Consider the following 72,089-nt stretch of genomic DNA (forward strand, 5'->3'; position numbering starts at 1 on the left):
AATATTATGAATTTAAAAGATGTTAATTTGATTAGTGTTAGGAATCCATAACTAAAATATTAGGCCAAAATTTCACCTTTTCCTTTGTCAAATTCGAAAGCAAAATCCTCCAAAAATCTCAAAATCACACTTCACATTATAAAATTTAGGTCATGTATATATAGGCTACAATGCATTCTTCACATTCGCAAGACCACCTATGCGTCGAAAGGACTCCACCTGGCAACACATCGTGATTAGTGTCAGACCACCTCATAGTCATGAAACAATGCTGATCGAATATCCCTTCGCAGTCGCATACGTGATGCATGACCTCCTAAGTATCGCGAAAGAGGCGCCAATACGTACCAACTATTTCAGTTGCTGCCAAGTTTTCTCCAAAGGTTTCGAAAGACCCCTAGGCCCCTTGAGACAAATTTGAACATGTCAATAAGTCCAAAAACATATTATAGACATGTGAGTAAACACATAACAGCATACTAATACACAATCTTGTAAAATCACAAAGCTTTGAATTTGTTTTCTCCGGCTAATACTGAAGGATTAGAAGGAATATTAATTGCACATTTAAAAAGAAATAAATGATGAAAGCATTGTCCACTTTCCTGTTAAATTTCGGTTGTGAACATTAATACTAGTACTTCCTCCATTTATTTTTACTTGACCTGTTGACTTGACACTTTCCTTAAGAGATTATTTATTATGAGTTTGTTTAACTAAATTACTTTTATTAATTATGCTTTGAAAAAAAAATTGATTATTAATAATTTATGTAGTTACTTAATGATAAGAATAATGTCGAAAGAAAATTATAAATCTCTCTTGATAGCTATAATTGACAAGCAAGAAGAAGATTTTATTTTTAATTTAAGGAAAAAGTAAGAAGAAATTGAGGGATTATTTGAATAGTGACCAAGGAATGGTATACGGAGTATCACACACATGCTTTTCCCAATTTATGGAACACAACTCTTCAGTTTGCAAATTAAACATTAATTTAAGGAAAAAGTGATAGTAATTTCAGGAAATCCACGAGTTTTTCCTTAGTTTAAGGTATATCTTTCAACCCAAAGAGTTGGAAGCTTCTATAAATATACAATCTCACGATGTTCACAAAATCGTCCAAGGATAATAAAATAAACCAATCGGCAAAAAGAAAAAATTATCAATAAAAATTTAACCTTTGGAAAAATGGAGGCAAATAAAATTGTTACAATGTTTCTAATGTGCATGGTTGTGTTTTCAGCTATGCACATTTCCATGGCTGAAGATTTTCCGGGCTGCATTGATAGGTGTGAAAAGGATTGCTCTGGGAAAGGCCATGACTTTACTTACTGTAAGCTGACATGTGAGGCTGATTGTGGTTTGAGAGAGCTCCAAGGTATTTTTAAGTTTTTATGTTTCTGATTCATATTATTGGTCTTTTAATATTTTTGTGCATCTTCGCACAACTCTTAAAAAAGATATTTAATTATTTTAATAATATAATATTATTTATCTAAGCTGCTCTTATATATTGTCCTTTTTTAAAAAAAAATTTAAACTTCTCACATCAATACAATCTACTGATTGGGAGCTTCTACGGTAGATATAAAAAAAAAAAATCTTAAATTTTTGAAACATGAAGTATTTTGAAATAAATTCAGTTTATCATAGTTAATGTAGTGATATTTGGGAATAGGTGTATCTTTTTAAAGACTAGTCGACTTGAAATAATATTCAAACTAATTCTGTTTTTTTTTTTTTTTTTTTTTTTTTTGTTCTATTTCATAGGCAAATTTAAGAAGCTCATTTCTTGAACTGGACCATGGATGCAGGGTATCACCCCAAGCAGGAGATAGGGAAAAAATTAAATAGTATTTTATTTTCTTTAATTAATTCGCTTCACTAATTTCCTTTTCCACTACCGTTGTAATGCTTCTAATGAGATATAAAAATAATTACAGTTTGATTTTGTTTTTTCTTGAATAATATTGTCTTCCTCGAGTCCATTCATATATATATATATATATATATATATATATATATATGAATGAAGATCTTTTGTAGCCCTCACAATGCCATTTTTGTCATTTTGTGTTCTTTAACAAGTGACATGTGTTATTGTCCAACTTTAATATTTTTTTTTCCTCTTTTGTGTTGTCCCTAATTTAGTTTCTATTAAACAATTTGATAAATAAATAAATAAATAAAAATTTAAGATGTTTTGCAAGACCCAAATTCAATCTCCATCACCCACACCCCCAACTCCCCCCACCCCCTTTTGCATTGCATGTACTAATGTTTAGTCACTAATTCTTCACGTGGTAAACAAATATGTGTTGTAAGTATTTATTTTATTTATAAGCTTTTGTCAGTAAAAAATAATCTTGAAACATATAATGATTTACATTGGAGTACAACTATTCAAGAAATACATAATAATTCTTGTACTTTTTCTATATTTTTTGAATATGTAAATTTATTTTTATGATTCAAAAGTACTAAAAATTGATATATGGAATAATGGAGTATAAAATATTTTAAAAAATTGAGGAAAATAGTAAAAGAAAAAATGTTTGACTACGATAAGAATAATGCCTTCACATAAAATGAGACGGAGGGAATACTTTTTATACTTAAAAAAAATGAAATTAAGCTACATATTGCACTATATGATAATAAATCTACTAAGACACATCAGACAATGTGCATGTTTACTGCTTAATGATTCCGTATTCTGAGATGGGTATCACCAACACCAATATTTAAAAGTCTATTTATAGATCTTATTCTTCTATATTGAGGTTGAAAAAACTACAAGTCTATTTATTGATCTTTTTCTTCTATCTTAAGTAAAAAAAACTATAGATTTGTCACGACCCAAATCGCGGGTCGTGGTGGCACTTACACTAATCCCTATAGTAGGCATACCATTCCAAAACATTAACTGCCCTTTTAACCACAAGTGTGGAGTTGAAGTAATTAGAGACATAATCTAAATTGAAATGACACAAATAAGTGACGAAACATGACTTTTATAAATGAATTTCCCAAAATCTGATCTTACACGGTATAAGAGCTTCTACAACGATTTATAAGAATAGAAAAAAGACATACAAACTCCGAATAGTAAACACTGTCTATAAGAGTAAATTAGACAGGGTGGATAGGAAGAGACTTCCGAAAGCAGAACCGGCTAGTGGTTCTCCTAGAACATCTCTGTAAAAATTCCTCGGAAATCTATCCCGATTCCTCTAACATTTTCATATAACAACTCTACAACCTAAAAGGATGTAGCAAGAGTATCATTAGTACAATACACATACTAGTAAGCATCATAAGCTAACTAAGATTAGTAAACGCATATTGTAACGACCCATCCGATCGTTATTAGGTGTTCCGCAGCCCGTATAAAAAAACCAAGTGTATCGTCATAAGATTTGGACATGTGGGAGTGTCACGATCCAATTTAGCTAAGTCATGCGAGCACTTACCTTTCCCACCTAGATAAGCGAACCCTTAACCTAACGATAGTAAAAACATAAATAAATAATTAAATAAGCGGAAGAGAATAAATCACGTAAGTCTGACATTAATAATATAGAACAAGTGCGGAAATAAGAAAATACACCCCAGAGTCTAGTCTAATCAATACAAGAGCATCTAGCTAGAAATATATAAGTATGGAATATCAATAATGCATCAAGTCTGAATATGTCTCAGAATGGAAAATAAGACATAGATAAAGAAGAATCTTCAAGGCAGTGGACGTCTCCTGCTCACCCTATAGACTCTAAGCAAATCTCAGAGCAACTATCGGCTATGAGAAACAGAAGTAGATCTAACCTAGAATTTTGCATTCATAAAAGAATACAACAAGTGCAGGTCAGTACAAAACCACAGTACTGGTAGGCATCATAGGTCGACTAAGTTTAGCTAACATAATCCAGACAATAAGGTGAGATAAGCAGATAAATCAACAAGTATAAATCAAACACAAGCCAAACCCAAGTACATGTCATCACCTAGGTTGTAGCATCTAAACCCAAGTGTGCCAAGTCTCAATATATCCAATCTGAATCCAAATAACATAAGTAAATCACCGGATCATCACAATATAAGCAATAATGCAATGCAATGCAATAATGTATGAAATGGAATGCAATGCAATGTTGTGTACACATGTACTCCGGACGGAAGTATCGACGTCTCGGTAGCACAACCTATATGGGACCCGTGAAGTCCATGTAGCACTCGTTCCGGATCTTTTCCCAATGGTCGAACGAGACTCCGGATCTTTTCCCACGGAGGATCGTTATCGGCACAACTCATGGAGGACCCGCAGAGTCCATGTACAACTCGTTCCAGATCTTTGTCCAACGGTAACGAGTCTCTGGATCTTTGCCCACGGAGGATCTTTATCAAATCATATCATATAATATCACATCACCCGGAACCATTTCCCATCAGGCATTTAAAACATTTTCTCTTATAAATACCATAAGTCTCTCATAAATCAGTTCCAAAGCATTTCCATCATGTATGAATGTATAAATGCATAATGCTAAATCAATGCAATAATGCCAACGAATATGCTATGGAAGCCACAACACTATAAGCCCTATCAAGACTTATATAAATGAACTCAACAGTAAACATGATCTCACCATCAACAGTCCAATCAATATCACAAGCCCAAGCATGGGTATGCCAATAATATCATGAAAAGGTTGCACAAGCCATATAGAACTCTGTCCTCGTATCAAACGTCAACAAGTAAGATACTACAATATCATGAAAAGGTATAACAATAGTCTCCAATATCTACTAGCACCATGTGGCATCAAGCCAACAACAATAGAACAAATCAAGTCACAACACAAAGGGTGGCTAGCCCCAATCACAAAACAGGGCCCAACCTAAGACAATATCCAACCCAACTTCATACCCGAAGGTTTAAATGCTTTCTCCGACAATATCATCTAAATATATGCTTCGCTAAATGAAGTCTCACCATAGGGTAAACCGCAACCTACCTGGAAGGCCGAACAACAATAACACCAACAATCACTCTTTAGCTTTCCTTTCCGCTGAGCCTCAAAATTAAGAAAGTCTAAGCATATTCGAATCATGTAATTATATAACGACCCGTTTAGTCATTATAGCCTTCTCGGTATTTTTGCCCTTTCCTGAGCATTGATTAGCTCATTTTGACCCGAGGGGACTGTTGGCATGCTTTCCGAGGTGTCTAGACCGGATTCGGGAAACTTCTATGAAATATAGGCTTAAAGTGAAAAATGGTTGATCTAAAGTTGAATTTTGGGTAAACGGTCCCTTTTCGGGATTCCATCGATTTCAAGAGGCCCGGATGATCGTTTAGAACTTTTGTGTGCATTTGGTTCGATTCCCAATGCACTATGATGCATTTTGGGACTTGGGTTAGGAAATTAGAATTTAGGCATCGGGGATTGACTCGGTTAACGAGACCTCCGTTGGGAATTTTGAGGCCACGGGCGTGTTCGTAGCATGTTTTTTTATGTGTCTATGTGTATTAAATGTGAACAAATGGCCTTAGGAGTTAGTCAGAAAATTGGATCAAATTGTGATACTTGGGAGAGTTTCTGGTGTCTGGTGGCTGCTTTGGCGGCACCAGCACCGCGGTAGCGACACCGCTAGAGCGGTCCAAGGCTTTTTGCCTTGACCGCTGAAGCGATCGTGTAACCACTGACGCGGCTCTGCTGGGGTGGTCCCAGTGCTGCTTAAGCGGGTGACAGACAGTTTATAAAATTAATGAAGTGTTAAAAGCCCTTAGACCCTCATTATTTCTCATTTTGAAATTAGAGCTTTGGGGAACAGTTCTTGAATATATTTTGGAGGTATTCTTAGAGGTAAATCTTGCTTGTTCCTTTACTCTCCCTTTAATCATAGTCATCTTGGATTCCCCCTTCCCTTTAATAATCCCTTAGTGATGGAAGTTGAAAGAGGGTTTTGATGAACTTTTCCTTAGGCTCATTAAGGAAATTGATGATGTTTATGTTAGATTTTGATGAATCTAAGCTTATTAATCATATATCTTCCATTTATAGTGTTGAATTTTGGAATCAAAGAGTTAGGGTTTATACCCAAATTGGGGGTTTTGCTTGAAATCAGAAATTAAGCTAATCCTTGAGTTAAATCAGCAATTAGTGTTTGGGTTATGATCACCTATTGCTTAATTTGATATTTTGCTTCCAAATTTCCTATTTTGCCTGTATGAGCCCATTTCCCCAATTTCTAGGGTTAGAATTGACCTAATTTGAATAGTAGCAATATTAGTATCATTCTTCATGATTTCTAATCTAGAATTCAATTATGCTTAGACTACTTTGGTTCTCAGGTTAAGCGGAAAGGCAAGGCAAAGGATTGAGTTGTTGGTGTTGCGGTTCAGCCATCCAAGTAGGTTATGCCTTACCTTTAGTGAGACTTCATATAGCGAAGCAAATATTTAGATTATATTATCGGAGACAACATGTGAACCTTTGGGTATGAAGTTGGATAGATATTGCCTTAGGTTGGGCCCTGTTGTGTGTTGGGACTAGCCACCCCGTTGTGTTGTTATTTGATTGTTCTATTGTGTTGGCTTGATGCCATGAGTTGTCGATAGTTATTGGATACTGTTTATTATCTTGATTATGATATTGTTGGCGTATCCATTGTTGGTACTTGTGATTCGGTTATATTGTTGGCGTACCCACTGTTGGTAGTTGTGATTCGATTATATTGTTAGCATACCCACTATTGGTATTTGTGATTCGAATATATTATTGGCGTACCTATTATTGGTACTTGTGATATTGAGCATGATTATTGATGTTAATACATACATTGCACGCACTCCCATTTTCATGATACACTGTTGAGTTACTGATGACGTTTGATGAAATACTTGATAAGCTGGGCTCAATTTTTACTTGAGTGACGTGAGATGGCTGATGTATGATGTTAATCTCGGAATCATTGATTATGGCCGATGTCCGATGTTAGTTCCGGGTGCATGGACTCCGTAGGTCCCCCAGGGTGGCGCCAGTGAGAACCCCCCGTGGGGAAAGATTCGGGGTCCCGTCTGTCTGATGGGAAAAGATCCGGGATGGGTGGCACTTAGATTGCGCGGGTCACACTGGGTTGTGCTACCAAGACGTCGATATTTTCATCCGGAGTACATGTGTACACAGCATTTGCATGGCATTTCATTGTATTCATACGCTACTGCATTGCATTGCATTATGACTTAATTTGTGATGTTTGGTGTTGTATTGTGATGTTGAATTTGGATTAGATATATTCAGACTTGGCACATTTGGGATTAGATGCTTTACATAGGCGATGACAGATACTTGGATTTGATTACATTGACTTATACATGTTGGTTTATCTGTTTTATTATCTGAGTTGTGTTAACTATGCTTAGTCGGCCGATGATGCCTACCAGTACAATTGTTTTGTACTGACCTACACTTAATGCATTCTTTTATGAATGCAGAGTACTAGGTTGGATCCACTTCTGTGACGCGTGGCTGATAGTCGCTTCAGCATTATCTTTGAGTCTCCAGGGTTAGCATGGCCATTCGCTGCCTTGAAGAATTCTCTATCTTTATGTCCTATTCTATCCAGAGACATAGATACTTATGTTTTAGTATTCTATACTTGTATTATTCCCCTTTTTAGATGCTCTTGTATTATTTCCGACTAGACCCTGGAGGTATTATTATCATTCCGCACTATCTTATTATGTGTGTGTGTGTGTGTGTCTGTGTGTATATATATATATATATATATATATATATATATATATATATATATATATATCAATCGTGAAGACTTACTTATCTATTATTTTTGCTTGAGGGTTCGCTTATCGAGGTGGAAAGGTAAGTGCCCACATGGCTTAGGCAAAATAGGTTGTGACAAGTTGGTATTAGAGTCCTAGGTTACCCGGTCTTTAATATAAGAGTGTTTCTAGTAGAGTCTTGTGGATCGGTACGATGAGCTTCGTACTTATCTGCGAGAGGCTACAGGGCACTTAGGAAATCTCACTTTCTTTTTATTCTTTCGTGCTACTTTCGCCCAATTGGTAGCTGGGAAGATCAAATTGGTATCTGACTCTTATCTCTTCCCTCACAGATGGTAAGGATTCGCGACACGCCTGCATAGAGGATGTACATGAGGTTGGCTCCACCAATGCCTATGAGTTTATCGTGATTATGCATGCGGTACCCCACACGGCAGAGATTACTGATACTCTCGGAGTCGCCTATGTTACCCATCGATTTCGTGGTGGCGCGAGGGCATGGTGGAGAGACTACTTTGCTAGCAGACCAGCGGGTGCGCGTCCACTTACTTAGGAGCAGTTCAATGGGATGTTTCTGGAGAGGTACGTGCCTCGTTCACAGAAGGATAAGCGTCGAGATCAGCTCCTCGATCTCCATCCAGAGGGCATGCCGGTTTCGACCTATGCACTATCCTTCTCCTACCTGGCTCATTACTTCTATCTTGATTTTGACGGAGACGGGCAGGATCTGGTGGTTTATTAGTGGGATGGATGGTCCTCTCCAGCTGCCCTGTGTCCAGCTTGAGGCCGAGGGCGCTTCATTCCAGGCCATTGTTGACCGTGCAGTGAGAGTTGAGGCCATGGGGGCTAGAGCAGCTAGACCCTAAGAGATCCTTAGTGTAGCGATAGCAGGTATTATTTCTGTTCGGGGTCAGTCTGCTACTTTGTTGCGTGATCCTGGATCCACCTATTTGTTTATATTTGCATTTCATGTCGTTGGTTGGGATTTGCCTTGTGATAAAATAGATATACCTGTTCATGTGTCTACTCTGGTCGGAGATTCTGTGATTGTTGATCGAGTCAACCGGTCTTGTTTAGTTACTTTTATGAGGTATGACACTTGGGGATGTCCTGGATTTCTCCCAATCACGCGATCTTGGACTATCACAACAAAACAATCACCTTAGCCATGCCGGGCATTCCTAGGCTTGAGTGGAGGGGTACTCCTAGTCCCGCTCCGAAGAAGATCATTTCCTTTCTTCGAGCGAAGAAGTTAGTAAGTAAGGGGTGTTTAGATTATTTAGCTCATGTTCATGATACGACTGTTGCATCTCCACCCCTTGAGTCTATCCCTATTGTGAGAGAGTTCGCGGAGGTGTTCCCGTCAGATTTGTCGGGTATGCCACCCGATCGCGACATTGATTTCTGTATTGACTTGGATCCGAGCACTTCTCCTATTTCTTTTCCGCCATATCGAATGGCACCTGCTGAGTTGAGAGAGCTTAAGGAGCAGCTACAAGATTTGTTGAGCAAGGGGTTCATTAGACCGAACGTCTCCTCTTGGGGTGCTCCTGTGTTATTCGTGAAGAAGAAAGATGGGACCATGAGGATGTGTATTGATTACCGTCAGCTGAACAAGGTCACTATTCAGAACAAGTGCCCTATGGCTCGTATTGATGATCTGTTTGACCAGCTTCAGGGTGCTTCGGTGTTTTTGAAGATTGATTTGCGTTCCAGCTATCACCAGTTGAAAATCAGGGCGGCGGATATTCCGAAGACAGTATTTCAGACGAGATATGACCACTATGAGTTTCTAGTGATGTCTTTTGGGCTTATAAATGCCCGGGCTGCATTTATGACTTTGATGAATGGCATCTTTAGGTCATTCCTTGATTCAGTTATGATCGTGTTTATTAATGACATCTTGGTGTATTCCAAGAGTAGAGAGGAACATGAGAGCTATCTCCGTACTTTTCTTGGGTTGTTGAAGAAACATAGCCTGTTTGTTAAGTTTTCTAAGTGTGAGTTCTGGTTGGAATCTGTAGCATTCTTGGGCCATGTGGTGTCCAAGGATGAGATTATGGTTGATCCACAGAAGATTGAGGCTGTGAGGGGTTGGGCGAGGCCCACTACTGTTACTGAGATTCGTAGTTTTATGGGTTTGGCCAGCTTTTACCGTTGCTTTGTGAAGGGTTTTGCGGCGATCGCTTCATTCTTGACTATAGATCGGAGGTCACCGACCTTACATCACTCCGATAGAATTGGATCTTTTAATTGGGCTCTCATGCATGCTTATTTTTATGTATGATTACACCGGGCCTAGTTGGCTAGGCAGACACCACTACGGTAGGCGTAGTGGGCGGCTTATGGATAATAACACTGTGCCTAATTAGCTGGGCAGTCACCACTAGTGGATGGCATGAGATGGTTACCCCGGACGCGGGAGACCCGAACGCGAGCTAATAATGATAAGCAGTCTATATATATGTTTATGATGTTTTTAAAGTAAAAGTTAGCATGCATGGTTCTGCCTTAAGAGACAATCAGTTACAGGTTATCTCTTTATCTTATATTTCTTTATTTCTTTATGATGTTATTACTCATGCTTTACGTACTCAGTACATTGTTCATACTGACGTCCTTTCTTTTGTGAACGCTGCATTCATACCCGCAGGTAGACAATGAGAGGGTCCAGATCCCTAGGAGCTTTATCAGCAGATACACAGGAGCTCTCCACTACTCTGGAGTTGCAGTTTATTGGTATGTTCTTTTATTTTCATATTGGGGCCTGGCGGGGTCCTGTCCCATCCTGTCTTTATGATTTTCTGTATTCCAGCTAGAGGCTCGTAGACATGTGTAGATAGTAGATGTTTCATGACCCTATTAGTGTATATTATGTACATCATTTTTAGCCTTGCCGGCTTGTTCATATATATGTTTGGAGTGGATTCAAAGATTACTTCATAATGAGTTTTATTTTGAGAATGGCATTTATTCAGGTTGAGTTATTTGATAATTAGAGAAGTGGTCCGCCGAGATATATTGGAAGAAGTACGATAAGTGGTGCTCCGTAGGCTAGCTCCGGGTACCCGTCATGGCCCTCTGGTTGGGTCGTGACAAAAGTGGTATCAGAGTAGTTCCGTCCTAAGGCGTGTCTATGAGCCGTGTCCGGTATAGTCTTGTTTATGGGTGTGAAGCGCGCCACACTTATAAACAAGAGGTTGCAGGGCATTTAGGAATAATGACCGTTCTTCTTCATTATAGATCGTGCGATAGAGCTATAATATAAGATTCCTCCTTCTCCTAATTGTGTGTTATGATTTCAGCGATGCCTATGAAGAGGAAAGCAACAACTGCCCAGAAGGGCAAGATAGTGACAGGAAGACAGACTGAACGGGAGCCACCGGTAAATATAGAGGAGGGTGAGTCCCATCTTTCTAGTTCATAAACCCCGTTCCATAGGTTGAGGGTTTGGGTCTTGAATAAAAGTAAGGTTGGCATGATGTTCTTCTTGATTCTAGTTTCATGATTCAGTTATGTTTAGACTTCGATTGTCTCGAGGCTCAAAGGAAGGGGAAATAATAAGGTTTGATTATTGGAGACTTTGCTTTTCGACTCTCCAGGTAGGTTATGGTTTACCTTATTGTGAGAGTTTGACTAGAGAAGTGTGCGTTAGATGATATTGCTGGAGAATGCATGTAAGCCTTCAGTTATAAAGTTGGGTTGGATATTGTCTTAGGTTGGCCCTTGTTGTATGATTTGGGGGCTAGCCACCTCGTTGTGATGTTGTTTTATCTTGATCTAATACTTGTCGGCTCGTTGCCACGTTGAGACATTGGGTATTTGTGACTAGTGATATATCATGGCTGTGATGTACTTTACTTGATTGATATTGAGATGAGAATGGTGACTCCATTGTGACTTATTGTTAGCCCTATGATTGATATCGAGAGGAGAATTGTGACTCCATTGTGGCTTATTGTGTAGCCTTATGATTGATATTGAGATGAGATGTTGATTTCATTGTGGCTTATTGTGTAGCCTTATTATTGATATTACTTGTGTGCCCGGTGTGGTACTGGTTGGTATTGAATTGGTTGTTAATATTACATTGCATCATATTCATACTCATTTTCATGATTCGTTGATATTGCATGGTTATGGTACTAATGATGTTACACCTCGCCCTCCCAGGAGCTAAGGACGTTCCGTACTTCTGGCGTATTTTCGGAGAAGGAGCTTATGGAAGGTTAATGTTGTGAGCATACGCGGTATATAAGTCATGACAAACGGGTGTTATGCCTTGGAAGAATTTTGTATCGTTAGTACCGTTACTAAACGAACGTTAGCCCTGAGAGGACATGGAACTTTTATAAGGCTAAGAAAGAGTTCTAACAAGTAATAAGAGAATAGCTAAAGGTTCTGGGGTCAAGTGGGTAGGAGAAAGTAAGTTGTCAAAGCTTTGGGAAAAACTGGGCAAATGTCGGACAAGATTTTTTTTCCAAATTGGGCGAGTTAGATCTCCTAGCATATGAGAAGTTATGGAGTGGATAAGCTGTCCAAATAGAATTTCATTGAGTCTAGTTTCCAATGCAACACATCGTTCGTCGATACGACATCGGAGTAGGGAGTTATGGGCATGTTAAAACGAACTGCCAGAGGCCTGCCAACGTACGTGAAAATTATAAGAACTCACCTAAAGGCCCACTAACTTGGCCCAAAGGGGCCCAACCCAAATTGGGGCCTATATATACCCCTCCACTCACTTCATTTCACATCTTCTCACCACTTTTCAACTTAGTAAAATTCTAGAAAACTCTACAAACCTCCCACCACATTCATCTAAAGTTCTTATACCAAACTTAGCAAATTTAGTAGGTCCAACCTCAAATTTGGCCCGGGAAAGGACGGATGGCCTAGTAATTCTCGATCTCCGTGGTGGTATCATCGTAGAGAGGGGAAACGACACCAACTCAAGTGCCATATCACGCATGCAACCCATTTTAAGGTAAGATTCTTCCTCCGTTAGCATAAATTTGTAATGGGTATCGCTAGAATTAGTTCGTAATAGTTCGAATTGGTGGAAATGTGAAGTAAATCTATGAAAATTGTTGTTGATGGATTTTAATGGTGATTTTGACAAGTTGGTATGGAATTGAATTGGGAATTGGATTGTTGGTATTGGGTTTTTATTAAATTCGAAGATAAATTCGTGAATTATGACGTTTGGGCAAAATTAACGGAATTAATCCCGCAACGGAAATTATTGGTAAAATCCCATGCAAATCGATATGGGTTAATAATTGGTACTGTTGTATTATTGTTGTTGGTACTATTGCCGACACTTGGGATGTCACCAAAACAAGGAAATGTTGCCCGAATTTTCGTAACTTTGGATAATTGGGAAAATTAGCACCAAAATATTTGCATGCAAGTTGAAGAGGACTAACCCAGGATTTGCATGTCCTCATATAGATGTGGAGGAAAGGACAAGCTCGGGATAGGAAATACCTTCAGGCAGCAAGTTAGAGAATAAGGTATGTAAGGTTTTCGCTATCGTTTTCCTTGGCACGAATCAATAAAACCCCTAGCGTGCATTATCAATCCATTTGAGTGTATTCCGTATTTCCTACATTTTACGAAATATATATATTTTATGAAAAATATGTATTTTATGAGAAGTACATATATTTTATGAAAGATGCATATTTTTCCTAAAATCTCTATTTTACGGAATTTCCGATATTTTACATAATTAAGTAAACTTCCCCGGCTAAGTCGTTCATTGACTCCTATTAAACCGTCTATATACTTCATGAAAGATCCTTATGATGTTAATGTGAGTATTATCATTTGAGTCATTCCTTGTCCTTGATATGTGTCCCCTAATATATTCGGAGGTATAACGACCTTACGCCACTCCGAAAGGCCCAATGTCACTTCTTTGATCACTCATGCATATATATATATATATATATATGCACTATTTTACTCCACCGAGCTATGCCATAGTCGGCCGGATACGACACGTAGATGTGTAACCATTGATCAGTTGGGTATTCACACTGAGTCCCATTAGGACCGGGTACGTTATGATGTAATGATGTTTTCCCAGACGCTGGGAGGATGATGATATGATGATGATGATGATATACACACTAAGTCCCGAAAGGGCCGGGTACGCTTCATATCCAGTCCCGCTAGGGTCGAGTACGTTGTATGTATTATATATATATATATATATGTTGCATAGGAACAATGATTTTCTCAGGTATGGCATATTGTATGGTTTCAGATGTCACAGAATATCAGTTATCACTATTCTCCCATGTTTACATTTATATTTTACTGATGTCATTACTTCCCTGCCTTACATAATAAATATTTTTATCCGTGTTGTTATACCTTGGAAATTTCATGTTATTCACATCATAAATAGACTAATGTAAACCTAGGGTGTACATGAAGTCCCAATAAGTTTAAGAAGAATATTTGATGATTTTAAGAGTATCCTTAAGATTCCAAAGGCAATTGAGGCAAAGGAAGTGAGTTCGTCTGGGAAAGTTAAAGTTGAGTCATGTTTTGGGTAAATTGGGCATTATTTGAGTTGCACATTGCTTAGAATCACCTTAAGGAGGATATGTAGAGCCCTTGGATGGAATGAAATTTCATACAAGTGTCAAGAAGGTTCCATAAGGATTGGAGGTCAAACGATTCGAAAAGAACGCGATTTCGCGAAATTGGGAGAAAGTGGGGTAGTATGCGGTCGCACATTGAGTGTGCTGACCCACACACTGCACACACGTTGCCTATTTTTAGGCATACTCAATGCCCAGCACCACCCTTAAGTGGTGGGGAGAGTATGCGACCGCACACTCAGTGTGCAAGGTCGCATACTCTCCGCCAACTTGGTCGGGGTGCGAAATTGCTACCCTTTTAAACCCCAAACGACCCTAAACACATTTCCAACCTTCCCCACTTATTTCGGCACTCCTCTAGAGTTTTCTAAAGAGTTCTTGAAGGTTCTCAATCACTCTACATCTCTCCATATCATCCAAAGTGAGAATCAACATCAAATCTCAAGGTAAATCCATGGAAGGTGATGATTCTTGTTTCCTTTTGAAGTTGTGGTGAAGTAGGTCTTGAAGAGGGAGTTGCGTGAAGTGAAGTTCCTCTATCTTAAGGTATGTACTTCATTCTACTCATATGTCCAAGTGAAATAAAGGTTTAGTAACTCTTATTGAGGAGGAAATCTAAAGTAGAGAAGCCATAGGAGTTGAGGTGAAGAAGATCACTATGGGTGAATTTGAAAAGATAATTTTGGATGAATTTGAGATGGAATTGAATATAATTCCTTGACTATGATATTGTGGATGTTATTATTATTGTTTGGGAGCTGTTTTATGATATGGTAGAAGTTGATTAAATAGGGGAAGTGATGTCCAAATTCCGTTAGCTTTTTAGTTATTCTAGTTTGAGCTTAAACACGTTTTCAAGACTAATGTTGTACCAATCCTCTTGAATATAGAGTTTGCAAGCTTTGGAGGAAAACGTTTAGTCGTTAAGAAGACGTGAAGGTCTGTAAGGCCTACCCCCCTTCTTTCAAAAGGCATGATTCTCATGTTATACTTCCCTATATGTTATCCATATCATTCTTACTCACAAAAAGCTCGAAACTCACGATCCTCAAGTTCTTATGATGCTAAGGATAGATGTTTCCTATGATGATGGTCCCATTCTAGAGATCCCAAAGTTTATGGTTTGATGCTATTATATGACTATTGAGCTTATTTCAAGATATTCATGATTCCACCATTCTCAAGACTTTTATGATCATTCCATATTTGGTGGTACCAAAGCCTAAAGTTCTAGATGTTTTCACGATATGATTGAGCGTACTAGATGATTCTTGATTCCATTCATGACAATTTTCCTCATCTTATGTTATTGTTCCCTCCAAGTGAAATATGATGATGATGATTTCAACTCTAAAAATGCCAAAGCTTAAGTTTTTAATGTTCTCATGAAACCATTGAGCTTGTTATAAGATTTCTAATCATATTCATTACTGTTGATCTCATCTTATATAATTGTTCCTTTAAGGTGAGCTAAAGGTATAACTCCCTTATTGCGAATTCATTTAAGGTGTCTGAAATATCCAATCTTAGAAATGCTAGAACTTATGACTTTCAAGACTCTTAAGATGATATTGATAAAAGATCCCCGTAGTGATGATAGTGACGATGATGGAATATACTGAGCCTTGCTATGGCCGGGTACGAATGTGATGTATATGATACTACCGACCCTTATTATTCTGGGTACGAATATGATGTGACTGATACCAAGCTCATATGGCCGGTTACGATATTTAGTGCATGCATACCACTGCAATTAGGTACGGATGTTACCGAGCCTCGCTATGGCCGGGTACGGATGTGACCGAACCTTATTATGGTCGGGTATAGTATTGTATAAGTATGTATGTGAACATATGCAATGCTTCTTCTAGAAAAAGTGTCACACCCTAATCTTGATAGGGCATGATGGGCACCCGACCCTTACTTAGGGCCGAGCGAACCCGCTGACTCTTATTACACACATAATCTCTTTGGACTCTTAAATCAAATAAAAATGAAATACATAGTAAAGGCTTTCAGAAACATTCTTTTCGTCGTTCTCAAGCCAAGTAAAATCTGTAATCATATGGAATTTGTAACATAACGCTAAATGGTACGTCGGCTTGCAGAGCCGCTTACAAGACTGACGACCCACATACGTGACTCTGTCTGCAAAGTCTCTAACATCAATCAGGAATCATAACATATATACTCTGAATCGTCAACACTCCGGAAGGAAACGGAGCTCGCCAATCCCGCTGGAACATCTTCTAGCAATGTCTTCTACTCATCTGTGTGTACCTGCGTGGCATGAAACGCAGCCCGCGAAGAAAGGGGGTCAGTACGAAATATATACTGAGTATATAAAGCATAGAGTACAGCAAACAGAACCATAATCGGAACAAGAAGTACAGAAAGTAAGTACATTATCCAAAATATCAAAATGCTTACTTTTAAAACACAAATCATGCATATCAGGGGGATATGTCACATCCGGCCCATTATGGGACTCGGTGGACAAAACAGGGTCGCCACCCCGTCACTGACGCCATAACACATCATACTCCAGAATAGGGAATAACTCCGTAACACATCATACTCCAGAACACATCATACTCCAAAACACATCATACTCCAGAACACATCATACTCCAAAATATATATACATATACCTTACCCGGCCCTCTAATGAGGGACTCGGTGAACAATGCAGTGGAGTGCGCACGATAACATATCCTGGCCCGGGCTCAGTGAAGGACATATTGAGGCATCCACGAGTAGAGTAGTGAGAAACTATATGCACACAAATCAATTTTTAAGACTCGATAGATAAGTACACAAAACGACACTTGAAGGGTCGTAAACACGTTTCGGGTCAATCCGAGTTTGCATAAGAAAGTTATGATCATCATTTACTACAGAACCCTCTACGAACGTTTTAAAGAAATCCGAGACCGTCTACGAAAGTTAGGGACATTAATACTTATGGAACTCTTTATGTTTTGCTCGTTATTCAATCATACAATAAGCTCGTCTATACTAAGTATACTCATATCAAGAAGTGAATAAGAATCATAAACAAGCTCGGAATTAAAGAGTAGAGTTACCCCAAGGTGCGTGTCATACCTCACTTAGCTCTAGGACATGCCAAAGAAAGAAAGGGTAAGCCTTACATACCTGGAAGATGATTCTCGACTTTCAACTTACTTCCCGTCTTGCAACTTGCTTTAGAATTATTCGTAGCCTCGTACTCTACATATGGAATCATTCATAATATCATTAGGATCATCGTCGTACGTTCGTCTAGAAACTTTAATTAAAACCCTTTTAAAATCTGCCGAAATTCGGGTAGCATTTCCCCTGTTTATATGCCTAGCCCGAGATTCCAATTCAACAACCAACAACATCAACAACAATACCAACAGTATTAACATCATTTCCAATACCGACGTATGCCATAAAACAGCCCGCGCAGTGTTTTCTAAATTTCTCAACCAACCAAATTTGCGATATAACTATTTAATACTTTTATTTCCTTAAAGAAGTTAAAATTAACACTAACAACATCGATAACCACATCCTCCACATTTTACAAGTTAAATACATTTATTTTCATCCAAAGTTTACTCCAAATCTCGTTCCATAATTCACAGCACCAACAAACGAATTTATCAGGCTATTCTCTCCGTTCTAATCCGTTAAAACTCTAAATAAACTCGTTAACAATGAAAAGGAACCTTATTCATACCTTAAGCATGCATCCAACACGTTATCACTCTTCTCCTTGGTTGATTTTTAGCTCAAATTGAAGACAACGCAGCGTACAACGCTTTTCTTTTCATGGGCTTCGGGATTCGGGGCTCAGATTTTGGTCAAAATTGGTTTTTCTTCTCTCCAAGGCTCTTCTCTCTCTCTTTCCAGAATTTTCTGGTGTTCTTGGTCTGAAAAATGAGGAGAAAGGGCTGAAATTTCACTTAAATAGGCATGGGTCATGGGCCTAAACCGGTTGAGCCCAGATTGGGCCTAGCCCACTGACCGTTCTGCCTTAAAACGTCCGTATCTCATTATCCCGACGTCGCCTATGGACCCACGACTATGGTTGGAAATATAATTCAATTATCTACAACTTTCATTCTGGGAGTTTTCCCAAATTCCCAAATACCGATGGGGTTATGGCCTTCCGAAGTCAGATCACCCAAAAACGTAACTTAAAATTATTTGTTTGGAGGGTTTCCACTTTGATTTGGCTCAAAGGTCCTTCTTGAGTTGTGTTTAACTTCACATATGTGATTCATATAACTTGTCACATGTCCCAAAAAAAATCTCGACGTGTGGGCCCCACCTCAGCTTACGAATAATCCGACGTACAAAAATACGAAATATAATACCATCAACGTGAGTTTGCATTATGTAGCGACAACATGATTTTCAATTTTGAGGAAGCACGTGTCACGCTCATGCTCTGAAAACGCGGGGTATAACAAAAAGGATAAGCATGAGGAATGTCTCAAGAGGTATTATGAGGTATAAACGCTCCTTTTATCATATGTTATTCATTATGCTTTTATGGTGTTACTATTTATGCCTTACATACTCAGTACATTATTCATACTGACGTCCTTTCTTTTGTGGACGCTGCGTTCATGCCTGCAAGTAGACAGGGGGACGGGTCTGATCCTTAGGAGCTGCATCAGCGGAGATTCAGGAGCACTCCACTTATTTCGGAGCTGCACTTTGCTGGTATATTTATTTTGTGGATATTTGGGGCATGACGGGGTCCTATCCCATCCTTATGATTTCCAGCACTCCATATAGAGGCTCATAGACATGTATGGATAGTTACAAGGTTCATGACCTTACTAATGTATATTTAGTACATCATTTTTGTAGCCTTGAAGGCTTGTACATATATATATGATTATGAGATGAAGTTGATGATTATTATGTAAATGAGTTTCATTTGGAGAATTTATATCCGTTCAGGTTGTGATAATTGAGTGTTAGCTATGTGGTCCACTGAGATAGATGGGAAGAAGCATGATAGTTGGTGCTCCGTAGGCTAGCTCCGGGTACCCGTCAGGCCCTCAGGTTGGGTCGTGACACGTACTGACCGTCCCATTTCTTGGGGCGCTTCATGTCGTGCTGCAGGTCCTGACAGGCAGAGCAGAAGAACCCTCTCTATAGGATCTCCATTTTCAGCGGGACGTCAGCGAGTACCATTATACCGGGCTTGCTAGTTGGGTATTTATTGAGTCTGCAGGTTATGTAAATGACAGATGTACGAACTCCTAGAGGCTCATAGACAGTGTAGTGGGTGTCGGAGTCATGCATGATTTCATTGTACTTATGATACACAGGTTATATCCTGGGTGACTATATGATATTTCATGATGTTCATGTTGCGGCCTTGTCTGCTAGCTTATGTATACAATCGTTCACAAAGAGGTTTTGTTATCCTTATGTTGGGCCTTCCTGTGTACCGGTGCTCTTATATGTACATGCATATAATTATGATCAGGATTATTGTATTAAGTTTATATTATGTCACGCTAGGTGGTACTCAGCTGTTAGGGTCGGGTGCTCGTCATACCCCTCATCGGACTGTGACAGATGATGATAAGTGAGAGAATGTAGCCTCCGAGGTTTTTGCCGGAGTGCGTAAAAGAAAGAGGAGAGTCTGATGCCCAAGGTCTTTGCCTGGATCGTGAGAGTGTCCGATGCCCGTGGTCTTTACTGGGATTATGAGAGTGTCCGATGGTCGAGGTCTTTGCTGGGATCATGAGAGTAGTACATGGATATCGCGGGTCCCCCATGGGCTGTGCTGCCGAGATGTGATGTTCCATCATCGGAGTACATGTGTACGGTGCATATGCATTGCATTCATGATACATACATTGTTGCATTGCATTGTACCTTTGATTCTAATGATTGTTGTGCTACTACTGTGATATATTGGTTCGGATTGATTATGCTGAGACTTGGCACAGTTGGGCTTAGATTCTATAACATAGGTGATGACTTGTTGTGATGTACTGGTTCAGATTGACTATACTGAGACTTAGTATAGTTAGGCTTAGATGCTATAACATTGGTGATGACTTGTTGTGATACTATTGTGATGTACTGGTTTGGATTAACTATACTGAGATTTGGCACAGTTGGGCTTAGATTCTATAACATAGGTGATGACTTGTACTATGGATACGAATTCGTGTTGACTTGTACTTATTGGTTTATGTGTTTATCTTGCTTTGTTGTCTTTATATACATTAGCTAGTCTTAGTCGGCCTATGATACCTACCAGTATTTGTTGTTTGTATTGACCTGCACTTGCTGCATTCTTTTATGAATGTGGAGTATTAGGTAGGATGTACTTCTATTCCTCGTGGTTGATATTCGAGGATTGCTGATTCGACTCTTTCAGGGTGAGCATGAGGGCGTTCGCTGCCCGAAGACTCTTCCTATTATTATGTTTTTATTTTCATTCTAAGACATGATTTTAAGACTGTTGATGTATCATTATTCAGACTTATAATAGTTAGTTAGATGCACTTGTATGAACAGACCAGATACTGGGGTGAATTTCATTTACTTCCGCCTTTTCTTTATATTAATATCGCGAGACTTACGTTATTCTATCTTTTTCCGTTTTATTTATGTTTTTATGATTGTCGGGATAAGGGTTCGCTTATCAAGGTAGAAATGGTAGGTGCCCGCACGACTTAGTGAAAATGGGTCGTGATAAGTTGATATCAGAGCCCTAGGTTACCCGGTCTATAATACAAGAGCGTGTCTAGTAGAGTCTCGTGGATTGGTACGGTGAGCTCCGTATTTATCTGTGAGAGGCTATAAGACATTTAGGAAACTTCCAATTCTTTCATTCTCTCGTGAGACTTTATTCAAATTGGTATCTCGTCGATTTCAATTGGTATATGGACTTTCTTATCTTAATCACCCACGGAGGGTGGAAACTTGTCCTTAAATTGTTATGTGAATGGTTGATCTATGATTCGTTGTGGTATGGTACGAGATAGGTTATTCTGATTCGGACACGTGATCAAGTTCAGTTCTAGCTATGGCTTAATGATTCGATTGTGTGGAGTCACGATTAGACTTAGTTGTTGTGTGGAGTTGCGATTAGACTCGTTTATCGTGGGGGATTCCGTGAGAATGGGAAGGATAGTTCAGAGGGTTACATGGTCTCCATGTTTCATCGTTGGGATGCTCGAAAGTGACAAAGTGCATTGATGGCTTAACAATAGTGGGTTGCTCGATGATATGATCGGTTTGACTTCAGCTTTGTCAAGGCTTTATGATGGTGTGCGTGACACTAGTGTACCAATGACGGGTCAAATCAAACTCAAACCTCAGGTCAAAGATCCGAAATCTGAAATTGAATACATGGACGCATTACTCATTAACTAAGGAATTCAATACAATAGTGAAAATTCAATTTTAATATCAATTTCTAGGTCAAATCAATGATTTACCTCTTTTATGATAGAAGCTATATTACCCAATTCAAGCCTTATGTTCTACATGATTTCATTGTTCAAATATTATGAATTTAAAAGGATGTTAATTTGATTAGTGTTAGGAATCCATAACTAGAATATTAGGGCAAAATTTCACCTTTCCTTTGTCAAATTCGAAAGCAAAATCCTCCAAAAATCACACTATCACATTATAAAATTTAGCTCATGTATATATAGGCTACAATGCATTCTTCACATTCGCAAGACCACATACGCGTCGAAGGGACTCCACTTGGCAACACATTGTGGTTGGGGTCAGACCACCTTATAGTCATGAAACAACGCTAATCGAATATCCCTTCGCGAAAGAGGCACCTATACATACCAGTTATTTCAATTGCTGCCAAGTTTTCTCCAAAGGTTTCGAAAGACCCAGGCCCCTTGAGACAAATTTGAACATGCCAATAAGTCCAAAAACATATTATAGACATGTGAGTAAACACATAATGGCATACTAATACACAATCTTGTAAAATCACAAAGCTTTGAATTTGTTTTCTCCGGTTAATACTATAAGATTAGAAGGAATATTGATTGCACATTTAAAAAGAAATTAATGATGAAAGAATTGTAAACTTTCCGGTCAAATTTCGATAGTGAACATTAATACTGGTACTTCCTCCATTTATTTTTACTTGACCTGCTTACTTGACACTTTCCTTAAGAGATTATTTATTATGAGTTTGTTTAACTAAATTACTTTTATTAATTATGCTTTGAAAATCTTAGTTTGATTATTAATTATTTATGTAGTTACTTAATGATAAGAATACGGTTGAAAGAAAATTATAAATCTCTCTTGATAGTTATAATTGACAAGCAAGAAGAAGATTTTATTTTTAATTTAAGGAAAAAGTAAGAAGAAACTGAGTGAGATCTAAGCTCCAAGGAAGAAATCGGTGATGAGTCAAACAAATACTACTACTAGCAGTGGCCATCCCTAACAAGCAAATCTCAAGCTTGGTGAACATGGCCTTCATGGCCGGTGGCCAGTCCACAACGGTGGCTGGCCAGCCTTCACAAAATACAACTGATCCTAATATCAAATCTAATTCTTTACAATATTCAGATCTTTTCAAACCACAAACTTTGAATGACCCAACACACAACCAAATACAATCACTGCCTCAAATTTCCATGAAGCCAATAACTTTTCTACATGGGGTACCATACATCAAATACACCGAATCAGAAGTTGATCAAATGAATGTCATTGAAGAACTCCAGTATGCTATGGTTGGGAAATTTTCATATGGACAGCCAGATATTGAACAGCTTCGCCGAATAATCCCTGCACAATGTGGAATAAAAGGTGAGTGTAGAATAGGTTTTCTAAGAAATCGACATGTGCTTATCAGATGTACTCTCTTTGAAGACTTTGTGAATTTCATATCAAAACCTGTATATTACATTCAAGATAGAGAGGGATACTCGTACCAATTGAGACCTTTGATCTATGATGCAAAGTTCAAAATTGATGAAGAAACATCAAAGACAATGGCATGGATTTCATTTCCAAATTTGTTGCCTACATATTTTGTGAAGGAAACTCTTTTCTCAATTGCATCGGCAGTGGGTATTCCAATACAGTTGGATATGGCTACTATCAATAAGACTAGACCTAGTTGTGCTAGGGTCAAGGTTTTAGTAGATTTAGTAGCAGATTTACCCAAAACAGTGAGGATGGATATTGAAAATGAAAAGACAGGAGCAATACGGACTGTAAATGTTCAGATCCAATATGATTACCTGCCTAAGTATTGCAAGGAATGTAAATTACAGGGACATAATGAATTTGATTGTAGAATTATTCATCCGGAGCTTGCCCAATATGAAGGGAAAGAAGAAGATCAGGTGGATACTAATGGAAAACATTCAGAGGAAAAAAGGGCTAACAATGAAGAACGTGGAAAAAAACCTAAGGAGGATAAAGAGGCTGAATCCATAGAAAAGACACAGTTACAAGCATATGAACAACATAATGGCAAGCAAGCTAATGACAAAGGCAAGCAACAACAACAAGCAGGGAAGCAACAAGGTTATAATGGGCACAAAAACAACGGGAAATACAATCATACAGGGTACAATAATCATTACAATTACTCAGCTAGAATTTTACCTAGTGGAAGAGTTCTTGGCAATCCTGGAAATTGGAATGCCATCAAAGATAACAGGAATTTCAGTGCGGATGAGAGAACTGCTTACCAATGCAAACAAAGGGAGCCATCAGCCACTAGTACAAGTAACAAATTCAACACATTAGTGGACTTAGAGGAAGAAAATCACAATAAAAATGAAAGAGGGATCACTGATACTACTGCTAATGCTATCAAAGAGACAGCAAGACCATGGGTAGAAAATGCTTTTGGAAAACAAAGCAATAACAACAAGGGAGCCGAACAGGTCATGAAGGAGCAAGTCCCAGTCAATAGTCATGAGCAGGTCATGAAGGAACAAGTCCCAGTCAATAGTCAGGAGCAAGAAAAGATAGAGCAATAAGTACCAGTCAATAATCAGGAGCAAGATAAGAAAGAGGAAAAGAGGGTAGAAGATGATCAACCAATGGTGACTACCACACATGATACAGAGAGAACTATTACAGATATTGTGGATATTGGTAACAAAGAGGAAATCTACAACAAAGGTAAACATGATTCAGAAGGGCAAGGAGTACCTCTACATATAGAGGTACAAGATAGTGTCAATTCAACTTATGAACAACTAAGGGAAATATCAGTGGGGCAGTACATAAATCAAGAGAAAAAAATACATGAAAAACCTGAAAACCCACCAAATGCTGAGTTGGAAGCAGGAAAAATAATGGAAGATAGAGATATTGCATTATCTGCAACTGAAAATGAGAGACATGAATGCAGAAAAGAAGTGGGCGATAAAAAAGAAATGGCAATACCAACAGGGGATCAAGGAGGCCTAAACAGTAATGATACAGTAGAAGAGGAATAGGCAAGTTAAAAAAAAATAGTTCCCAATTGGTAGCTAAAGATCATGAAGTTAACAATACTGCACATCATAAAGAAAACCTCATGGAAATAGACATTGGAGAAGAGGAAGAAGGAGACACTCTTACATCAGCTCTTATGGAGGACAAAAATAGTGGGGACATCTCTCCTAAACATTTATTTAAAGCTAAAAGGGGCCACAAAATAAGAGATAGAAGTGTTCCACCCAAGACATTGGGGAGAGTACAAACAAGGACAGCCTATGCAAAAGGAGTTTCCCAATGAATAGCTCACTTATTTGGAACATAAGGTCTGTAAACACTCAACAGGCCTTTGAGAGGGTGATATTACAACATAGACAGAAACATTTCAATTATGTTGCATTAATGGAGCCTTTCCAACATGTGAGGCATATAAATATGTACAGGTTATGGCTTAATATGGGAACAGCTTGGCATAATGTAAATGGGAAAATCTGGCTATTTGTAGAACCTGACATACAAGTTGAAATTCAAGAAGACACTGAACAAATGTTATCTTGCAAATTTACACATCTGGTGAATGGACATGAAATGTTAGTTACATTTGTGTATGCAAGTACTGAAAGATGTGGCAGAATTGCTTTATGGGCAGATTTGTACAATATTTCATCTCATGTCACTATTCCATGGCTTGTGGGGGGAGACTTCAATGTAATTACTGATGCCATTGAGAAGTTTGGAGGATTACCAGTGCAGTTTGCTGAAACTGAGGACTTTAGGCATTGTATTGACACATGTTTATTGGTGGATTTGGGGTTTACTGGAAGCATATTTACATGGTGGAATGGGAGATCAGATGAGACCTGTATTTTTAAAAGGTTGGATAGATGTTTGGGAAATCAGGCTCTTCAAAATAAATTTTCGAATCTGGGCATTGAGCATCTTATTAAACAAGGGTCTGATCACTCTCCATTGTTGGTGAACATGAAGGCTGATAGTAGAGTTATTAAGAAGTCGTTCAGATTTCGTAACTTCTGGGTTGAACATGAGTCATTTCAAAATGTGGTCAAAGAAAACTGGGAGGAATCTTATGGTTCAGATCCGTTCTTTAACTTTCATAATAAGTTAAAAAAAGTGGGAAGAGCCCTTTCTAAGTGGAGCAGGGATTCATATGGTGATATATTTACACAAATAGCTTCTCTTGAGGAAGTGGTGCAAGTTCATGAGAGGGAATTGGAACAGAATCCTACAGCGCTGAACAGAGAGAGACTGCAGAGGGTACAAGCTGATTTGATTAGATTTTATGCTATTGAAGAGAAATTTTGGAAGCAAAAAGTTGGTATGCAGTGGTTTCAAGATGGGGACAGAAACACAAAATTCTTTCATGCCCATGTTAATGGAAAAAAGGAGGAAATTACAGTTGCAAAGAATTCAAGATCAAACAGGTACATGGTTAGAATCTGAAGAGGAGATAGCTCAGGAAGCAATCAGATTCTACTCTGATCAATTTAGAGAAGAGAATAATCCTACTGACTTTTCTATGTTGGATAAGATTCCTAGAATGATTACAGAAGATCAGAATCAAAAGCTTTATGAAATGCCGGAAGAAAAAGAAATTAAAAGGGCAGTATTTGGATTAAATGGGGATAGTGCAGGGGGTCCAGATGGATTTACAGGAAAATTCCTTCAAGCTTGTTGGGACACTATATCCAAAGACATGGTGAAAATGGTGAGATCTTTTTTCTGTGGACATGAACTACCTAGGTATATCACTTGTACCAACTTAGTTCTATTACCAAAGAAGAAAGAAATCAACACTTTTTCTGATATGAGGCCAATTAGTTTGAGTAATTTCACAAGTAAAGTGTTCTCAAGAATTCTGCATGACAGGTTGGTACAGTTTCTACCTAATATTATTTCACCTCAACAATCTGGCTTTGTTAAAGGTAGAAGCATTGTAGAGAACATTGTACTAGTTCAAGAAATTATACATGATATTAGAATTAGAGGAAAGCCTGCTAATGTGGTCATCAAGTTAGACATGGCTAAGGCTTATGACAGGGTATCATTGTTATTCTTGACCAAAGTGTTAAGGAAAATAGGATTTGGTGAATTCACCATTGATCTAGTGTTCAGAATCATTTCTAACAATTGGTATTCTATTTTGATCAATGGGCAACCACATGGTTTCTTCAAATCTTCAAGGGGGGTAAAACAAGGGGACCCATTATCTCCTACTCTTTTTATACTTGCTGCTGAATGTTTGTCTAGGGCTCTGAATGCATTGTTTAATGAAGCCAGCTACAAGGAGTATGGAATGCCAAAATGGAGTCCATATGTCAATCATTTGGCATATGCTGATGACACTATTATCTTTACTTCTGCTAATGAGGAATCTTTGAGGTTGGTTATGAAGACTCTAACAAACTATGAAAAGGTGAGTGGCCAGAAGATTAACAAACATAAAAGTGCAGTGTATATGCATCACTTGACCTCACATAACATCAAGGAGGTGGTGCATAATGTTACTCAAATTCCAGAAAAAGCATTTCCTTTTACTTATTTGGGAGTGCCAGTGTATTATGGGAGGAGAATGAATATTCATTATAAAGAGCTGATTGAAAAGATTCAAAATAGGCTTAGCTCTTGGACTGGAAAGTTGTTATCTATCGGGGGGAGAACAACACTAATCAAGCATGTCTTACAAAGTATGCCAATCCATTTGTTATCAGCCTGTGACCCTCCTGATGGAGTACTTGCACAGATACATAGGTTATTTGCAAAGTTTTTTTGGAGTAATTCAGTTGGTAATTCAAGCAAGCACTGGGCAACCTGGACAACTTTATGTCATCCAACAGAGGAAGGGGGTATGGGATTCAGAAGTTTACAAGATATGTCTAAATCCTTGTTTGCAAAACTGTGGTGGAACATGAGGACAAAGCAGTCCATTTGGAGGACTTTTATGAGCAATAAATATTTGAAGAAGTTTCATGCAGTGATTGCTCCTATTAAGTCAGGTACTTATGTGTGGAAGAAGATGATTAAGCATAGAGATGAGATTGAACATGAAATTTGGTGGAAGGTTTAACAAGGCAATTCCTATTTCTGGTTTGATAATTGGTCAGGTTTGGGAGCTCTTTATTACATTACTCCACTAGATTTTGTATGTGAACCAACCATTATTCTTGTAAAAGAAGCAGCGAATGAAGGGCTTTGGGATGAGGAGATGCTTAGAAGAAATCTTCCTGCAGAACTGGCTGATCACATTGTGCAGAATATTAAACCTCCAGATGAGAATATGCAGGAAGACAAGGTATACTGGAAGTTAGACACTAGAGGCAAGTTTACAGTAAGTTCTGTTTTTCAACTTCTAAGACAAAGAAGAGAATCTAGCATTCTTTATAAGCACATGTGGTTGGAAGGACTACCTATAAAGATTTCTTTTTTTATGTGGAAGTTTTGGGAAGTTAAATTGCCTCTGGATGATAAATTGAAGAAATGGGGTCATCAATTCCCTTCTAGATGTTACTGTTGCCAACACCCTGAAGTGGAAGATTTTTCTCATGTGTTCTTAAAATCACCAACTGCTCAGGCTATCTGGAAGCATTTTTGTAATCCAGTTGGGATAAATATTGATAATCTACAGGTTACTCAAATAATTAATAGTTGGTGGGATATGCCTGGAAAGCCTCATGTCAAATGTATTTATCAAGTTGTCCCTGCTATTATTATTTGGGAACTTTGGAAAAGAAGAAATACCATGAGACATGATGGGAAAGTATCAATCACTAAAACTCATCTATCAAGTGATGCATACTTTGATTCAGTTTATGAAAGTGAGAAGAAGGAACTTCAAATATGCACCTTATAGATGGAGTGTTGTTGTGGAAGCTCTACAGAGATACTCTTCAAAGGTTAAAGTTATTCAAGTTCAGTGGAAATTACCAGAAATGGGTTGGATTAAGGTTAACACTGATGGAGCTTCAAGAGGAAATCCTGGGAGAAGTGCATGGGCCTTTTGTGTAAGGAATGAGATGGGTATTGTGGTGCAAGCTCGGGCTAAAGAAATGAATGATCCTATGAGTACTAATACAGAGGTAGAAGCGCTGGCTATTCTGCAAGCTCTTAGATATTTGAAGAACAATCAATTGGATAAAATCAGGATTGAAACTGATTCTTTATTGCTAAGAAACATCATTCAGATGACTTGGGAGGTACCTTGGCAAATTGTTACCATGGTAGAAGAAATTTGGAAGCTTATGGAGGGTAAAACTGTGGTGATTGAGCATATATATAGAGAGGGAAATAAATTAGCAGATCATTTAGCTAATTTAGCTCTGGATAATGGAGATGTACTTTTCAATTCTTTTCAAGAGATGGACTGCCAAGGCAAAAGAATAGTGAGCAGTGACAAGTTGCAATTGCCTTACCTAAGGATCAGGAAATGTTAAAGCGGACAGTCTTAGATGAAGTTTGGAGCAGAGGAATCTATTACATTCAAATCCTATGGGAGGAGAATGGAAAGGTGGTTTATACTAATTGTTTGTTAATGTTTACAGGTAATTCAATGTTAATAGAGGCATCTGCAGCTCAGCAAGTAATGAAAACAATCCCATGGAAGGTACGCAGCAGAGAACAATTAAGTGGAGGAAACTGATTATCTCAATGGATCAGAACAACACTAACAAAGCCAAGGATAAGCAACAACAACAGTGCAAAACAGTCACAAGAAGCAACAGAACCAGGAAAGAAAATCAAGAAGCAGCAGAACCAGGTCCTAGCACAAAAAAGCATCTAAAAAGGAAACACAATTGGAGAAAACTAATTATCCCAATGGATCACAACACAAATCAGTATAATAACAGCAAAACCAAGGAGAAACAATACCAACAGTGTGAAGAAAGGCACGGATACTACACAAGAAGCAGCAAAACCATGAAAAGAAATCAAGAAGGTTGCACAAAGAAAACCACGCAACATCGACCATAAAAGCATGGGAATATAATACATCGGAAGGTCAATGAACAAGGCGTGGTATTAGTGTCGAATGATGCTCATTCCCTTGCTCAAACACCTATTGATTGTAGTATAATCTCAAGCCAGGAAAAGAAACTTCACAAACGGAGATGGAAAATAAAACCACTTACATTAGAGATCTCCAGAGGAGGACATTTCAAGAGGAAAGCTTTCAGCTTAAAAGTACAAGAATCCATACATCGAACATTTGTTGACACAGAAATGAACCTGAACCGGTGAAGATATTTAAGATGGAGCTCAAATGCCATCTTTGGAATTGAAACCGGTGCAATAGTCGTAAGAAGGAGAACAAATTACATTTGGTTCTTGGCCAACATTTACCCAGGAAGTAAAGATGAAGATTGTGAGAGAGAAGAGTGATAAATATTTTTGCTCAGGTGAAGCATGGGGTTGGCGTAGAGGACATAGTGAACCACATTTTACAAGCTTGGGAATTGCAACCGGCAATAAGAAGCGTGAAATGTTCAGCATTACTTGAACTTTGTGGAACTTTTGGCTTCTCCAATGCTACCTGCCATTCACTTTCCATGTGTCCCAGACACATATAAAGAGACACAGTGGACCTGGTCAAAAAGAAACAAAGGAGAAACTGAAGTATATAGCTAGCTCAATTTGTTTTTACTTTTTAGTTTGTCTCTTTTGCTTTGTTTCAGACTATCTCTGTTTTTGTGCTTTATTAAATTAATAAAATAAGCCATAGGTGATAAAAAGCCTAGTGGCCTTTATTTAAAAAAAAAAAAAAAAAAAACTGAGGGAGTATTTGAATAGTGACCAAGGAATGGTATACGGAGTATCAAACACATGCTTTTCCCAATTTATGGAACACAACTCTTCAGTTTGCAAATTAAACATTAATTTAAGGAAGAAGTGATAGTAATTTCAGGAAACCCACGAGTTTTTCCTTAGTTTAAGGTATATCTATCCTCCAACCCAAAGAGTTGGAAGCTTCTATAAATATACAATCTCATGATGTTCACAAAATCGTCCAAGGATAATAAAATAAACCAATCGGCAAAAAGAAAAAATTATCAATAAAAATTTAACCTTTGGAAAAAATGGAGGCAAATAAACTTGTAACAATGTTTCTAATGTGCATGGTTGTGTTTTCAGCTATGCACATTTCCATGGCTGAAGATTTCCCGGGCTGCATTGATAGGTGTGAAAAGGATTGCTCTGGGAAAGGCCTTGACTTTACTTACTGTAAGCTGACATGTGAGGCTGATTGTGGTTTGAGAGAGCTCCAAGGTATTTTTAAATTTTTATGTTTCTGATTCATATTATATATTGGTCATTTAAGGATTTTGTGCATCTTCGCACAACTCTTAAAAAATATATTTAATTATTTTAATAATATAATATTATTTATCTAAACTACTCTTATTGTCCTTTAAAAAAAAAAAAAACGTCTCACATCAATACAATCTAATGATTGGGAGCTTCTAGAGTAGATATAAAAATAATAATTTCTTAAATTTTTGAAACATGAAGTATTTTGAAATAAATTCAGTTTATCATAGTTAATGTAGTGATATTTGGGAATAGGAGTATCTTTTTAAAGACTAGTCGACTTGAAATAATATTCAAACTAATTATGTTTTTTAATTTTTTTTTGTTCTATTTTATAGGCAGATTTAAGAAGCTCATTTCTTGAACTGGACCAAGGATGCAGGGTATCACCCCTAGCAGGAGATAGGGAAAAAATAAAATAGTGAATTTAATTTAATTTAATTAATTCACTTCATTAATTTCCTTTTCTACTGCCGTTGTAATGCTTCTAATGAGATGTAAAAATAATTACATTTTGATTTATTTATTTTTATTGAATAATATTATCTTCCTCGAGTCCATTGCACTACAAACCTATGAGTATATATATATATATATATATATATATATATATATATATATATATATATTACTTTACTACTATATAGAAGCATGAGTTTCAACCCATGCTTCGTCGTCCGTTAGGCATAAAAAATAAAGTGTGGTCCCCATATTAAACACCAACCAATATTAAAAAAAAAAAAACCCAACCAATATTAAAAAAAAAAAGTAAATAAAGTAGAACTCACCATTTCCAAACTCACGGGGGAAAAAAAAAAGTGAACCCCATATTAACAAAGTCAAGCAATATAAAAAAAATTGAATCTCATATTAAAAAAAAACAAACAATGTAAAAAAAAAAGTGCAGACTTTGTATTCGTAGCAAACACTAATATAATAAAGTTTTAAATACGAAACACAAACTGCAATGTTATATTAATCGTGTTTTGAACATAATATCTCATATTGACAAAATCAAGCAATATAAAAAAAAAAAAGTGAATCACATATTAAAAAAACAAACAATGTCACTACTATATAGAAGCATGAGTCTCAACCCATGCTTCGTCGTCCGTTAGGCATAAAAAAAAAGTGTGGTCCCCATATTAAACACCAACCAATATTAAAAAATAAAAAAAACCCCAACCAATATTAAAAAAAAAGTAAAAAAGTAGCACCCACTATCTCCAAACTCACCGGGGGGGGGGGGGGGGGGAAGTGGTCCCATATTAACAAAATCAAGTAATATAAAAAAAAAGTGAATCTCATATTAAAAAAAAAAAAATGTCAAAAAAAAAAGTGCAGATTTTGTATTCGTCGCAAACACTAATATAATAAAGTTTTAAATACGGAACACAAACTACAATATTATATTAATCGTGTTTTGAACATAATATCCCATATTGAAAAAATCAAGCAATATAAAAAAAAAGTGAATCCCATATTAAAAAAACAAACAATGTCAAAAAAAAAGTGCAGACTTTGTATTCGTAGTAAACACTAATATAATAAAGTTTTAGATACGGAGTACAAACTATAATGTTATATTAATCGTGTTTTGAACATAGTATATATATGCATAAAAATAGTGCAAATTAATAATGTCCAAAAAAAAAAAAGTGCACTCCATATTAAAAAATCAAACAATATTCATGTAATTTCCAAAGTATCTCATTAAGTCAATAATGATGGATTCATTGCCACGTGCGTATCAATCCATTAGTGGGAGCAAATGAAATTGCTTTTCTTCAAAAGATTAAGTAGTCAAACCATACAATTTTTTTTCTTTTTTTTATATTAGCCTGAGATCTAATCTAGATATTAAAATGTTGTATCTGCTATTCCGTCATGTCATTTATTTGTTATGTTTACTAAAATAAATATACTTAAAATATTTATATTTTAAAATAAGATAGAATTTAATTACTTTTTTATTTTTATTCTTACTCTAATAAATGTGAAAAGAGATTAATGTCGTAAAAAAAAATATCAAATGGAGATCAAATAATGAATAAGGTAAATTACTCAAATTATAATTCTAATCGACATTTTCTTAAAAAACCATACAAAAGATAACATGACAAGTAAAATGAGCTAAACCAAGAATATTTACCAAAAATTAAAAAATAGTATTTCTTCGTTTAAATAGAAAATCAATTTCTACTTTGTTTCGTTTTAAACATGTAAAATTAATTTAATAATTTGAATTAGAATTATCCAAATCAAAAATTGATAAAAAATAATAAGTATTTTACACCTTTAAATTAATCGAATTAAAATTGAAAGTAGCAACTGATGCTTAAATATTGCTATTATTTTATCTCAAAGAGAGGGAAATAGTTTCCTTTTAAACAAGTCTTCTCTTTTAAAAAATATTAATAAATTTGCCGATAAACTAAAATGTTATATTAATCGTGTTTTGAACATAATATATACTCTCTCTCTCTCTCTCTCTCTCTCTCTCTCTCTCTCTCTCTCTCTCTTTATATATATATATATATATATATATATATAATCACTATTCAAAGACAACTACATACACATAGATGCACTATAATCTAAAGTGTTGGGCCCGTGCGGTAGGCTGTCTAGTATATATATATAAAAGTGAGAATGGAGATCTTTTGTAGCCCTCATAAGGCCATTTTTGTCACTTTGTGTTCTTTAACAAGTGACATGTGTTATTGTCCAACTTTAATATTTTGTTTTGTTACTCTTTTATGTTGCCCCTAATTTAGTTAAATATTACTTTAGTTGCTATTAAACAATTTGATAAACAAGAAAAAAATTTAAGATGTTTTGCAAGACCCAAATTCAATCTCCATCACCCACCTCCCCCACCCCCACCCTGCCCCCCGGCCTTTAGCATTGCATGTACTAATGTTTAGTCACTAATTCTTCACATGGTAAAATATATGTGTTGTAAGTATTTATTTTTATTTATAAGCTTTTGTCAATAAAAAAAGAAAAATCTTGAAACCTATAATGATTTACCTTGGAGTACAACTATTCAAGATATAAAATAATAATTCTTGTACTTTTTTTGGTAGTTTTTGAATATGTAAATTTATTTTAATGATTCAAAAGTACTAAAAATTGATATATGGAATAATGTTTTAAAAAATTGATATATGGAGTATAAAATATTTTAAAAAATTGAGGAAAATAGTAAAAGAAAAAATGTTTGACTACGATAATAATAATGCCATCACATAAAATGAGACAGAGGGAATACTTTTTATGCTTAAAAAAATGAAATTAAGCTACATATAGCACTATATGATAATAAATCTACTAAGACACATCAGACAATGTGCATGTTTACTACTTAATGATTTCATATTCTGAGATGGGTATCACCAACACCAATATTTAAAAGTCTATTTATAGATCTTATTCTTCTATATTGATGTTGAAAAAACTATTTGCAAGTCTATTTATCGACCTTTTTCTTCTATCTTAAGTTAAAAACTATAGATTTTTCACGACCCAAATCGCAGGTTGTGGTGACACTTACACTAATCCCTATAGTAGGCATACCATTCCAAAACATTAACCGCCCTTTTAACCACAAGTGTGGAATTGAAGTAATTCGAGACATAATCTAAATTGAAATGATATAAATAAGTGACGAAACATGACTGTTATCAATGAATTTCCCAAAATCTTATCTTACACGGTACAAGATCTTCTATAACGATTTATAAGAATAGAAAAAAGACATATAGACTCCGAATAGTAAACACTGTCTATAAGAGTAAAATAGACAGGGTGCATAGGAAGAGACTTCCGAAAGCAGAACCAGCTAGTGGCTCTCCCAGAACATCTTTGTAAAAAATCCTCGAAAATCTATCCTGATTCCTCGAACATTTACATAGAACAACTCTACACCGTAAAAGGATGTCGCAAGAGTATCATCAGTATAATACACGTATCGATAAACATCATAGGCCGACTAAGATTAGTAAACGTATATTGTAACAACCCATCCGGTCGTTATTAGGTGTTTCACAGCCCGCGTAAAAAAATCAAGTGCAGCGTCATAAGATTATTCCACGGAGAGTTTTAAGTGTAATATTTAATCGCAATTGAATTAGATGAGAGTTAAAGAGGTGTAGGCCTGGGGAGGATGTCTTCGCCGCAGCTGGTGAACGACCGTAACAGCGAGCTTGCTGTAGCAGACGAGCAGTCCACTGCAGCGGTACACGCAGAGCAGTACCCTTGTTTAATGAATTTATTTCGGGATTTAACCCCTTTTGTCCACAAAACCCCTCTTCTAACCTGTCATTAGGGTATTTCCAGAGTAAAACACTTGATGACTAGTGAAAAGTAGCCCTCCAAACATCCTTCGCGTTATCTTCCTTAAAGATTTCTCTATCACGGCTTCCGGCTCAAAGATAGGATGGTGGATATTCCATGAACGTTCGTGATAGCTTCTCGGCAACGAGGTATGTTATGGTTTACTTGAGTTATAATTTGATTAGTAAATCATCTATATGCTATAGAATTAACAGGAGAAAGCATGATTAGGTCTTCGTACACGTAGTTCGGTTGGATATTGTTTAGGGTAAGATAAATGCTGATTTCTATGGGCATCGTGCAATCAAGTGATTAAGTGAACCAAGATGAGTAGTTGATAGGCCAAAAATGGAAGTAAAGTAGTGAATATGGTTTGTTATTGATCTAGTTAGCATGGTGGGGTATGTGCAACTACTGAGTTGGCCATAATAGAGTAATGTTGTATCATGGGTAGGGGCGACTTATTGCTAAATGGTAGGTGCAACCGTTCGCATTTTTGCAGGCTGGGTTAACGGTCGGAAAAGCTACTTCGAAATCGTTGGCACTCTTTCGGTCTTTGTTTTAAAAGAGTCGCCACCTAATTTTTAGGAAATTAGGAAAACCAGTTTTTAAGGGTTTATTCATACACCATGAAAAATCCTTCTTAATCCAAAGTTCTAGGTAAGGGTTCTGGTGATACCCTAGGGAAGGTGTTAGGCACCCTAGTATTAATGATCTGCACTATACGGTTGACCTTCGAATTCCAATGTGCGAGTATTTGCATGAACCGTTTATTTGGTGTTTATTTCTCGTAAAAATCTTGTCATTCTTTGCATATTATTTTAAAAAAAGAGTTGAATATATTCCCTTTACATATAGGGTATTTAGATTTGGATTTATAATATCCGGATACAACTAGCTCCTTTTATATATAGGGATAGTAGTTTTCTATAAAAAGACAGAAAGTTTATTTCTTTTATAATCTGGGGTGAATAGGTTTTGTTCATGCTAGACTCACACATGGACCAGGTTAATCTGTTTAATACATTTCTAGAACATCCTTACCTAAAACTTTTATAACTATGGGTGTATAAAAATTGGACCGTTTTAGTTTTACCAAAAGGAGATTCTTCATAATTTTAGACATATTGCATGTTATTTTTAAAAATGAATTGAGTTTTGATGGCCAAATGACTTATATATCTTTTGAAAAGATGCTTATTATTTCCTTTTCTGAGTAAAGTCTCATATTTATTTAAGGAAATATTTCGATTTGAAAGTCCATTTGTTTTTTGGCCCAAAATACCTTATTTCAGTTATTTAAAAACGTAGGCCTTGGCCCAAAATTTCTTAATCATAGATTTATATTAGAAAGAATTAAGTGGCCTTTAACCAGAAATAAAAAAAACAATTTATATCATTGGTTTTTCAAAAAGACAAAGCTGCATGGGTTCTGGCTCGAAAATTCTTTTTGAACATTTGGTTTTCTTAAAAAAATAACTTAGGTGGGCTCTGGCCCAAACTACCATAATTTACCAACTCAAAACTCGGAAAACATATTTCATCATTTAAAATGGATTTTTGTCTAATTTACTCATCCCTTTTAGTTTTGAACAATATGTTGTACTATTTTGTCCTCCAAAAATCTCTTTAGTCTTGTTGTTATTAAGACAAAAGCAGTTTGCTTCCTATTTTATATTTTAAAAATCAGTATGTGTTTTCCATATTTTTTTTAAAAGAATTGTTTGAAGGATTTAGAGTCAATCTAAACGGCATATGTACTGTTTGCCTAAGATGTCTAATTCGAAGCATAGACGATTCTAATAATATTTGTGGGTTTTTACAAGTATGAATACAATACAAAAAAAAAAAAAAAAACTTTAAGCAAGTAGAGATGGCATAAATAATATAAGGAAGGTAGACTAGGGGTGTACCAAACCCCCCTAGTAACCATTTTCACCCATGGTTGGGCCTTCGTGTCATTTTCACCCATGACTAGGCCTTCAATATATTTGCTTCCCTTATTTTCACAAATAGCTACCTTTTAGCTGCTTCTAACAAGCTATAACTACAAGTTCATTATTTACAATTCGTAGCTGGTTTTTCCTATATTTAGGTCCTGGACGCGTCGCATAAATATAGCCAAAATATAGACTAAATAAACGGAACTGTTGAGCAAATAATGCCTCTATTTAAGGAAAAAAAAATCTTTTTCAAACTAAACAGAAATCTGTTTTTAATGTTTCATAAATCACGCAAATCTTATTCTCTTCCATATCTAATCACATATCTCATTCAACATCTAATCATTCACATAAAATTTGAATTCAAAAACTCTCTTCATATTTTTTCCCAAAATATAACTAAAAAAAATCTCTTTTTAATGTTCCATAAATCATGCAAAGCTTGATTTGTTCATCAACTGAATTACATGTTTCATCGTGTAATTGCAACTTTTTTATTTTTTATATTTTTCTGAACTTTTTAGTTGTTTTTCATATATATTTTGGCTATATTTTTAATTGTATTTTGATTATTATGTTCAATATTACTTATTCTGGTTTCTGTTGACTATATTTAAGATATATTTTTCATATATTTTGACTATATTTAGAAAAATCGCAGAAAAAAAAGTTTCAGTGAAAACGTTGCTACCTCAATTATGAACTCAATTATGACTATATTTTGGCTGTATGTTTTTAATTATATTTTGATTAATATGTTCAATATTACTTATTCTGGTTTCTGTTGACTATATTTCAGATATATTTTTTATATATTTTGACTATATTTTTCAAAATTTCAGAAAAATAAAAAAAATAAAAAAGTTGCAGTGAAAACGTTGTTACCTCAATTATGAACTCAACTTGAATTCGATATTTCAACAGATGAATTCAAATATATATTCGTCGTTTAAAACGCAAAAATAACAGAGAATCTTACATATTTTAGGAAATAGAGTTGAATTTTGGGGGTAAAAGGTTGAAATTAATGAGCAGTTAATACAGAGTAAAAAAAGGAAGTGAAAGAAATCAGAAACTGATTTGAAAAGCACAAAATTAGGGGAGATGGGGAGTTAGAAACGTGTATATTTAGGAAAAGGGGGGAGAGAGAAAGTGTGCAGCTAAAAAATAGGGGTGTGGGGAGTGGTAAGTTAATTGGTAGAAAAGTGGGTAGCTATAAGTTGTAAAAATATAATATTATAGCTACTAAACTTAATTATTAAAAAGTATAGTTATGTTCCATAAATATGTAACATAGTAAGCTATACCAAGTAAAAATTACTTTTCTTTTCTTCTTAAACTCTACGAACTTGAAAGAATTTCCCTATTGGGCCTTTGACCATATAGGGGTGGCTAGACCTTGGCCCAAATGGCCATGCAGTGAAGAGGGAAAGAAACTAAGACCCCGGTTAGTTTATATTTTACTGCTCTTATCATATGTATAACTATACACATATACATACACAGTGTCCTATTCATTTACAAATCCTATCATATACACAAATATATACACACACACAAGCATAATATCCTATTTATTCACAAGCTCATATAATGCGCATATGTATTTTCATGTCCTTAATCTCAATCCCTGGGTGGTGGGAAGACAAAGTCATCACCCCCCTTATTCCTGATGCCGCACAAGTTCCAAGAGGTTTCATGAACCTCCGGTATGGCTGGTCACCAGGGGAAGGTTCAAACTAAGCCTTCCTCCCACTTAAACTGCCTCTCTCAACCGACATAGCCATGGAAGACACAGATCCTCATATCCACATACATGGCTTGGAATAAATAGGATAGGTTTAATATACACAGTTATTGAACAATTATAAATCAACAAGAACAGATGAGAACAAGAAGGGAAGAGATGGATAGTCTCAGCAGGTATATTACTCTTATGAACCAAGGCCAAGGCACTAAATATGAATTAGACCTAAAAAGAAAGTAATCTGTATGGACATAATTTGGCCAAACTAAGCTGAACCAAACAGTCACAACATAGACAGCACAATCCCAAGCAGTGTTGAATTAATTAGATATGGTAAAGTAATTAAAGGCATGTAAACATAGGATGAACAACCTCAAGACATGGTACAATACAATAGAGAAGAGCATCAGATTTGGCATTTACAGAGATCATGTGGAGTTATTCATACAAAACCGTCAAATAAGCCTAGGTGTCCTATGCACAGCCCAAGTAAATGTTCTTGCCATTCTTTAGGGATCATATTTTAAAGTCTAGGTGATTCTCACACAGGATGCAGGAAATAAATAGGAGAACAAGGCTGAAATCCTAATAGGCATGATATGGACAAACTCAAATAGGTGAAATCAATGTCCTCTTATTGAGACAGTCATGTACCAGTATGTAGCACACAAGGGAAGCAACTGATCCTTTAATCACTTATGACCTCAACAGGAATAAGAGCATAGATAGATCTAATTATGCCAAGGAAGTATAATAAGGGTCATGGCTTTATTAGCCTTAACAAACAAAAGTGAGGTGCTGCATTGCCCTCAGCAAAGTTCAGTTAACGGTCAAGACAAAAACAAAATGGAATTCAGGCCAATATCAGCTGTAGACAATGCCAAGAGACTTTAAGTCCTAATGATTCTATGTAGAGGATATAGTATTAAGTACTAAAACTACATTTTCACACACACCTTAAGCAACTAGAAAGACCAAAAGTCCCAAGGATACACAGAAGATTCAACATTTAAAGTTCAGAGTTTGAAATCCCTTTAATACCTTTCTCCCTGATCCTATTCTATTGCAGAAAGAAACAGGTTGATTTTAAAAGATGATGCACATCATTTAGACATATTCACAAGTAGTGGCCTATTCCTAGGTTTCTCATTTTTTCAAATTGGATAAGTATTCCTAACTCTCGTGGTATTATTTCTAAGTTCACTTGTTGTTAGCATACCCTTAGCTGGTTTTTAATATTGTACAAAGGGGGAAACACATCTATTCAATTGGACCAGGTTCATTTATTATCTTTTAACTGGATTTTAGACTAACAAACTCAAGGACACATCTCAAAGTTTAAAACATGATATATTAGCTAGAGCATAAAAAAGAAGGAGTCAAATATGTCCCTAAGACACTATTCTGCCACCCTAAGTTGATGTAAGCCACTGCTTTCCTTTCTTTTAATGTCTTAATGCTTCTTAGAAAAAAGAGAAAACAAACCATCTTTCAAACACAGATGAAATCAAATCAATGCACATAGAACTTCCATATAGATCTTAATTCTGAACCTAGCCTAACTAGATATTAGGGAGTCTATTATACCTTATTATATTATCCACATAAAACATTTCTTGCCTTATTTTCCAACAACCAGTATTCCTACTTGAAGCCTTTTCCTCTTTCCAACAACAATGACTGTAATCTTCAAATTACTATATATTATCTAGCCTAGTCAACCCATCCCTGAGGCATATCTGAGCATACCAGCAAAGTTCATTTGTGTACAAAATCAAACATTAAGACCAGGTTTAATGATCTAAGTAACAATTATTAATTCAGAAGAAGTTCATTTTTAGGATCCATTTAACTCAGCAAAAAAGAAAACACCAAGCGTGCAAATGTAGCAGGTTACACCCTATAGATTTGTGGGACATGCCATTACAATCTCTTATTTTGGGAAAAAAGATACTGTAGATCAAGTGATACCTGACCCTTTCTCAATCTTCTCCTGAGATGTCTTTAAAAGACTTCCCCATTTGTCAAGTGGTTTTAACTCACACATCTACAATTATGGTCCTCTTCTCTTACCCTTGAGCATATGCCAAAAGGAGGATGGACAGTTCATGTATTAAAGGCAACCTTTCTTAAGGTTTCAGCTACAGTCCCCCCCCCCCCCCCCCCCCCCCACCCGCCCACTTTTTTCTTTTTTTATCCTCTTCTTTTACTCTGATAGGACTTATAAGATCTTACCTACTTATCTTTTAAGCCTAAACAATCAATGATCATGAGTTGTTATCAAATCATATTCTTCATTCATGCACAAAGAAGAGAAAACAGACCTCATGTTTCAAAAGCAAGCCTCAATCCCTAAACTATTCAAGACTTGACAAAACATGACCAAGCTACTTCATTTCACCCTTCTCCTTATACTTTAAACTTGTTAAATTTGAACACTTAGGATCTTCTGTTAAACTAGGGTAAGTTCATGAGTAAATACCAATGCAGATGCAAGAGTGTATGGCATACCAGTCTACTTTCATGACACAATTTACTTCACCAATTAGATAAGACAAATGATAGGGATGAAAAAAAAAACATACAAGAGATCAGAGATAGCAGAACAGATTTTTCAGGTCCTTACAACTGTCTCCTTCCATTTTTATATCTTTCACTCCCAAAGTGATCACTAATCAAGTTAAAGACTAATAGCCATCTTGCTACCTAATTAGACTAATTGGATTGATCTTAATTAACTTCAAGTAATGACTTGGTCCTATGGTTCCTAAAGGTTTATCCTTTCCTTTTCATTCTTTTACCAAACTTCTTAACACTTAGAGATAGATCATTTTCAAAATGTAGGACTTGTGACATGGACTATACCAAGATAAGTCATTAGCATCATATGTTTATGTCACAATTTCAGACAAGAGATTAAAGCATTGATCAAACCAAGGAAAACAGATTTCATACTCAAAATCCTTAATCACATTAGTTTTAAGATTTTCTACAAAACATAGGCAATTTAGCACACATTCTGGCCTAAACTGAGTAAGAACATGATCACAGGTGTTTCCATTAATAGTTTACCAATCCACAAACCAAACTGAACCTGATTCCATTTTCAATCTGCATATTAGTTGATAAAAGAAGCCAGCTGTTAACTAGTCCTAACTTTATTCTATTCTATATGAGTAAAGTCATTTAAGAAGGAAGAAAAAATGAATGTTCAAGGTATCTCAACCACACCATTTCACAGTTGACATAGAAGCATTTAAGTCACATAAACAAACAACCCACCAAGAAAACCAATCAGCCTATTTTAGGTGAGTTTCAACAGAGCATTCAAATTCGTTCTACTATTTTGCCTCAAGTGAACCATAAACTAAACACACAACTAGATGGGATAGCTTTTCACACTAGGAACCATCATTAGAAAATATTAGACACCAAGTAGTATAACTAATGCAAATACACTAGGCCAAATCCTAAATAAGGAAATAAAATGAATCAAGAGTTACCTTTTATGTGCGCAGCCAAGAAAAGAGTGGACTTGGGATCCTTATGCTTCCAACTTCGACACTCAGCCACGTGAAATAAAAATAAAGCAAGAAAATATTTTTAGAACTGCGAAAACAACTAGTTCAGTCAAAGTATTAAAATTTTACTAAGAAGCTTTTAAAAGTCGAAATTTTCAGGTTCTTCAACTTTCAAACTTTTTCCTCTCTTTTTCAATCTATTTATCTATTTGCCTATTTTTTCTCTCCTTGAATGAAATTGCGTTGAACATTAATGACCCAGATCTAAAGGCATGGCAACACATGTGTTCAAATCTAACCCTTCTTGTGTCGATTTGAACCAATAGTCAAGGACCAATAGGAAATCGCGAAAAACAATAAACAATATAACCTAAAAGCAAAAGAAAATCATGTTTTCTGGAAATTTTAAAAAATGAGTAAAAATAAAGATCTATTACCGTGTTTGGAATGAATTTTGAATGAAATTGCATTGAACATTAATGGTTTCCCGCTTTTGATTATACAAAGACTGTCAATAGTCTGAGTAAATTGAATCTTTGCCATTTCTGGCATGAGAGAGTGTCACGATCCGACTAGGGCCGCGACGGGTACCCGGAGCAATTACCGAGCACCGCTCACTCTACTGCTTGTCTTGCTCATTTAATACTCTTTTATCAATTTTACATACCAATTGTAGGAAAATCATATTTAATCAAAACATAAATACTTTATATACATTTGCCTCTCGGCCATCAAAATAATATACATACATATGAAAACATCTTGTGAGACCATCTAACACACACTGCGTATCTACGAGCCTCTACTAACATAATGAATACATAGACGGAACAAGACTCCGTCATGCCCAAAATATGCATATATGAATGTACATCAAAAGGATAGCCATAAGAACCTCCGAACAATGGAGTGCTATCTATCAGCTGACAGCTACTGAGGACCTGGGCCAAGCTCTCCTCCCTGTCTACCTGTGGGCATGAACACAGCGTCCGAAGAAAGGACGTCAGTACGAATATTGTACCGAGTATGAGAGGCATACATAATGAAAGGAGACATCAATAATATGGGGATAACATCAACATGAGACATCTGGAGCTGACTGATAATCATAAATGAAGTAATGCATGCTATCTTACTCATACTCATCATCATAACATGTATGCATCATATACAAGCTGCCCGTCCATGTCGGAACGGTGTGATAATCAATAATATTAGCCCGCGTCCAGGCCTCCCGCATCCGGGGTACCATCTCATGTCGCCCACTAGTGGTGTCTGCCCACGCCCGTAGGTCGTGGTGTATCCGTATCGCCGCCCGCCGAAGCGGTGTCTGCCCGGCCAACTAGGCCCGGTGTGAATGCAATCATGACATGCTTAACGTAAATACTCATAGTAATATGCTTATCATAAAATACTTATCTTATCATAATGCGTATTTAAGACTCATGATCAACTTTACTCTATCGGGGTGACGTAAGGTCGTGATCCCCCGGTTACATTATGGAACCATTATGGACATTCTGCCTCACCTTGAAAGGACTAGTACATAAGGTGAGTGTAGGCAAGGAATAACATCATCATCATTCTAGTGTCATCATATCGTATAACTTATCTCATATAGACATTCATAGGTATAAGCTTTTAACTTCTTAGAATGTAAGAACTCATGAAATGAATAGGGATTCAAGCTAAAAGATTCATGCCATTAGAAAGAAGGACTAGCCTCACATACCTTGGTCATTTAGCTAAGATATCGCTCACTTGTTCTCCGTCGATATCACGTCGTTACCTTCATAAGAGAATTCGTATCGACATTAGTAAACTAACTGTAAGAACGCGTCGCTAATTCTAGGAGAAGTTGGACAACGCTTCCTTTAGTCATACTAATTTTCTCATGTTTTATATCAACTCCTAATATTCATAATATTATTTGCAATATCATAATCGACAATCGTCATTTACGTACATTTGGCAAAATCCACCATTTTCCTCCAATTTTCCCTTATTTCTACTTCTAGCTCATCCTTGCGTTTTCATGCATTTAATGCTTGTTTCATGATATAAACATCATTTATAACGTATTTGTACTCACAACACTTCAATATTCATAGTTCAATTCCACTATCATTCATTTATGTCCCTATTCACTCAATAATGACCCATTTCTATGTTCTTCTACATTTCAAGTGTCTAAGCTTTCCAATACTTCAAACAACATGGAATAATCATGAAACTTACCTTGGATGATGGTTGAACAATCCTTAAGTTTAAATACTTCAATTAGCCAAAACCCTAGTTCCACCTTTTTTGAAATTTCTTCACTTAGATTATCCTTTGTTGTGTTCTTACACTTGATTTCATGAATTTGGTGGTGTTGATCTTAATGGTTCCTTTGATCCTTTTGAATTCTTGTGGAGGAATTATTTGGAGGGTTCTAGAAGTGTCTTGAGTGGTTGAATGAATAATGAATTAAAATGAGGCTTAAGTCCCCTTTAAAAATCACAAAATCTGATCTTTAATGAATTCTTGTCGGGATGAACAGCGGTCTTAAACCACCATATACGGACCGTATTTTGATTTACGGTCCGTCCTCCATGGTCGTATTTAATCATTTCAAAAACAGAAAGTTTTGGCTGAGGAACATGGCAGTTTACGACCTAGTTTACGGACCGTAAACCAGTTTACGGGCCGTAAACTGGGTTGTATTTAACCATATCAACACTTTGACAGAAACTTAGATTTTTGGCAAGCTGAAGGACGATTGCACTATACGGTCCGTAAATCACTTTACGGGCCGTATAGTGCCATATACGACCACTAGACTGAAAATTTTCCTCGACTTTCTTATTTCCAAAAATTCTTAATTAGCCATTCCCGACTTAACAAAACATCATACACTCAAACTTTTCATCATTCCACTCATCATACAAGTACGGAGAAATTTCCGAGGTGTAACATTCTTCCCCCCTTTGGAACATTCGTCCTCGAATGTTCGACACTTGGGAATTCTAGAAGAATTTTTCCAGAGTTTCCTTGGTAATTTGGACACTACCTTCCCATTACAACAACCCACAATATCTTCGCCTCACAGGGCTATATCACAATATCAACACATTTATGGCCACACACGACCAAAAACATAAAATTAAAACATACATACCTTACATCATTGACGTCTCATCTTGAATCTCTTCTGGGGATTGGAACAAATGGGGGTACATAGATTTCATCTTCTCCTCCGCTTCCCAAGTCATTTCTTCCTGATTATTGTTCTGCCACAGAACTTTGACTGAAGCAACCTCTTTATTCCGAAGCCTTCGTACTTGTCTATCCAAAAAGGCAATGGGCATTTCCTCGTATGTTAGCTTCTCTGTTACTTGCACATCATCAACCGGAACTATTCTTGTTAGGTCTCCAATACACTTGCGGAGCATCGAAACATGGAATACTGGATGCACGGATTCGAGCTGTGAAGGCAAGTCCAATTCATAGGCTACTCGACTCACCTTGCGAATGATTTGGTAGGGTTCGATATATCTGGGGCTTAGCTTTCCCTTCTTGCCAAATCTTATCACTCCCTTCATCGGTGATACCTTCAGGAACACCCAATCGCCCATTTGAAATTCCAAATCTCGTCGGCGATTATCTGCATAAGACTTTTGGCAACTTTGAGCTGTTAATAGTCGGTCTCGAATCACTTTAACCTTTTCAACTGCTTGTTGGATCAAGTCGGGGCCTATTAATTGAACTTCTCCGGTTTCAAACCATCCAATTGGAGATCTGCATTTTCTTCCATATAAGGCCTCGTATGGAGCCATTTGAATACTGGAATGATAGCTGTTATTATAGACGAATTCAATAAGAGGCACATGCTCATCCCAACTACCACCAAAGTCCAGCACACACGCTCGTAACATGTCTTCCAAGGTCTGAATAGTACGTTCGGCTTGTCCGTCGGTCTGCGGATGGAACGTCGTGCTGAGCTTAACTTGAGTACCTAGACCTTCTTGAAAGGACTTCCAGAACTTGGCTGTGAACAGTGTCCCTCTGTCTGTGATAATGGCCAAAGGAATACCGTGAAGTCGTACAATCTCCTTGAGATACAATTTAGCATAATCTTCCGCCGAATATGTGGTTCTAACGGGGAGAAAATGAGCTGCTTTCGTGAGTCTATCCACGATCACCCATATAGAATCATACTTCCCTTGCGTACGGGGTAATCCTACCACAAAATCCATGTTAATTTCTTCCCATTTCCACGTAGGAATTTCCATTGCTTGCAATAAGCCTCCTGGTTTTTGATGCTCGGCCTTCACTTGCTGGCAATTTGGACATTGGGCTACAAATTCGGCTATGTCTCGCTTCATGCCATCCCACCAATATACCGTTTTAAGATCATGGTACATCTTAGTTGCTCCTGGATGAACGGAATATCGGGAATAATGTGCTTCCTCTAAAATCCGTTGGCGCAAGTTTGCTACATTCGATACACATAACCTGTCTCGATATCTAAGAACCCCTTCTACGGAAACTTCAAATGGAGACTTTTCCTTTTCCTGAGATAGATCTCGATAGTGGCTTAACTGAGGATCTTCATATTGCCGTTCCTTCACTTCTAGATTCAATGATGAAACTGTGGGGTCATTGATGCTAATACTTGTATCTCCTGAATCAATTGGTCGTACGCCGAGACTTGCTAACCGATGGACCTCACGGACCATTTCTCTCTTTTCCGAAGGAACTCCACATAAACTACCCATCGATCGGCGGCTAAGTGCATCTGCTACTACATTCGCCTTCCCTGGATGATATAGAATGTTCACATCGTAATCCTTCAGTAATTATAACCATCGCCTTTGCCGCAGGTTCAACTCCTTCTGTTTGAAAATATATTGAAGGCTTTTGTGATCCGTATAGATGTCCACGTGCACACCATAAAAGTAGTGTCTCCACATTTTCAATGCATGAATGACCGCAGCTAGCTGAAGATCATGAGTGGGATAATTCTGTTCATGTTTTCGTAACTGTCTCGAAGCATATGCAATAACTTTCCCATCTTGCATCAATACACATCCTAATCCCACACCGGAGGCGTCACAATATACTACATAGCCATCTGATCCTTCTGGAAGTGTTAGCACTCGCTGAGGTCAACCTGTTTTTCAACTCTTGGAAGCTACGCTCACAGGCATCACTCCACTGGAATTTAGCCGACTTCTGGGCTAACTTTGTCAATGGGGCTGAAATAGATGAGAAGCCCTCTACAAATCTTCTATAATATCCTGCTAACCCAAGGAAACTACGAACTTTCGTGGGTGTCGTAGGCCTTGGCCAAGTCTTCACAACTTCTATTTTCTGAGTGTCGACTCGGATACCATCATCTGAAATAACATGACCCAGGAATGCAACAGAATTTAGCCAAAACCTGCACTTTGAAAACTTTGCATACAATTCTCGATCTCGAAGAATGCCAAGAACAATCCTTAGATGATCTGCATGTTCTGATTCTGTGCGGGAGTACACCAAAATATCGTCAATGAACACTATCACAAAGAGATCCAAGAACGGCCTAAACACATTATTCATTAAATTCATGAACACTGTCGGGGCATTCGTCAACCCGAATGACATAACTCGAAACTCGTAATGGCCGTACCTCGTCCTGAAGGCTGTCTTGAGAATTTCTTCTTCTCTGATCCTCACTTGATGATAACCCCATCTTAGATCTATCTTGGAGAACCATTTAGCGCCCTGTAATTGATTAAACAAATTGTCGATTCTGGGAAGAGGGTATTTATTCTTTATCGTCACCTTGTTCAACTGCCTGTAGTCGATGCACATTCGTAGAGATCCGTCTTTCTTCTTTACGAACAGGACTGGTGCTCCCCATGGCGAAGAACTAGGCCTTATAAACCCCTTCTCAAGTAAATCTTTTAGCTGTGCTTTTAGCTCTTTCAGTCCTGCTGGAGCCATTCGATAAGAAGGAATAGAGATAGGCTCGGTGTCTGGTAACACATCGATGGAGAAATCAATCTCCCTTTCTGGAGGAAGGCCTGGTAACTCGTCGGGAAACACATCTGGGAATTCATTCACTACCGGGACAGACTGAAAAGTTGGCACTTCTGCTTCCGTGTCATGAACCCGAACTAGATGACAAATATAACCTTTGGCTATCATCTTTCTCGCCTTGAGGTAGGAAATAAACCTACCCTTTGGGGATGCCGTATTACCTTTCCACTCAAGTATGGGCTCTCCCGGAAATTGGAATCGAACTACCTTTGTCCGGCAACAAACATTAGCATAGCACGATGCCAACCAGTCCATACCCATAATTACATCAAAATCTATCATCTCAAGTTCAATCAAATCAGCCCTTGTCTGACGATCACATATAATGACTACACAGTTCTTATATACTTGCCTCGCTATTACAGGATCACCAACCGGAGTGAATACCTCGAAAGGTTTAATCGGCTCGGGTCTTACCCCAACACAATCAGTGATATACAGAGTAATATATGAGAAGGTAGAACCCGGATCAATCAGAGCATATACGTCACGGGAAAATATAGTCAAGGTACCTGTGACAACATCTGGGGAAGACTCAAGATCCTGTCGCCCAGCTAAGGCGCATATACACGGGGCTGAACAGCACCTGAAGTGGATGCTCCCCCTCTACCTCTGCCTCTGCCTGCTGTAGTCTGAGGAGTCTGTGCTGTTGGGCGAGCTGACGAAGAACCCGCTGCTGAACCTGTGGGCTGAGTCCCCGCTCTATCTCTCGCTGAAGGGCAATCTCTCATCATATGACCAACCTGCCCGCAAGCATAACAAGCATACGAACCCTGACGACACTGTCCGGAATGGAATTTACCGCACTGGCTACACCGCGGTACTGAAGGTCTCCTCTGGCTAAAGTCTCCCCTAGACTGCCAATCTGAGGCCCTCGAACTCTGTCCCTGGCCTGACTGAAAAGAATGGTCAAATCTCCTATCCGAGAATCTGGGAGGTGCACTGGTCACTGTCTGACTTGAGTGCCTGGAATGCATCTGTCTCGGTCCCCCTCGGTACTCACTGCTCTCCCCCATAGATCTAGCCCTCTTACCTTGTCTTCTGTCACCATCGCGATCACTTCTCTGCTGTCGTTATCGTTCCTCGAGGTTCTGAGCATGGGCCTGTATCCGGGAAACATCCCTCCCGTCTTGCAAAGAGGCTGTCAGACAATCTCTGAACAAGTGTGGTCGTAAACCACTCACAAATCTATAGACTCGGTCTCCCATGTCAGCCACCATAGTCGGAGCATACCGGGCCAATGAGTTGAATTGCATACTATACTCTTGGGCACTCATGCTTTCCTGTTTCAAATTCAAGAACCTGTCCGCTCTAGCTCGGCGGACTTCAAGTGGCAAGTAATGACGAATAAAGGCATCCACAAATTCTTGCCAAACGGGAGGTGGTGCGTTCTCTCCCCTTGATATCACCCAATTTTTATACCATAGTACCGCCACGTCGCGAAGCCTATATGAGGCCAACTCCACGGATTCGGTCTCAGAAGCATGCATAAGTCTCAGCGTCCGCAACATCTCATCGATAAAACCTTGTGGGTCCTCATCCGGCTTCGACCCGAAAAATTCTGGAGGGTTTAGAGTAAGGAAATCACGGGCTCTTGTACTAGCCGAACAATCACTTGGGCCCGCATTCTGTCGTTGTTCCTGAGCGGCAACCAACTGTATCAATAAATGTATGGCCTCGGACACTTGTTGACCCGAAGCACCCGGTGGAGGAATCGGAGCTGAGGCTCCTCCCTGCTCTTCTACATTGGGCGCGGCCTCACTTCGCGATTCACTTTCCTCTACCTCCGCCGGAGGCTCCCTTTCTGCCCGCTTCTTTGTCGTAGCTTTGCCTTTCTGGGCAGCTGTAGCTTTTCCTTTCGGCGGCATTTTTTTTTTCTGAAACCATAACGCACTTTTAGGAAGAACATAATCTTAGACATGGCTCTATCGCACGATTTCATGAGAAGAAAGATGGTCAATTTCCTAAATGCTCTGTAGCCTCTTGTTTATTAGCGTGGCGCGCAACACACCATAAACAAGTCTCTACTAGACACGGCTCGTAGACACTTCCTAGGGCGAACTGCTCTGATACCACTTCTGTCACCACCCGACTAGGGCCGCGACGGGTACCCGGAGCAATTACCGAGCACCACTCACTCTACTGCTTGTCTTGCTCATTTAATACTCTTTTATCAATTTTACATACCAATTGTAGGAAAATCATATTTAATCAAAACATAAATACTTTATATACATTTGCCTCTCGGCCATCAAAATAATATACATACATATGAAAACATCTTGTGAGACCATCTAACCCACACTGCGTATCTACGAGCCTCTACTAACATAATGAATACATAGACGGAACAAGACTCCGTCATGCCCAAAATATGCATATATGAATGTACATCAAAAGGATAGGCATAAGCACCTCCGAACAATGGAGTGCTATCTATCAGCTGACAGCTACTGAGGACCTAGGCCAAGCTCTCCTCCCTGTCTACCTGTGGGCATGAACACAACGTCCGAAGAAAGGACGTCAGTACGAATATTGTACCGAGTATGAGAGGCATACATAATGAAAGGAGACATCAATAATATGGGGATAACATCAACATGAGACATCTGGAGCTGACTGATAATCATAAATGAAGTAATGCATGCTATCTTACTCATACTCATCATCATAACATGTATGCATCATATGCAAGCTGCCCGTCCATGTCAGAACGGTGTGATAATCAATAATATTAGCCTGCGTCCAGGCCTCCCGCGTCCGGGGTACCATCTCATGCCGCCCACTAGTGGTGTCTGCCCACGCCCGTAGGTCGTGGTGTATCCGTATCGCCGCCCGCCGAAGCGATGTCTGCCCGGCCAACTAGGCTCAGTGTGAATGCAATCATGACATGCTTAACGTAAATACTCATAGTAATATGCTTATCATACAATACTTATCTTATCATAATGCGTATATAAGACTCATGATCAACTTTACTCTCTCGGGGTGACGTAAGGTCGTGATCCCCCGGTTACATTATGGAACCATTATGGACATTCTGCCTCACCTTGAAAGGACTAGTACATAAGGTGAGTGTAGGCAAGGAATAATATCATCATCATTCTAGTGTCATCATATCGTATAACTTATCTCATATAGACATTCATAGGTATAAGCTTTTAACTTCTTAGAATGTAAGAACTCATGAATGGAATAGAGATTCAAGCTAAAAGATTCATGCCATTAGAAAGAAGGACTAGCCTCACATACCTTGGTCGTTTAGCTACGATATCGCTCACTTGTTCTCCGTCGATATCACGTCGTTACCTTGATAAGAGAATTCGTATCGACATTAGTAAACTAACTATAAGAACGCGTCGCTAATTCTAGGAGAAGTTGGACAACGCTTCCTTCGCTCATACTACTTTTCTCATGTTTTATATCAACTCCCAATATTCATAATATTATTCGCAATATCATAATCGACAATCGTCATTTACGTACATTTGGCAAAATCCACCATTTTCCTCCAATTTTCCCTTATTTCTACTTCTAGCTCATCCTTGCGTTTTCATGCATTTAATGCTTGTTTCATGATATAAACATCATTTATAACGTATTTGTACTCACAACACTTCAATATTCATAGTTCAATTCCACTATCATTCATTTATGTCCCTATTCACTCAATAATGACCCATTTCTATGTTCTTCTACATTTCAAGTGTCTAAGTTTTCCAATACTTCAAACAACATGGAATAATCATGAAACTTACCTTGGATGATGGTTGAACAATCCTTAAGTTGAAATACTTCAATTAGCCAAAACCCTAGTTCCACCTTTTTTGAAATTTCTTCACTTAGATGATCCTTTGTTGTGTTCTTACACTTGATTTCATGAATTTGGTGGTGTTGATCTTAATGGTTCCTTTGATCCTTTTGAATTCCTGTGGAGGAATTATTTGGAGAGTTCTAGAAGTCTCTTGAGTGGTTGAATGAATAATGAATTAAAATGAGGCTTAAGTCCCCTTTAAAAATCACAAAATCTGATCTTTAATGAATTCTTGTCGGGATGAACAGTGGTCGTAAACCACCATATACGGACCGTATTTTGATTTACGGTCCGTCCTCCATGGCCGTATTTAATCATTTCAGAAACAGAAAGTTTTGGCTGAGGAACATGGCAGTTTACGACCTGGTTTACGGACCGTAAACCAGTTTACGGGCCGTAAACTGGGTCGTATTTAACCATATCAACACTTTGACAGAAACTTAGATTTTTGGCAGGCTGAAGGACGATTGCACTATACGGTCCGTAAATCACTTTACGGGCCGTATAGTGCCATATACGACCACTGGACTGAAAATTTTCTGCGACTTTCTTATTTCCAAAAATTCTTAATTAGCCATTCCCGACTTAACAAAATGTCATACACTCAAACTTTTCATCATTCCACTCATCATACAAGTACGGAGAAATTTTCGAGGTGTAACAGAGAGGTAGGATGAAGGGGCGGCGCCTCTAGGGTTTTAGAGAGAAAGAGGAAAGGCTGCGTTTGTTTGTTCAACAAAATGAAATGAGGGAGTATTACTCCCTTTATTTAATCCGAGACTTGGGTCGGGTCTGGTCCATCGAGTGGACTAGGCCTGGTCCCTTTTTTTTTTTTTTTAAAATGAAATAGATAGGCCCCCTTTTATTGTATACATGCATATGTATACCTAGTATATACATGCATATGTATACCTAGTATATACATGCATATATAGGGAAAAATTGATAATTTGACAATTAAGACGATTATTAGTAACAACATTTTAATTATAGACGAAATTAGGACATGATTATCCTATTAAAGTAATTTAAAAAATGACCAACTGTGTAAATGGACCTAAAATTTAAAATATAGCCTCAATTAATTCTAATCTGCCTAATTATTTCAATTATGGCCTCCTTTGGCCTAATTAACAAATTTTGAAATTAAATTGCATTAATGACCTTAACAATTTTTAACCAATGAACTGGTTATTTCAAATAAAACCATTAAGAAGCTAATTTTGGAAAAATGACCCTAATTTCTTTAAATCATGAACTGATTATTTTAATTGTGGCCATAACAAAATATTTATACAATAAAAAATCAATTTGCAATAATGATCACCTAATTAATTAATCATCCTAATTAAGACATTTATGGGCAATTATGCATATCTTGACAAATCATGCAATTATACAGAATTAAAGATTTAAAGGGTTAAATGGTTAATTACTCAAATTACTCGAACTTCATGGATTAAAAGGAATAAAGTATTTGCAAAATTTTGATTTTTTGACAATTTAAACAATTAAATAAATGATTATCTTCTAAACAAAAGACCCTTTCTCTCTTTCTTTTTTTTGATTAAATTTAACAGGCATCTCATAAAATATCATAAAAGTACCCATTAATTTCTAAATAAATTTATAATGCCATGAAAATCCTTTTTTTATCAATTTAAGGGAGTAAAATATTGAGTTGAACAATTTATAAATAATCATTTAAACCTTTTAAGATGCATAGCTCATTTTATTTGTTATCCAAGGACTCTGAGTGATTAAAATAAATTATGGGAGGTCAAAAATTAGGTTTCAACAACCGTCCCTTCGGTGTTCGGGGATGGCGGGACCATTCCTGAGCAACAAAATTTGACTAACCCCAATTTTTGACTTACCCGACTCATTTTACCGATAATCTTTATGCAATTTTCACATATGGGGCGGGACCCTAGTTTTTGGGTTTCCTACATATCTCAGTTTATATAAGAATTCAGGTCACTTGTTGTTCGACTCAACTAAAGACCTTCAAGTGATTTGGAAGGACAATCCTGAAATCCCAGTATTATTATTGGGTTCCTCCGGACGACTATTAGAATGTGACCAACTCTCCAGTCTTGAGTTCGCCTAGTTATCCCTGGTCTCTGGGAATCAGGTCACATGTAGTTCAGCTTGCTGGAGAAGAGTAGATCCTTTATGCAGGAATACCTTCAGACTTCCCGGTGTGTATCCAACCGGTTGCGGTTTTTAGTGGAAAAAATAAAAACAAGACAAGTTGTGGTTGAGTCTGAGATTAGATGGCTTCCAAATCCTAGTCGGAGAGCTTGACTCTCATGGGCACCTTATCTTGACTAGCTGCGTAAGAAAAAGTTCCATATTTGCTCTGCAATTTGTCTGGATCTGGTTCAGCAAGCCGGCTCCTTTTTGGGTGGCTGTGCGCCTCTTTCCTAGATTTGACAATGTGCAGGTATTCTTCATTGAAATTTAGATGTATGGCCCTCTTGGAAATCTGTATGAATGGCCATCTTGGCTTGTTTGTATGAATGGTCCTCTTGGCTTGTTTGTATGAATCGTCCTCTTGGCTTGTTTGAATGAATGACCCTCTTGGCCTGTTTGAATGAATGACCATCTTGGCTTGTTTGAATGAATGACCCTCTTGGTTTGTTTGTATGAATGGCCTCTTGGCTTGTTTGAATGAATGGCCCTCTGGGCAATTTGTATGAATGGCCCTTTCGGCAATTTAAATAAATGAACGGCCCTTTTGGCAATTTAAATAAATGAATGTCCCTCTCAGCAATTTAAATAAATGAATGGCCCTCTTAGCATGCAGATGACAATTATGGACCTTGTGGCTGGATAATCTTTCTTTCGTCTGTTGTATTGGCTATTGGCCCTTGTGGTCGGATGTGCCCTTTGTGCCTGTCATGACCCTTTTGGCCGTAAATATCTTTATGCTCATCAATTGTGACTCTCTTGGTCTGATATATATTTGCTGTTCACTCTTTGTGTGGCCCTCTTGATTAGATTTGTCTTTATGCTCATTTGCTCTGTGACTCTTGCGGTTAGATGTGTCTTTATTACCCATGTTTTGTCATGACCCTTTTGGTCTCTCTTCGCTGGGCTGAGTTTTGCCTTCCACCTTTGCTATGAGTAAGCCGATAGGTTGTGTGTCGGCTGTCCTATAGAAGAAAAACTTGCATCTATAGAAAAATTGTGAGTTTCCTAAGAAGTCGATTAGCGTTGTTGTCTTCTCATCTGATGCCTCCTTTTGATACTCCTTCGAACCCTCTTGGGCTCGGTATTTCGAGAGATTTTTTCTGGGGATGTCATTATGCTATTGAAAATTCAGAGTAAAAACTTCATAAAATGCATGTTATTTTTTCCTTAAAATAAATGTTTGTTTCGTTTTTACATGTCATGACTTGTGTTTTCTTCGAACGAGGTTTTTCGGTTCTTCCTGGAGGTATGATTGCTAACTTTTGCACTGATCTTAAAAATTCTACCCTGGTCTCAAGACTCTCTCTAAGTGACCTTTCTCTTGTCTCGCTATGCAGGAATTTTTTAGGGGACCTCAAAAATTATGCCCTAGTGTATTGCTTTACTCTGTCACTTTCTTTGTTGACTATTTTTAATAGGAACTTTTTAGGTTCCCTAAAATATTCTGCCCCAGTGTAGAGTGGATGTTGTCTGATTCTTATGCCAACCCTTACAAGCTTGATCTTGTCGACTCTTCCGGTCTTGTCGTCTCTATAGTTTCCTAAAGGTTTCTTGGTTTCTCTTTTGTGACGATTGAGCTCGAGAGCGCCTACGTATCCTGTCACAGCAGGAATTCAGGTTGAACGTAGTTCAGAATAAAGTAATTGAGTTTTGGTTTTACTAATAATGCGACTGGGTCCAATATGGACTGCCTACGTATCCCACTGTGGGGAAGTCAGTTCATTGTGTAGGTCATTACATAGATGACTCATTTTCTCGTATTCCATTACAGAGTATGATTACAAGCAAAAGGTACGATTACAAGGAAATAATAATGCTTTTACAAGCAAATGGAATCCTAAATGTAGTTTCTCTTGAGCGCGTCTGCAATGATGGCCTTGGGTCACTCTTGTCCGTCCATCTCGGCTAGGACTACGACTCCTCATGAGAGTACTTTCCTGACCATGTATGGTCCTTGCCAGTTCAGCGCGAATTTCCCTTTATATTCCTCTTGGTGAGAGAAGACTCTCTTGAGTACGAGTTGTCCAATTTGGAAGAGTCGGGTTGTGACCCGTTTGTTGAAGGCTCGAGACATCCTTTGTCTGTATAGCTGACTGTGGTAGACTGCCACCATTCTTTTTTCGTCTATCATGGCCAATTGTTCATAACGATTCCTAACCCATTTTGCATCTTTTAGCTCTGCCTCTTGGATGACCCTGAGTGAAGGGATTTCCACTTCGGCGGGTATGAACGCTTCAATACCATAGATAAGGCGGTATGGGGCTGCCCCAGTAGAAGTTCGGGTTGTTGTTTTGTACCCCAACAAACATAGGGCAACTGCTCGTGCCAATTCTTGTAGGTGTCGACCATTTTTCTCAGGATTCTTTTGATGTTCTTGTTGGCAGCCTCTACAGCTCAATTCATCTGTGGCCGGTAGGCAGTAGAGTTTCTATGGGTGACCTTGAATTGTTCACATATGTCTTTCATCAAATGGCTATTCAGATTGGCACAATGTTTTGTGATGATGGATTCCGGCACACCGAAACAACATATTAGATTGTTTTTGACGAATTCGGCCACGACTTTCTTTATCACTGATTTGTGGGAAGTTGCCTCCACCCATTTAGTGAAGTAATCTATGGCGACTAAGATGAAGCGATGTCCGTTGGAGGCCGGAGGCTCGATAGGTCCTATGACGTCCATTCCCTATGCCACGAAAGGCCAGGGCGAGCTCATTGTGTGTAATTCTATGGGGGGAATTTTGATCAGATCCCCTTGTATCTGACACTGATGGCACTTTTGCACGAATTTACAGGATTCGTGCTCCATGGTCATCCAGTAATATCCCGTCCTGAGGATTTTATTAGCGAGGATGAATCCATTCATGTGGGAGCAATTTTTTAGCCTCCTCGGCGTCCACGCACCTGAGCAACCCAAGGTCAGGGGTCCTTCTGTACACCACTTCTTTGTTCAAGAAGAACCCATTAGCCAACCTCCTGATGGTCTTCTTTTGATTTGCTGAACTCTCTGAGGGATACTCTTCTTTTTCCTGGTAGGTCTTAATACAACATACCATGGTTGGCCATCTGGCTCGGCCTCGACATGTGCGCAATGAGCTTGTTCTTCTCTCAGTATGATCCTTAATGGGTCAATGTGGGTACTGTCAGGGTGTTGGATCACAGACGCTATTGTGGCCAATGCGTCTGCGAACTCATTTTGAGCCCTTAGAGTATGCCTGAAGTCAATACTCTTGAATCTCCCGCACAATCTTTGTACTAGATTCACATATGGGAGTATCTTATCATTTTTTGTTGCTCAATTTCTTTTTACGTGATTTATGAGCAAATCGGAGTCACCGATTACTAACAACTCCTGGATGTTCATGTCCAACGCCATCCTGAGGCCGAGGATACATGCTTCGTATTCTGCCATGTTGTTGGTACATCTGAAGTTGAGTTTTATGGCCATTGGATAGTGTTGCCCAGTTTCTGATATCAACACTGCTCCAATGCCTGATCCGTTGTAGTTGACTGCTCCATCGAAGAACAGTCTCCAGCCCGAGTATGGTTCTACCACCTCTTCTTCCATGGCTATCACTTCCTCGTCTGGGAACAAAGCCCATAATGGTTTCAGTTCATCATCGACGGACTTTCTACCAGCAGATCCACTAGGGCTTGTCCCTTGATTTCCTTTTATGTTATGTACATGATGTCAAACTCGCTTACTAGTATCTGCCATTTAGCCAATTTTCATATAGGCATTGATTGCCGGAAGATGTATCTCAACGGATCCATTCTGGATATGAGGTGAATGGTAAACACCGATAGGTAGTGTCTCAGTTTTTAGGCAATCCAGGTAAAAGTACAACAGGTCTTCTCTACGAGCGTGTACTGCACTTCGTAGGAGGTGAACTTCTTACTCAAATAGTAGATGGCATGTTCCTTTCTTCTCTCCTCATCATGCTGGGCGAGCATGCACCCGAAAGCTTTTTCTGATACCAACAGATATAGTAACAGAGGACTCCCTGGCCTGGGTGGTACCAAGACGGGAGGATTGGAAAGGTATCTCTTGATTCTGTAAAATTCCTCTTGGCATTCTTCTGTCCAATTTGTGGGAGTGTCCTTCTTCAACAACTTAAGGATTGGCTCTATAATCACAGTTGACTGGGCTATGAATCGTCTAATGTAGTTCAACCTTTCGCAGGAAGCTCATGACTTCTTTCATGGTTTTGGGAGGCGGTAGCTCCTGAATTGCTTTAATCTTGGTAGGGTCTAGTTCAATACCCTACGGCTGACTATGAATCCTAGCAATTTACCTGCAGGCACTCCAAACACGCACTTTTCAGGGTTCAACTTTAGATTGAATTTGCGAAGTCTATCAAAGAACTTACGCAAGTGCATGGTATGCTCCGAGATTTCTCTTGATTTTATGATGACATAGTCCACATAGACTTCGATCTCTCGATGCATCATATCATAGAACAGAGTGGTCATAGCTCTCATGTACATGGTGCCGGCATTTTTGAGGCTGAACGACATTACCCTGTGATGGTAGACTCCCTAAGGGGTGATAAAGGTTATCTGTTCAGCGTCTTCTTCGTTCATGAGTATTTGATGGTACCCGGCAAAACAATCCATGAATGACTGCAGCTCGTGCTTGGCGCAGTTGTCTATTAGAATGTCGATGTTTGGGAGCAAAAAGTTCTCGTTCGGACTGGCCCAGTTAAGATCTCGGTAGTCCACACAGATTCGAATCTTTCCGTCCTTTTTGGGTACTGGCACTATGTTGGCCACCCAAGTGGGGTAGGATGTCACCTCCACTATCTCAGACTTGATTTGTTTCCCTACCTTGTCCTTTATCCTGATACTCATGTCTAGCTTAAATGTTTGGGTCTTTTGCTTGACCGAAGCAAAGCCTTCCTTAATAGGCAATATATGGGCTACAATTTCAGTGTTAAATCCTGGCATGTCTGCGTATGACCAGGCAAAGACATCCACATACTCCTTCAATAGAGCTACGAGCTTTTCTTTCTGTGGAGCTCCCAAGTGAGCATTGATTCGTGTCTCCTTGACATCCTCTTTGTCACCGAGGTTGATCACCTCAGTTTCATCCATATTCGGCTTATTCTTTTCTTTTAACTCTTCCAATTCTTTTACCAGTCCATCTGGCCTCATTGTCGATTCATCGTACTCCTCGTATTCCTGTTGTCTGTTTTCCTCATTCGTTTAATGACACGTCATGACATTTTCGATTGTTTTATTATGGTTACTACTGAAAAGGTGAGGCAAAGTAAAGTTAGGTTTATTATTATTCGTTATGCGTAGTTAATTTTAATAAATTCATTATTATCATCTAATAAGAATTGCAGTTTTACGTAAATCGAGGCTTTTCATTAATTCAAGAGCAATTGATTACAACTGTGGTCTTGGTTTGGAACTGTTATACCCCGGAATTTCGGATTGTTGTGTGGTGAATAGACTAATGCAAGTTAAGGTGTATATGATGCCCCTACAAGTAAGAAGGGATAGGGATACTTAATGATTCCAATTAAGATTCCAAAGACATTTGAGGAGAGAGAAAAAAGCTTGTTGGGGGAAGTTAAGGTAGAGAGTGTCTTACCCTGTACACAAATGTACCAGCAAGTATTCTGGGTAAACTATGGAGTTAGAAGCTGAAGAATCAAATCGATGCAATCGGAATGGATTCAGGAAATTCTTCATACATTAGTCACTGTGGACGGGCCGCCGACATGTCGACGGACCGTCACTGTGCACCAACAATACGTTTCTACAATCGGTGATCTGCAGGCGCAAGTCGACGTATCATCGACCCGCTCGTCGAACCGCCTCTCTGGAATATTCCAGTCCTAGCTATAAATAGACGACCCATGCTCTCATTTTCAGTTTCCACATTCTCTACTGGTCCTGAAGGCTCTAGATTATTTTCCACATCATATTAACATAAATCCAAGGGGGATCAAGGACTAATTACCAAAAATCAAGAGAATCAAGGGAAGAAGAGGCTCACTAGGGTTTATGGAAGTCAAGAATTCCTTTGGAATTGAAGTTGAGCTTTTCTCCAAGTGGAGTATTTTTATCTAAAGACCATTCCTGTGTGATCAAAGGTGAGTTTCACATTTAATTCATGTTACTAAGAATATTGAGTAGTTGAAAGACTTGGATTATGGAAGAAAGTAGAGTATGAAATTCAAATTTGAAACTAGTGGTATTCTTGAACATTAGCTTGACTTGAATTATAGTTCTCGACATGTTATGGGTACAATCTTGTGGTGAATAATACAGATGATGTTAAAGGAGTATTATATGAGAATGAACATGGTATTATTTCATGGTTATGGTTATGGGTGACATTGGAAGGGCATTGTAAGAATTTAATAATGTTTAACTTGAAGAAGTTTATTGATTATGATGTCTTGTTAATGATATTTGGGAGTTGTTAATTATATGGAGAAAGTTGTAGGGACAAAGGAAATGGTGCCCAATTTTTGTTAGACTTTTAGTTGCTTTAGTCTAGATTTAAGCATGTTCTCAATGAGCTAATTTTGTGAGGATTCTCTTGAATGTAGAATCGCGAGCTGGAAGGAGAACTCTTAGTCATTAAGAAGACATAAAGGTGTGTAAGGCAAGTCCCCTTCTTTCAAAGGCATGACTTCTATACTATGATTTCTTTTCCACATTTCCATGACCTTCTTATATCCCAAAAGATGAAAGCTAAAGAGTATTAAAAGCTTCTTATGAGATAAAGATGAGATATGTTCCATGATAATAATGATGATAATGATACTATGATGAGCTTGATATTCTTACCTTTATGACTTCATTGATGTTACTTCTTGTTTTTATCTCACCTCATGATATTAATTCATTCAAGGTGAGACATAGTGATGAAGATTATTCCATAACATAATCGGAGGTTCCCGACCTTACGTCACTCCGATAGAGTCACAGCCTTTACTTGAACTCTTATGCATGCTTTATTTAAGCATATGATGATTATTACACCGTGCCTAAATGGCCGGGCAGCGCCGCTAAAGCGGGCGGCTTATAGATAATGATGATTACACCATGCCTAGACGGTCGAGCAGCACCGCTAAGGCGGGCGGCTTACTACACCGTATTTATATGGCATGGGAAGCACCACTAGTGGGCGGCTTGAGATGACTATCCCGAACGCGGGATACCCGGACGCGGGCTAGTGATGATATGTGACTCAAACAACTTACTTATATCTATATACATGTGTTATGAAGTGGTTTTAAAGGTAAAAGTTATCATGCATGGTATCCGCTTTAAGAGGAAATCATATGTGTAGGTTATCTCTTTATCCCATGTTCCTTATATCTTTATTATGTCATTATTCATGCTTTACATACTCAGTACATTATTCGTACTGACGTCCTTTCTTTTATGGACGCTGTGTTCATGTCCACAGGTAGACAGGGAGATGGTGCAGATGCTTAGAAGCTCACTCAGCAGTTGTACAGGAGCACCCTCTACTCCGGAGGAGCAACCTATTGGTATATTCTTTTGTGTATATATTTGGGGCATGGCGGGGTCCTGTTCCGTCCATATAATGTCAGTACTTCAGTTAGAGGCTCATAGATACTTATGTGTGGGTTGTGGATGCTAAGTTACCTTTTCATTATAGATATTGTACATCATTTTTGTAGCCCTATGGGCCTATGCTTAGATATGTTTTGGGAGATTTTTGGGGCTTGTTTCATGATAAGTTTGTATTAAGGATGATGTATACCCAGGTTGAGTATGATAGTCAGCAGGGTAGGTGGTGCTTGGTAGTCAGCTCTGGGTACCCGTTATGGCCCATAGTTGGGTCGTGACAAAAGTGGTATGAAAGCAGTTCCGTCCTAGGGTGTGTCTACGAGCCGTGTCCAGTAGAGTCTTGTTTATAGGTGTGAGCACACCACACTTATAAACAAGAGGCTGTGAGGCATTTAGGAATGATGACCGTCTTTCTTCTTCATAGATCGTGCGATAGAGCTATAATATAAGAATTCCCTTTTTTCCTAACCGTGCATTATGCTTTTAGCAAAGTTGATGAGAGGAAAAGCTACAGCAGCCTAGAAGGGCAAGATAGTGGTCGAAGAAAGGACTGAACAGGAGCCGCCTGCGGATAAAGAGGAGAGCGAGCCCCAGAGTAAGGCCCCATTTCGGTTCTCTCGTATTTCGCCCACTTCGAAGGAGCAGAGATGAGCCTCAACCTTAGATCCAGCACCCCCAGTTCCTCCACCAGATGCCTCAAGCCAGGGGATGAGGCAGGCCATCCTTTTGCTGACTCAGTTAGTAGCCGCTCAAGCTCAGCGGCAGGATGCAGGCCATGGTAATAGGAGTTGGAGGAAGAAAGTCAGGCCTTTAGGGTTTGACCATGAGTTCAGGGGCGCTCTGAGGTAACAATTCTCTAGGCACTCAGCTCGTTCAACAGCTAGTCCGCCACCATAGTTTTCTGGACCCAGGATTGATAGATCTGCTTGTGTGGGGCCAGTTAAGAGTTTTAGAGTTCAAAATTCCCAGAACAGGTGTGATTCAAGCCAGATGAGATTACCTGTACCCCGGTGTACTCGGTGTGGCAAGTTACATTCTAGATCGTGCCACTTGGTTTTGAATGTTTGTTATGCTTGCGCTCAGCCAGGCCATATCAGGCGCGACGGTCCATGGATACGTGGTAGAGATAAGGTTCGGCCTACGAGATTGGCAGCTGGCTCTTCATCATTAGTACACCCTCCGAGGCAAAGATCACAGGTATTAGCATGCTATGATAGAGACCGAGGAGGAACGCCCAGTCCGAGTGGATCCCAGCATCATACCTATGCACTAGCTGGGCGACAGGATCTTGAGTCTCCCACTGATATTGTTCCAGGTATATTGTCGGTACTCTCTTATGGTGTATACGTATCGATTGATTCGGGTTATATGCTGTCATATATCACTTCTTATGTTGCGGAGTGTATTGGGTTGAAACCCGAGCCAAATCAACGATTTGAGATGTCTATGCCTATTAGTGACCCAGTGATAGCCAGAATTATGATTTATGAGCAAGTAAACCTCCATGAAGAGGGAGTTGACTGACATAATATGTACAATGGAATCCTGAAAAGAGTGTGCAGGTACAACTTATAAGACAAACCCCATTACTTAAATTCTTTTATAGTAGTCAGCCTTGTGCTGCTGAGCTGTATATTATATATGTGTTTCTATATGTGGCCTTTAGGGCATGGGATGCGTTTTCTGGGCTGTGTGCAGGTTCAGGATTGTTATGTTTAATAAAGAAAACTCAGCCAAATTTTTTCCAGGAATCTAAAGGAAGTTGTGGGAACTATAGGCAGGATTGTTGCGAGAAGCAAGAAAAAGGGCCTAGCAATGAGTGATTAAAGACGGAGTTAGTAGTTAGATGCGGAATAAACATAGCAATTACGTATTAAGCTAAGGGAATGATGAATAGGCTGGGATGGAATAAGGAACAGGAGAAGGGGAAGTGAAGTGCTTGGGATAGAAAGAAGTTTTATACACTAAGGAGAATTAAAGGGATAAGCACTCTAGAAGAAGTTGTAAGTTAGAAAATTTGGCTAGCTCTTTTTGTTTCGGGGAACATTAAGTTATGAGATAAACTTGATGTATACGCATAAGCCGATGCATGATACGCCGAATCAGATTATTAAGCTAGGCATCACTTGATGGTTATAGTGTGAGGAAAACTTTCATATCACTATAAGCCAGCCTTATTGACTTTGGTGAGACCTCGAGGAAAGAAAGTAAAAGAGATGTGTTCACAAAATCTCCTTGCCTGGCAATTGGGTAACCTTATGACCGCAATTGTGTTTTGTGTTATCGTTCAGGTTATATATCTAAGAATTTACTCGAACGATTATATGACAGGGATTGCTATTACAGATATGAGGGAAAGCGAAAATAAGATAAGATTGATCGGCGAAACAGAAGGATGACAAGTAATTAATGCTCGGTATATGTGATGTGCGTAGTAGAAATGTTGGAGACAAAGAAGAAAGGGTAGGATCGAGGCAAATATGAGGGAATTCCACTAAAGCAGTAACTTGATAAATAGAGGGTGGGAGAGAATTAAACCCTGTGGATATGCTAACATTAAGCAGGAATGTAACCAGGAGTCATGAAGTGATAGAAATTTGAATCATGCTGTACAGATAATGTGGCTAATTAAGTTATGACAAGAATTATGGAACCAAGTGTCAAGTAAGATATCCTATAAATGAAGAGTAAGTTTATACAACATCCATACAAAGAATTCTAAGAGGACCATGTGTTACCCAGTTATTAAAATGTTGGGATAACAGAGTACAATACTCCTATAACAGTGTGAACTGATCGGAGGAGAGTGTAGAGGGATTGACGTTGAACCTTAAATTATAGTTTTATCAAAAGATGGTGTTCTGAGAGAAAAGAGAAGAAAGGAAAGAGAAGCCAATGGTACTCTGAAATAGGTTTAGGGTTATTGTCCTATGAATGAAATCATTTGAGAAAAGGATGGGGGTTAAGATGAACGGAGGAACCAGGTTTGGTTGTGAATGATTAATGGACTGACTCTATATGCATGTCAGGATAGCAACAAATGGAATTGTATCCCTGGTGAGTTACACGGTAAAGGTCCCAGGAAGAGATTACTGAGAAGAGGTGAGTCAAGAGAGGGCAAGTTGGTGGACGATACGGTATATGGAGTATAGAGTGGTTATGAGCTACATTGGTGGAAATGAGTAATATGCGAGATGACCTATGGGTCTTGATAGAATTGAGAAAGGAAGCGTAGGGCTAAAGGCAATCCCCTCATGGTTTAATAGTTGTAGAAATTAGACGGTGATCAAAGGAGACAATGAAGGACTTAGTCTTCGACATTCCGAGGCAATATGGCAAGCGAAGGCTTAAGAATGAGATAATACAAGGTATGGGCCGTAGAATGGAAGATGGGCGGAAAATTCAACATGGCAGTTGTACAACAATAAGGTGGGTTATGAGGTAGAGTTAAAGAATGGGCATATGACAGAAGAGCAGTATTAGCCTCAAGAAGATACATCACGTGAGCATTGCGGCTTCAGTTCAAGCGTAAGATAGATAAGGATAAAACGACATTTCTATACAATAAAAGCTCATGCTAAAGATTTCATAGCGAGGAGATACATGCGATGAGGGTAAGATTTGGATTAGAGGGAGAAGTGAATGGTGGACTAAGACGGGAAGTCAAGTGGAATGGCCACCGCAAGCAAGACACATAGATGCGAAGTTCCAATGTCGCATAACGATTGGGGAAGCATTGCACAGGGAAAGCCTTGAAGGTAAACATAATTGACTTAGAATTTGGTAATGTCTTGCTAATGGAAGGATGCAGAGTTAACAATAGAAGAGGATTGAAATGGAGACGAACTATTTGAAAACATGTGAATACTTGACGGTAGCAACCTATAATGAAAAGGAACAAATATGTATGATCATTTGGAAGAGAAAGTGTATGGGTGATACGAGAATTCCAAACTTAAAGTACTCAAACATGAGGAAATTAAGGCTGCATCGCGAGGTTGCAGTAAGATGGATTTAAATGAGAAACTGAAAGCGAGAGGTGGTGGTGAAGGAAATAATAGGGAGTAAACTTGTGTAAGACAATTTTGTGGCACTAGTCAAGAATGAGAAGTAATCTAAAGCTGAGATGGGTGTGGCAATTATAAAGAATCATATAAAATATCTATGAAAATTTTTAGGCAAAAATGCTTGGTTCCCTACCGGCACCTGAAGATCGATGCATTCCGAGAGATCTGGGAAAGATAGGTCATTCTACTAAACCATCAATTTTGAGATGGATAAGCAGATAAAGCTCATTTTTTTAACTTTCCAAGGCATGCTAGAAGCACGTATGTTAGACCTTCAAAGACCTGTCAAGATGATCTGGAAATGATATGTCCATATGGCTGTATGAAGCTTGCTAGAATGGGAGAGTATCAAATTAGTGGAATGTGGAAATTTCATCTTGAAGCCAGATTTAGAAATATCATTAAAAGACTCTGAGAGGATTTCTTACTGCACTCCTAAATGGTTCTGGGGCAGCGAAAGAAGAACAAAAAATATAAGCTTGACAAAGGTATTATGAGGGGGCGCAGAAGTAAAAGAGGTGCATTTGGAAGCATAAGAAGATACGAAGTCCAAATACTAGTACTTATTTCCACCCCCAACAGAAGTGCAAGATGAGACGCCATTGTCCCCAGGTATGTAATGTACTTTTAATACTTTTGGGTTGTGTGGCCATGTCTTATTGCTATTATTGTTGTAGCCCTGTGAGGCAATGTTATTTTGGATTGTTGTGACAGAATAGTAGTGCCATATTACAAAGGAAACTCTGGCGAAATTTTGGTAGAATCCCTGAGAACTTAACATTCGAGGACGAATGTTCCCAAGTGGGGGAGAGTGTTACACCTCGGAATTTCGGGTTGTTGTGCGGTGAATAGACTAATGCAAGTTAAGGTGTATATGATACCCCTACAAGTAACAAGGGATAGGGATACTTAATGATTCCAATTAAGATTCCAAAGACATTTGAGGAGAGAGAAAAAAGCTTGTTGGAAGTAGTTAAGGTAGAGAGTGTCTTACCCCGTACACAAATGTACCAGCAGGTATTCTAGGTAAATTATGGAGTTAGAAGCTGAACGAATCAAATCGATACAATCAGAACAGATTCAGGAAATTCTGCAGACATCAGTCACTGTCGACGGGCCGTTACTGTGCACCGTCAATACATTTCTGCAATCGGTGATCTACAGGCAGAAGTTGACAAAGCAAGTCGATGGACTGTCGACACGTCGACAGATCATCGGCCCACTCGTCGAACCGCCTCTCTGGAATATTCCAGTCCCAACTATCAATAGACGACTCATGCTCTTATTTTTCAGTTTTCGCATTCTCTACAAGTCCTGAAGGCTCTAGAATATTCTCCACACCATATTAACATAAATCCAAGGGGGATCAAGGACTAATTACAAAAAATCAAGAGAATCAAGGGTAGAAGGGGCTCATTAGGGTTTATGGAAGTCAAGAATTCCTTTGGAATTGAAGTTGAGCTTTTCTCCAAGTGGAGTATTTTTATCTAAAGACCATTCCTGTGTGATCAAAGGTGAGTTTCACATTTAATTCATGTTACTAAGAATATTGAGTAGTTGAAAGACTTGGATTATGGAAGAAAGTAGAGTATGAAATTCAAATTTGAAACTAGTGGTATTCTTGAACATTAGCTTGACTTGAATTATAGTTCTCGACATGTTATGGGTACAATCTTGTGGTGAATAATACAGATGATGTTAAAGGAGTATTATATGAGAATGAACATGGTATTATTTCATGGTTATGGTTATGGGTGACATTGGAAGGGCATTGTAAGAATTGAATAATGTTTAACTTGAAGAAGTTTATTGATTATGATGTCATGGGTGTTATTAATGATATTTAAGAGTTGTTGATTATATGGAGAAAGTTGTAGGGACAAAGGAAATGCTGCCCAATTTTCATTATCCTTTTAGTCGCTTTAGTCTAGATTTAAATATGTTCTCAATGAGCTAATTTTGTACGGATTCTCTTGAATGTAGAATCGCGAGCTGGAAGGAGAACGTTTAGTCATTAAGAAGACATAAAGGTATGTAAGACTAGTCCCCTTCTTTTAAAGGCATGACTTCTATATTATGATTTCTTTTCCACATTTCCATGACCTTCTTACATCCCAAAAGATGAAAGCTAAAGAGTATTAAAAGCTGCTTATGAGATAAAGATGAGATATGTTCCATGATAATAATGATGATAATGATGCTATGATGAGCTTGATATTCTTACCTTTATGACTTCATTGATATTACTTCTTGTTGTTATCTCACCTCATGATATTAATTCTTTCAAGGTGAGACATAGTGATGAAGATTATTCCATAACATAATCGGAGGTTCCCGACCTTACGTCACTCCGATAGAGTCACAGCTTTTACTTGAACTCTTATGCAAGCTTCATTTAAGTATATGATGATGATTACACCATGCCTAGATGGCCGGGCAGCACTGCTAAGGCGGGCGGCTTATAGATAATGATGATTACACCGTGCCTAGATGGCTAGGCAACACTGCTAAGGTGGGCGGCTTACTATACCATATTTATATAGCACGGGCAGCACCACTAGTGGGCGGCTGGAGATGACTATCTCGGACACGGGGTAGTGATGATATGTGACTCAGAGAGCTTACTTATATCTATATACTTGTGTTACGATATGGTTTTAAAGGTAAAATTTAGCATGCATGGTATCCGCCTTAAGAGGCAATCATATGTGCAGGTTATCTCATTATCCCATGTTCCTTATCTCTTTATTATGTCATTATTCATGCCTTACATACTTAGTACATTGTTCGTACTGACTTCCTTTCTTTTATGGACGCTGTGTTCATGCCCACAGGTAGACAGGGAGACCGTGCACACGCTTAGGAGCTCACCCAACAGTTGTACAGGAGCATCCCCCCTACTCTGGAGGTGCAACCTATTTGGTATATCCTTTTGTGTACCTATTTGGGGCATGGCGGGGTCCTGTCCCGTCCTTATGATGTCAGTACTTCCGTTAGAGGCTCGTAGATACTTATGTGTGGGTTTTATAAGTGACCTTTTCATTGTAGATATTGTACCTCATTTTTGTATCCCTATGGGCCTATGCTTATATATGTTTTAGGAGATATTTGGAGCTTGTTTCATGATAAGTTTATATTAAGGATGATGTATGCCCAGGTTGAGTATGATAGTCAGCAGGATAGGCGGTGCTTGGTGGTCAGCTCCGATACCCGTCATGGCCTCTAGTTGGGTCGTGACAGGAACAAAGTCGGACCATTTCTATTTTTAAACATCACGAAGTAATTTAGAAAAGGCAATCATTGGAGCCTCAGACGATGTCACCGCTTTTAGCAAAAGGTTTTAAGGAAAATCCATCTCTCCACTGAGGAGCCAAGAGGGGGGTAGATGTAACAACCCATTTGGTCGTTATATCTCTTTGGGCACTTTATCCACTTCCGAGCATTGTTCGAATCACTTTTGACTCGAGGTTGACTTTTGGGTGAACGGACCTTTTTCGGAGTTTCGTCAACTCTGAGAGGTCCGGAAGATTGTTTAGAACTTGTATGTATGATTAGTTTGGTTCCCAATGCATTTTGGTGCATATTGAGACTTTGGATGGGAAATGGAAAGTAGGCACCGGTGGTTGACTCGTCCAATCCTTTACTCTTCCTTAATCACAGTCATCTTAGAATTCCCCTTCCCTTTTACAATCCCTTAGAGTTGGAATTTGAAAAAGGGTTTTGGGAGATTTTCCCTTAAGGTCCTATATGATAAATTGATGATGTTAATGATAAAACTTGATGAATCTAAGCATAGTTGTCATATATCTTTCACTTTTAACGTTGAATTTCAGATTTGGAGAATTAGGGTTCAGACCAAATTTGGGGGTTTTTACAAGAAATCAGATTTAGGGATAATTATTGAGCTAAATCAACAATTAATGATGGGGTATGATTACCTGGGATTCAATTTGGTATTTTACCCATGAATTTCCCGTTTTGCCCTGTGGGCCCGTTTTCCCAATTTCTAGGGTTAAATTGGACCTAATTGATATCAGAGTAATATTAGTATCATTATTCTGTGATAGCATAGATATACCTGTTCATATGTCTACTCCAGTCTGAGATTCTGTGGTTGTTGATTGAGTGTACCGGTCTTGTTTAGTTACTTTTATGGGGTATGACACCTGGGTAGATTTGATGATTCTGGATATGGTGGACTTTGATATTATATTGGGTATGTCCTGGATTTCTCCTTATCATGCGATCTTGGACTGTCACACCAAGATGGTCACTTTAGCCATGACAGGCATCCCTAGGCTTAAGTGGAGAGGTACTCCTAGTCCCGCTACGAAGAAGATTATTTGTTTCCTTCAGGCAAAGAAATTAGTAAGTAAGGGGTGTTTAGCGTATTTGACGCATGTTCGTGATACGATTATTGCATCTCCACCCCTTGATTCTATTCTTATTGTGAGCGAGTTCGCGGAGGTATTTTCGTCAGATTTGCCGGGTATGCCACCCGATCGTGATATTGATTTTTGTATTGACGTGGACCCGGGTACTCATCCTATTTTCATCCCAACATATCGAATGGCACCAGCCGAGTTGAGAGAACTTAAGGAACAATTACAGGATTTATTGAGCAAGGGGTTCATTAGATCGAGCGTCTCCCCTTGGGGTGCTCCAGTGTTATTTGTGAAGAAGAAAGATGGGACCATGATGATGTGCATTGATTACCGCCAATTGAACAAGGTCACTATCTGGAACAATTGCCCCATGGCTCGTATTGATGATTTATTTGACCAGCTTCAGGGTGCTTCGCAGTTTTCTAAGATTGATTTGCGTTTCGGCTATCATCAGTTGAAGATTAGGGCGGAGGATATTCCGAAGACAGCTTTTCGGACGAGATATGACCACTATGAGTTTCTAGTGTTGTCTTTCGGGCTTACCAATGCCCCAGCTACATTTATAACCTTGGTGAATGGCATCTTTAGGCCATTCCTTGATTCTTTTGTGATTGTGTTTATTGATGACATCTTAGTGTATTCTAAGAGTAGAGTGGAGCATTAGAGCCATCTTCGTACCGTCCTTGGGTTGTTGAAGAAACATAGCCTATTTGCGATATTTTCTAAGTGTGAGTTCTGGTTAGAGTCTGTGGCATTCTTGGGTCATGTGGTGTCCAAAGAGGGGATTATGGTTAACCCACAAAAAATTAAGGCTGTGAGGGGTTGGGCGAGTCCCACTGCTATTATCGAGATTCGTAGTTTTGTGGGTTTGGCCAGTTATTACCGTCGCTTTGTGAAGGGTTTTGCTGCCATTGCTTCGTCCTTAACCAGATTGACTCAGAAGGATGTTCCCTTCCAGTGGTCGGATGATTGTGAGGAGAGCTTTCAAAAGCTCAAGCTTCTTTTGACCACATCCCTGATCTTAGCCTTACCTATGGAGGGCAAGGACTTCGCGGTCTATTGTGATGCTTTCTGTATGGGTTTGGGTGCGGTCTTGATGTAGGAGGGTAGAATGATAGCTTATGCTTCCCGTCGGTTGAAGGTTCACGAGAAGAATTACACTACCCATGATTTGGAGTTGTTCGTCGTAGTCTTCGCCTTGAAGCTTTGGAGGCATTACTTGTACGGTGTCCATTGTGAGG

At 38.3% G+C, this 72,089-nt stretch overlaps 1 protein-coding gene and 2 long non-coding RNA genes across 3 annotated transcripts; all 3 read left to right on the top strand.

Moving 5' to 3' along the window:
* The first annotated feature begins 1,123 nt into the window (after positions 1-1,123).
* LOC132610757 (uncharacterized) lies at positions 1,124-1,954 on the top strand. The gene is made up of 2 exons (XR_009571281.1): positions 1,124-1,381; positions 1,774-1,954. It is a non-coding gene; the product is annotated as an uncharacterized LOC132610757 (long non-coding RNA).
* A 26,881-nt stretch (positions 1,955-28,835) lies between these two features.
* LOC132611812 (uncharacterized) lies at positions 28,836-29,542 on the top strand. Its single transcript, XM_060326180.1, has 2 exons — positions 28,836-29,331; positions 29,445-29,542. The coding sequence occupies exons 1-2, from the start codon at positions 28,836-28,838 to the stop codon at positions 29,540-29,542; spliced, it is 594 nt and encodes a 197-aa protein (XP_060182163.1).
* A 207-nt stretch (positions 29,543-29,749) lies between these two features.
* LOC132610622 (uncharacterized) lies at positions 29,750-31,754 on the top strand. The gene is made up of 2 exons (XR_009571194.1): positions 29,750-31,167; positions 31,548-31,754. It is a non-coding gene; the product is annotated as an uncharacterized LOC132610622 (long non-coding RNA).
* The last annotated feature ends 40,335 nt before the right edge of the window (positions 31,755-72,089 follow it).

This window comes from Lycium barbarum, chromosome 9 (assembly GCF_019175385.1).
Source record: "Lycium barbarum isolate Lr01 chromosome 9, ASM1917538v2, whole genome shotgun sequence".
NCBI lineage: Eukaryota > Viridiplantae > Streptophyta > Magnoliopsida > Solanales > Solanaceae > Lycium > Lycium barbarum.

What these genes read in the sequence shown, in the direction of transcription:
- LOC132611812 (XM_060326180.1), top strand. Translation starts at nt 28,836, where the DNA reads ATGGGTTGGATTAAGGTTAACACTGATGGAGCTTCAAGAGGAAATCCT. An exon ending in TTACCTAAGGATCAGGAAAT is followed by an intron (nt 29,332 to 29,444) that starts GTTAAAGCGGAC and finishes TAATGTTTACAG; the next exon opens with GTAATTCAATGTTAATAGAG.